General features: G+C 41.0%; 3 protein-coding genes across 5 annotated transcripts; all 3 read left to right on the top strand.

The window, feature by feature from the left end:
• Window positions 1-8,057: 8,057 nt before the first annotated feature.
• On the top strand, window positions 8,058-26,763 carry LOC127971102 (stress-70 protein, mitochondrial-like). Its single transcript, XM_052573898.1, has 17 exons — window positions 8,058-8,305; window positions 9,185-9,234; window positions 9,307-9,394; window positions 20,175-20,356; window positions 20,621-20,745; window positions 20,836-20,909; window positions 20,985-21,091; window positions 21,207-21,369; window positions 22,020-22,112; window positions 23,566-23,775; window positions 23,940-24,167; window positions 24,251-24,355; window positions 24,439-24,556; window positions 24,654-24,748; window positions 24,822-24,914; window positions 25,000-25,140; window positions 25,844-26,763. The coding sequence occupies exons 1-17, from the start codon at window positions 8,234-8,236 to the stop codon at window positions 25,985-25,987; spliced, it is 2,088 nt and encodes a 695-aa protein (XP_052429858.1). The 5' UTR covers window positions 8,058-8,233; the 3' UTR covers window positions 25,988-26,763.
• Window positions 26,764-27,756: 993 nt separating this feature from the next.
• Window positions 27,757-33,132, top strand: LOC127971103 (rho-related GTP-binding protein RhoG-like). Its single transcript, XM_052573899.1, has 3 exons — window positions 27,757-27,873; window positions 28,510-28,644; window positions 31,067-33,132. Exon 3 carries the CDS (start codon window positions 31,091-31,093, stop codon window positions 31,664-31,666), a length of 576 nt encoding a protein of 191 aa, XP_052429859.1. The 5' UTR covers window positions 27,757-27,873; window positions 28,510-28,644; window positions 31,067-31,090; the 3' UTR covers window positions 31,667-33,132.
• Window positions 33,133-36,795: 3,663 nt separating this feature from the next.
• On the top strand, window positions 36,796-62,706 carry LOC127971966 (BTB/POZ domain-containing protein KCTD12-like). 3 transcript variants are annotated; one of them, XM_052575318.1, is made up of 4 exons: window positions 36,796-36,969; window positions 37,251-38,078; window positions 55,593-56,122; window positions 61,062-62,706. In XM_052575318.1, the coding sequence occupies exons 2-3, from the start codon at window positions 37,262-37,264 to the stop codon at window positions 56,060-56,062; spliced, it is 1,287 nt and encodes a 428-aa protein (XP_052431278.1). In that variant the 5' UTR covers window positions 36,796-36,969; window positions 37,251-37,261; the 3' UTR covers window positions 56,063-56,122; window positions 61,062-62,706. The 3 variants fall into 3 exon arrangements, with proteins under 3 accessions (XP_052431278.1, XP_052431276.1, XP_052431277.1); XM_052575316.1 differs by having other exon boundaries at window positions 36,796-38,078; XM_052575317.1 differs by lacking the exon at window positions 61,062-62,706 and adding an exon at window positions 56,297-56,427 and having other exon boundaries at window positions 36,796-38,078.
• The last annotated feature ends 5,891 nt before the right edge of the window (window positions 62,707-68,597 follow it).

The raw sequence follows: 68,597 nt of genomic DNA, 5'->3' as shown, positions 1-68,597 counted from the left end.
TTATATAGTGCTTTAAACAAAATACATTTCGCCAAAGCACTGAACAACATTCATTTGGAAAACAGTGTCTCAATAATGCAAAATGATAAAGTTAAAGGCAGTTCATCATTGAATTCAGTGATGTCATCTCTGTTCAGTTGATATAGTGTCTGTTTTTATTTGCAATCAAGTCAATGATATCGCTGTAGATGAAGTGACCCCAACTAAGCAAGCCAGAGGCGACAGCGGCAAGGAACCAAAACTCCATCGGTGACAGAATGGAGAAAAAAAACCTTGGGAGAAACCAGGCTCAGTTGGGGGGTCAGTTCTCCTCTGACCAGACGAAAACCAGTAGTTCAATTCCAGGCTGCAGCAAAATCAGATTGTGCAGAAGAATCATCTGTTTCCTGTGGTCTTGCCCTGGTGCTCCTCTGAGACAAGGTCTTTACAGGGGATCTGTATCTGGGGCTCTAGTTGTCCTGGTCTCCGCTGTCTTTCAGGGCAGTAGAGGTCCTTTGTAGGTGCTGATCCACCCTCTGAACAACAGAGCAACCATCAAGTCTTAGACAGTGTTCTAGGTTATTACAAGCAGAGTTTTTAGGTCCTATGATTAACACCTCTGTTTTTTCTGAATTTAGCAGTAAGAAATTACTCGTCATCCAATTTTTTATATCGACTATGCATTCCATTAGTTTTTCAAATTGGTGTGTTTCACCGGGCTGCGAGGAAATATAGAGCTGCGTATCATCAGCATAACAGTGAAAGCTAACACCATGTTTCCTGATGATATCTCCCAAGGGTAACATATAAAGCGTGAAGAGTAGCGGCCCTAGTACTGAGCCTTGAGGTACTCCATACTGCACTTGTGATCGATATGATACATCTTCATTCACTGCTACGAACTGATGGCAGTCATATAAGTATGATTTAAACCATGCTAATGCACTTCCACTGATGCCAACAAAGTGTTCAAGTCTATGCAAAAGAATGTTGTGGTCAATTGTGTCAAACGCAGCACTAAGATCCAATAAAACTAATAGAGAGATACACCCACGATCAGATGATAAGAGCAGATCATTTGTAACTCTAAGGAGAGCAGTCTCAGTACTATGATACGGTCTAAATCCTGACTGGAAATCCTAACATATACCATTATTCTCTAAGAAGGAATATAATTGTGAGGATACCACCTTTTCTAGTATCTTGGACAGAAAAGGGAGATTCGAGATTGGTCTATAATTAACAAGTTCTCTGGGGTCAAGTTGTGGCTTTTTTATGAGAGGCTTAATAACAGCCAGTTTGAAGGTTTGGGGGACATATCCTAATGACAATGAAGAATTAATAATAGTCAGAAGAGGATCTATGACTTCTGGAAGCACCTCTTTTTAGGAGCTTAGATGGTATAGGGTCTAACATACGTGTTGTTGGTTTAGGTGATTTAACAAGTTTATACAATTCTTCCTCTCCTATAGTAGAGAATGAGTGGAACTGTTCCTCAGGGGGTCTATAGTGCACTGTCTGATGTGATACTGTAGCTGACGGCTGAATGGTTGCAATTTTATCTCTAATAGTATCGATTTTAGAAGTAAAGTAGTTCATAAAGTCATTACTGTTGTGGTGTTGGGAAATGTCAACACTTGTTGAGGCTTTATTTTTCGTTAATTTAGCCACTGTATTGAATAAATACCTGGGGTTATGTTTGTTTTCTTCTAAAAGAGAAGAAAAGTAATCAGATCTAGCAGTTTTTAATGCTTTTCTATAGGATATGCTACTTTCCCGCCAAGCAATATGAAATACCTCTAGTTTTGTTTTCCTCCAGCTGCGCTCCATTTTTCGGGCTGCTCTCTTTAGGGTGTGAGTATGCTCATTATACCATGGTGTCAAACTGTTTTCCTTAACCTTCCTTAAGCGTAAAGGAGCAACTGTATTTAAAGTGCTAGAAAAGAGAGAGTCCATAGTTTCTGTTACATCATCAAGTTGTTCTGAGGTTTTGGATATGCTAAGGAATTCGGATACATCAGGAAAATAACTTAAAAAGCAGTCTTTTGTGGTAGAAGTGATGGTTCTTCGATACTTGTAACAAGAAGTAGAATTTACAAGTTTGGCTATATGAAGTTTACACAGAACTAAATAATGATCTGAGATATCATCACTTGGCTGAATAATTTCAAAACTATCAACATCAATTCCATGAGACAGTATTAAATCTAGAGTATGATTTCGACAATGAGTAGGTCCTGAAACATGTTGTCTAACACCAATAGAGTTCAGAATGTCTATAAATGCTGATCCCAATGCATCTTTTTCATTATCGACATGGATATTAAAATCAGCAACTATTAAAACTTTATCTGCAGCCAGAACTAACTCGGATGTAAAATCACCAAACTCTTTAATAAAGTCTGTATGGTGCCCTGGTGGCCTGTATACAGTAGCCAGTACAAACATAACAGGGGATTTATCATTAACATTTGTTTCTCTGGATAATGTTATATGAAGCACCATTACTTCAAACGAGTTATACTTGAAGCCTGCCCTCTGAGAAATCCTGAAAACGTTGTTATAAATTGAAGCAACTCCTCCCCCTTTGCCTTTTAGACGCGGCTCGTGTTTATAACAATAATCTTTATTAATTTCAATAATAAAACCATTTTTGTAAGGTAAGTTGTAAAAGTAAGTTAGCCAGCTAATAATATCCATTATATCCATTAATATCCAATCTATGACCAGGATTGTTCAAATAAACAAAGATCTTTTCAGAGCAAACATTTATAAATAATGTCCCAGCCATGTTTGTCACTTTACGGTTCCCTTTAAATATTAAATTTCTTTATTTGTTTGTATTGTGAGTATTTGCAGCACGTGTTGTCAAACTGATGAAGATGTTTTCATAATTTGCAGGGATTTTTGTCATTTGCAGCACATTTAGCTCTCTTGGCCACTGTAGCAGGTCCTGTTGGGGTATGGGTGTGTTTGTTTTGGTGCTAAAGAATGGGGTCAGGGCAGATGCAGGCTGAAGCACAATAATGATCTAACCATTACTTTGTACCCACCTTCTCACTACATGCTGTTCTGTTGTCAAACACACGACGATGGTGCTGCCACTGATGTTTACATTCTGTGTGACTCCTGACCCCGGGGTCCTACGAGGAGCTGGTAGCTGCCTCAATTGTGCCTGCAGCGGTAAGCATAGTGATCATATACAGGTCATGGAAAAGTTCTTATTTTTGTAATATAATTTAAAAAGCTAACGTTCTTATATTCTAGATTCATTGCACACAGACTGAAATATTTCACACCTCCTGTGACCTCCTGTGGCTGACACTCCTTGTGGAGGGTGTTGATGATTGTCTCTTGGACAATTTTGCAATCAGTAGTCTTTCCCATAATTGTGGTTGCATGTTCTAAACTCTACCAGGAGATACCCAGTATTTATACTCAATATTAATCAAACTAATCAAGCTCAAAATAGAATATTCAAATATTTGAGATACTGAATTTTTTATTTTCTTAAGCTGTAAGTCGTAGCCATCAGAATTAAAACTACTGAAATATTTCAGTTTGTGTGCAATGAATCTAGAATATAAGAAAGTTAGCTTTTTTGAATTAAGTCACAAAAAATCATCTATGACTGAGCTGGTGATTTTTCTGGACTGAGAAAATTTGACTGCTGGACAATTAAAAAAATCCCAACTGTGCCCCTGGACCAGAGTAGTTCTCCGGCAACGGAAGGCGTGGTTCCGGCCGGTAGTGGTCAGCTGATGGATCTGCTGGGAGAGCTCGGACACCTGTGTCACCAGCGCTTGGACAGCGCGTCCAGTGTTGAAGATGCTCTCCTGCTGCTGATCCATACGGGTGACGCTGTGATGGATAAACTCTGAGAATGATGTGGAACTTGCTGCTTCCATGTTGGTTCAGAGACGCCCACATGAAACAACCAGTGCTCACGTGAGACACACACAAACTCCACCCACATAGTGCAAAGCCCGAGGCCACGGTTTACCAACCGTGACAGGATCACCATCAGAAGTTACTTAGTGTTCATTAAAAGTAACATTTCTGTGCTTCTTCGTTGTTTTTATTGAGTGTTGAAACTTCTCCTGTATTTTACTGCACAGATGTGAATTTACTTTTACTTTTACTTTTACTCACACCTCAGCCTGAGCTTTATTCAGTACACATTTTGGAGTGAAAGGGCTTTTACAAAATATAACTTCTTATATTAAAATCAATCAAGCCCTGCTCAATATTAAAAAGTAATCCAAAAATAACGTATTGCATTACTTTCCAGAGAAAGTAACTAAGTAAAGTAATTAGTTATTTTTTAAGGAATGGGTCAGTATCACTGTAGGGTGCCTTTTGGTGTCCTGAACATAAATGGTAAATGGACTGCATTTATATAGCGCTTTCAAAAGACCACATGGCCATCCAAAGCGCTTTACAATTTGCCTCACATTCACCCATTCACACACACATTCACACACCGACGGCGGTGTGTGAATAACTCATAAATAACTCATTTGCCATGATAACTCAACATACAAATGACTATGAAAGGTGTGTTATACTTTATATGGATTACTGGGCTCTTTTGATACTTTTTTTATATTTTCTTTAGTTTTGTATGAGAGGATGTATGTTGTTTTGCTATGTCCCAGGCACTGCTCATTAAATTTGAATGAGAGTAAAATAGTCAAATCAAAAAAAAAAAAAAAAAGTTTTCCTATGAATATTTTGTTAAATAAGATATTACTCAAATTGAGTGTATTGATCATTTTGTAATAAAAACAATATTTTTATTTAATAAAAAAGAAGAGTTTGTCCATGTCCCTTGGTTGGTTGTCCACCCTGTCATATTGCGGAATCTGTCCCTTTAAGAAGATGCCATCACCATTAGTGACATCATCACAACAGTTTTTTTTTATATCTTCAGTGGAGGGAATTTCAACTGCTGAGGTGAGTAGCAGTTGACTTTTCAACTGACAAATTTTCTTCATATAAGTTTGCTTACTTATTTTGCCAAAACTTAACATGTCCACCCTGTTGCCATAAAATATACAGGAAGTTATTAAAATACAATATTTTCAAAATATGTAAGTTTAAATATACCAACATCTGCTGTAGATAATAGTTGTAATAAAAAAGAAAATCAATGTGATTGAGAATGTAATTATATATTTATTTTTTTAAGTTGAATAAATGTTTCATTATCATATTTTGTCATGCTTTTTGTTCTGCTTTATGTGTCCACTCCGTCGTGGGCTCCTCCACCCTGTCATCTTGGTATTTTTAAATAATATTTAAAATAATAATGTAATCATTCCTATATAATCCATTGTGCTAGGTGTGGGGGCAATAACATGCAAACAAAAAACTGCGTCCAAATATTCAAATATTTCTCCAAATAAGAAAAAATACATGTGTGAATTGTATGAGTTTCTTTAAAAAAAACATTGTTTACATAAAATCTTTTATGTATTTATAATTTTGAAAGTAAACAAATAACCCTATTTAAGGAAAGGGAAATCATACCTTTCAGAAAGTATAATTTGTATCTTAATAGTGCAATGAAAACATATTAAACTGTAATTTATATGTCCACGACAGGGTGGACATATCTATGCTTTATGCTCTAAAAAATGGCCCATAATAAAAAAAATAAAAATAAAAACATTGTGGGAGCTCAGATAATATATTTATTATAGTATTTGAGTGTCTACTATTTTGACATGACATAAAGTGAATGGTAAATTAAAATCAAAATGTGTGAGTATTGTGAGGGTTGAAAGGCACTCTATGGAGATATTGACCTGAATAATGCAAAACTGAATACATTACTTTTAAAAGTAACTTTCCCCAATACAGCTTAGCACAAACTAAATGTAATTCAAATACATTTTAGTATAGGCCTATATACATTTCACTAGGCAGCATTTAAATACAAAGGTTTAGAAAATCATCTGAGGCAGCAAAGCAGTAAAACAAAACAAATCAGAGAGCTTTAGTGACAACTGGGCCAAATAATTGTAATACCATTGCATGATGTGAATGCTTTAGTTACCATTAAACTTATTTTGTTCCACCTGTTTTTTAACCTGTTTAGATTTTTTTGGTTTCAGTAAACTTTTCTGATTTCTGATCTGTTCTGATCTGAGTTTAGTGTTATTTCTCTGTTGCCATTCACTCTTCTTCATGTTTGTAAGCATGACTTACTACTCTCATGTTTCTATTTAAAGACTAAGATCAGGTAAAGACTACAAACTTTGAGTCATCTGAGCCTCTTTGTTTGCCCGTCCTTCTAGTTTTGCTGATATAATCGGCCGATATGAGCCTTCAGATATATCGATATCGGCAAATATGCCGCTGATGTGAACCCTTTTTAGTTTTTTACAGAACATAACGCAGCGGCAACGCAGATTTAATGCTTCTGAATGGTGTAATAACTCAGTTTGTCCAGCAGAGGACGCTCCATTGTTTGCTACTGGAGACCCAGGTCAGTGTAGAGATGAGTTGATGAGCAAACTTCGAGTCCAGTGCTTCAGATTATCTTTTTTTTTTTATTGTGTACAATTCTAAACTCACCTTTATTTGATCGTCACATGACACTAATACTACTACTTAGTTTTGCATGATGATATGATGAATGGATGGATTCAGTTTTAACAGCACGTCTGTGGCGCACTGGAGTGGCTTGTGATTATACCTTAAAATACACAACACAGAATTTGTGAAAATAATATATATATATATATATATATATATATATATATATATATATATATATATATATATATATATATAAAATTCATTATTATTATAATTTATTCATTTTAGAAAAAAGCTGTGCTTCCTCCATTAACCTGCCCCTGTTGGACTGGCAGTAGCTTGTGGTTTATTTACTTAATTCAAGTTATATACAGTTGCCTATTGTTCTATTTGTGTTTTAAAGTTATTCATAATAAGTGAAGCTAACTGTTAAGTGCACAGAGTCATTTTGGATAATAAAGTTTATTGTTAAAATGTTAAATACCTTGTCTCCACTATGTATTTTTGTCACATCATTACAAGTGTTTGATCACCACATTTGAGTTATCATTGCTAAAAATGTGTTTAATTATCAATATTCTGTTTATGTATATACTGTTTTCTAGCCTATATTCTGTAATACCAGTCATGGGAGGTATTGGAAGTGTGTCCAAAACTGGTACTGTACTATAACACACTTAAGAATATCGGCTGATATACCAAAACCCACATCAGTCCGGCTCTACTGTCATCCACAGACCAGAGGAAGAAGTAGTTCCCTGACTGGGAGTTGCTGTGGTAATATAACAACTATAGCAATATAAACTAATTACTTTACACAATATTGTACTCAGTTTTCTACAAATATAGGGTGCATTATACCACAACACACTACAGTTATGGAATTATCTCCCACAACTTTGTAAGATACAGGAAATGCTGTCACTTTCCCTCACTGATACTGCATCCTCTCTCGAAGAAAATATTTAATAATGTTTTAAAGTTCTTACACCAAGAGTAATTTGTGTCCAAACTGTAAACCACAATATCAAAAGGAAAACAGAACACCCATATATGACAATATTATTTTTTTCAACAATAATACTTCAATACATAATTATACATAATGTGTACAATTCTGAACTACCATATATAAACAATAAAACATGAAGTCCCCAAAGTAGAGCTTTTTAGTTTAAACTAAAATTACATTCAGGTGATTATTTAATTAATGATAATAATAAAATATATTTTATTTTGTAGTACCTGAAACACAATGTAATAATAATAATAATTGCAAGAGAGCGCTATCTGATGTAATAACTACCAAAGATTTTAGTATGATCCTACAGCATTGCACTCTTTGATGTCCACATACATGCTTTATTTAAATTTTGCCTCTCAAATATCATTTATTCCTATATTTTTCTCAGATTCATATAATAATAACAGCATAATACACAGTGAATAATTGCATTAAAAACACTGCTTTTTAAAAAGAAAGCGGAATGTTGTATTCTGTTCAGGCGCTCCGTGAGCTGCTATGGGGTCCTTCGGAACGACATGTGGTGTTGGATAATTCTAGAAGTGTCACAGAGACTTCAGTTCTAGCGTTACTGACAGCACAGGGTCCGAGTTTGACCACTAGAGCTCATTTAATTACCTCTAAGTGTCTAAACAAGAGCTGTCACTCAGCGTTCATCTGAATTTAGTGATACATAAGACAGAGATGTTGTCAGCGGTGAGGAGTGTGTCGCGCGCTCAGAGGTCCTGCAGCGGTGTGTCTGATCTCATCCAAAAGGTGAGACTACTACACTGACTACTACTGAGTGCCCTTACACAGTGCTGCTCAGGCAGAGATCAGAGCAGTGGGTTTACTAGCAGGATCTCTGTGTGTGTGTGTGTGTGTGTGTGTGTGTGTGTGTGTGTGTGTGTGTGTGTCAGTGACCTTCATCAAGTGTCCTGAAGATCTGAGGAGCATCTCTGTATCTGTGTCTGTCTGATGGACGAGTTATTCATGCATTTTTTTATGCGATGTCGTCATCACAGCCAATTATTGTGACCCACGTGTTTCTGTTCGCGTCAACATGGCTTTAAGTTAATCCTCATGGTCAGAATTAACTGTGTCCTGGAGAATAACACAGTCTGGGGTGTGTGTAGAAATAGACCACAATACATTGTATGGGACAAAAATGATCAATTTCTCTTTTATGCGAAAAATCATTTGGGGATTAAGTAAAGAACATGTTCAGTGATTTATATATATATATATATATATATATATAATTTAAACTTAGTTTATTAGTAATATGCATTGTTAAGAACTTTACAGATGATTAAACTTTAAAGATGATTTTCTCAATATTTAGGTTGTTTTGCTCCCTCAGATTCCAGATTTTCAAATAGTTGTATCTCAGACAAATATTTTCGTCCTAACAAACCAGACATCAATGGAGAGATGATTTATTTAATAAAAATGACCCTTCTGGTTTTGTGATCCTGGGTCTCAGTTCTGTCATTTTGCACAGTGTAAAGTTATTCAGTGCACAGTTCGTATAGACTTTACCCTCTTATTATATTGCACATTGCAGCTGTTTTTCCTCCCATTTAAACGTAAAAACAAACAAACATATTTTGCGATTTATATTTTAAATACTGGTTTCTAAATGTGTGTTTTCAGGCATGTTGGAGTGGGCCGAGTCTCCAGACGGCATGCACACGGTGTTATGCGTGAGTATGAGCTCTGTTCAGAGTGTCTTCTGCTGCTGGAAGGCTGTGTTCTGAGCTGTGATGGTGTTTCAGGTCCGAGACGATCCGAGGAGCGGTCATCGGCATTGACCTGGGGACCACTAACTCCTGCGTGGCTGTGATGGAGGGCAAACAAGCCAAGGTCAGCCCTAACTCCTTCTGCTCACAACTAGAGGGTTAAACCTAACCTGTGTTCCTGATACACAAAATACAGCAGTCAACATCTGAAGTGTTTGTTCACTGCTTATTTATACTGAACACTTGAAAGGATATTGCATTTACTTTATTTTTGCGGTTCGTTTAAAATCTCCAGATCAGAACTTTTTTGCACATAGTTTCTTTTTTTTTTAACAACCTACTTTCTCCCCAATCCGGCAACCACTCTACATTAAGAAGAAAGTGATGATATTCTGAAAACACAGGCAAACATGTAATGATCTCTGTTGAAATATTCTGCTCTAATAATTGTCGCACAGTTAAAAGTTTTATGGTTTGCCGGCAGACAATACTGCTGCGACTGAATCTGCCAGCTAACCATGCAGCGTCTGTTGAGTTCTGATTTTGTGACAGTGCTTTAATTCTGAGGAAATGTGAAATAATGAAGCAGCCCTAGAAGCTCTATTATTGCGGGTGTATTATTTCTGTCTGGAGTGGAGCTCAGACTGGTGTTCAGTGACGGTGTTCAGACTGATGTTCAGGCCCGTCGTCAAGGGGGGGGGGGGCATCGGGGGGCAGTGCCCCCCCAAATGACTTTTTGTGCCCCCCTAAACGTAACGCACAGAACAATTATCCTAATTTGCATTAAACGTTTCTTATTACATGTTATTGATTTAGATCATAGTGATGACAACTTCTTCTTCTTCTTCCTTGATGTTTAACGGCGGTTGGCATCCAACTTCAATGGTGCATTACCGCCACCTACTGTACTGGAGTGTGAACCGGAGCTAGACAAAGAGAAACTAAAACTAAAATGGAGACTTCCAACTCTCTTCCCCCACCCTTTAATTATTATTATTATTATTATTATTATTTTTTTTTTATCTTCTATATTCTATTTGCTATCCCTGTGTCCTTAAGGAAGGTAAATAAATGAGTACTGATATCATTTGAAGTTAATCCCAGAAGTTCCCTAAGTGAGTTCCCTTGCACCCCCAAATTCCTTATGCTTTCTTTCATCTTTATCCTTTCTCTATCATATTTTTGGCATTCAAGTACCACATGTTCAACAGATTCCATACTGTCACAAAATTCACATCTTCCTGTTACATGCTTACCTAAAATATGTAAGCACTTATTTAACCCACAATGTCCAATCCTTAACCTAGTGAAAATTATTTCTTCCCTTCGACTCCTTCCAGTGATCCTCTCTGTCCCAACCTTCTGTTGTATTCTGTATAAATGTCTCCCTTTTTCCTCTCTATCCCAACCACTCTGCCACTTTTTCATAATTTCCATCCAGATTTTTGTTTTAGCTTCTGTTTTACTCATTAAGATTGATATTTCCACATCTTCTCTTTTACTGGCTTGTTTTGCCAAACCATCTGCCATTTCATTTCCTTTAACACCAACATGAGCTGGTACCCATGTAAATTTTACCTTCACCCCCAACTGAGAAATCCTTGTGTAACATTCTAGTACCTCATATACTATGTCTAGTCTTGATTTTGACTTAAATGATTGCAAACACTTTAGTACTGCACTAGAGTCTGAACAAATTACAACTTTATCCGGTCTTGTTTCTTCTACCCACTGTAGAGCCAACCAGATACCCATCAATTCCACTGTAAATACAGATATTTGATCAGACAGTCTCTTCTGTACCTTAACTCCCATTTTTGGTATTCCAAATGCAGCCCCTGTTTGCCCAGACTTAGGATCTTTAGACCCATCTGTGTAAATATCCAGATACCCATTAAACTCCTCATTCAGATGTTCACAAAAAACTCTACATAAATCCACCTCTACTCTACTCTTTAAGTTTCTATTTAATAACTGCAAATCCACTATAGGTTCCACAAACAACCATGGTGGTCTGACAGGCAACGGAACTGTTGGACTAAATTCTATACCCTCTAACCCCAAGTCTTTTCCAATAGCATCACATACCCATCCAAAACTCTGACTTTTAACCCTTTCATGCTCCCAGCACACCTGCATTACTACTCTAGTTGGGTGGGACCTATTATGTCCTTGTAGGTTTGCCCAATAGTTAGCTGCCAACTGTTCCCTCCTTAAATGTAAAGGCATCTCACCCATCTCTACTTGCAACGCCACTGCAGGTGATGTCCGAAAAGCCCCACTGCATATCCTAAGTGCTTGAGTTTGTATTACTTCCAGTTTAGCCAGTGTAGTTTTTGCTGCATCTCTATATGCTATACAACCATAATCTATAACAGACTTAATCAGTGAAACATATATCTCCCTCAGTGATTGCCTGCTCGCCCCCCAGTCCACTCCTGTCAGACACCTCATCACATTTAATACTTTTTTACACTTTACTAAAACTTTCTCTATGTGACCTGCCCATGTTAACCTAGCATCAAAAACCATTCCCAAAAACCTAAAGGACTCTACTTTCTCCAGAACATGTCCATATAATTTAAGATTAATTTCCTCCCCTATCTTTTTCCTTGTAAAGAAAACCACTTGAGATTTTTCCTTTGAAAATCTAAAACCCCATCTCATTGACCAACGTTCTACCTGTTCTATTGCTTCCTGAACCTTACTTACTGTGTATTTTATGTTTCTTCCCCTCTTCCACAAGGCCCCGTCATCTGCAAACAGCGATCTTCCAATGCCAGGCCCTACATCTGAAAATACATCATTTATCATAATGATAAAGAGCAGTGGGCTGATAACACTACCCTGAGGTGTTCCATTTTCTACCATATAACTACCAGATAATTCTTTCCCAATTCTCACCCGAATAGAGCGTTCGTACAGGAAATCCTTTACCCAGTTAAAGGCCCTCCCTCCTATTCCCAAAAGATGTAATTTAATCAACATCCCCTCTTTCCACATCATATCATACGCTTTCTCAACGTCAAGAAAGACTGCCACCACTGATTCCCTATTAACCTGGGATTTCCTTATTTCATCTTCCAGGCACATTATCGGATCCATTGTTCCTCTTCCCTTCCTGAATCCACTTTGATAAGAATCAATTAATTCTCTTTTCTCCAAAAAATAGACCAGTCTGTCTGTTACCATACGTTCCATAATTTTACCTATATGGGATGTCAGCGCAATTGGTCTATAACTATTAGGTTTTGCAGGATCCTTCCCTGGTTTCCTAATAGGAACTACAATTGCTTCCTTCCAACTTTTTGGAAGTTGTCCTTCCTCCCATACTCTATTATATAATCTAAGCAGTCTTCCTAACGCAATCTCACCCATAAAAGTCAACATAGCATAACACAGTTCATCTCCTCCTGGTGCTGTCATCCCTGCCCGTTTAATTGCTCTCTCCATCTCTGCCTTAGAAAATGGTGCACTCAATGCATCATCTACTTCCTCTCTTTTTCCTAAGACCCCAGGATATGTCCTCAATGTCCTTTCCCTTCCTTTCTTCCATTCTCCCTCCAGATTATCAGAGCTATGTATTACTACAAAAGCTTTTGCCATCATCTCTGCCTTCTCCTTATCCGTCACAGCTTTCTCCTCCCCACTCACCATTACAGGGTAAACCCATTCCCTCCTTTCCCCACCCATCCTCTTTATCATCCCCCACACTTCTCCCACAGGTGTCATTCTACCTATTGAGCTGCAGAACTGACGCCAATAATCTCTCTTAGACTGTCGAATAGTCTTTCTTACTAATGCTTGAGCTCTTTTATATTGAATTAAATGCTCAAAATTATGCGTCCGTCTCAACTGCCTAAAAGCCCTATTCCTATTTCTTACTACTTCTCCACATTTCTCTGTCCACCACGGAACTGCTTTCCTTCTCCTTATTCCAGAGCTCTTAGGAATAGTTTCATCTGCTACCCCTTTAATAATTTCCTGGAAACTACTGTATTCTCTGTCAATATCCATTTCTCTAACCTCCTCATCTAACCTTTCCTCACAAAGCTCTTTAAATTTTGCCCAATTTGCCTTACCAAACATCCATCTCCTTCCTCCCTCTTCAGACCGTCTTTTCGTCCTCATTTGAATAGAACATAATATAGGAAAATGATCACTTCCTACAGTTGATTCCTCCCATACCTCCCATTCACATAATCTTCCTATATCATTAGACGTAATTGTAAGATCTAACGCCGACTCATTTCCAGATACCATATCAATTCTTGTTCCTCTACCATCATTAAGACACACCAGCCCTTTTAAATCCAACAACTCCTCTATGACCTGACCATTTCTATCCAACTTCTTCCCACCCCAAAGTGGGCTATGAGCGTTAAAGTCCCCACACCATACTACCTTTCGTCTATCCTGTCCCTCAACCCCCTCTATTGAATTTAAGTCCAATTTCCTACATGGATTGTAAAAGTTAATTATTGCTATACTGTCCATCCCTATCCACACTTCCACCACCACATACTCTAACTCCTTTCCCAGTCCCAGAATCCTATATGGAAGCCCCTGTCTAATAAATGTAATACACCCTCCCCCACCACCTTCTTTCCTATCTCGACGAACCCCCACATATCCCTGTATCACAAAATCCAAATTTGGACTAAGCCACGTTTCCTGTATACAAATAACATCTGGATTTTCCACCATTCCATCAATAAAAGATTTAAACTCTTGTCCATTTGCTATCAGGCTTCGGGCATTCCATTGTATAATTAAAAACATTATTAATATTAACCAACACATGATTCCTGACTAGACTGTTGTTTGAGATCATCTCTCACTATTTCCCATGTCAGTCCTGTTATATCCAGATGTCGTACTGCTGCCATAACTATCAACTGTATCCTTTCGGTCTTAGATTTTACCTCTGCTGTTCCATTAATCACACCGGCAATAAACGTCACTAATTTCCTTACATTGACTATCATCATTTCCCCCTCATTCTCCTTTACTTGACTTGTTTCAATCTCCACACTACCCCCACTGCTACTTCCTGCTGACTGATTTCGTACCATTTTTACTGCTTCTGCATATGATACCTTCTGCCCCACTCTTACTTGTTGCACCTGCACAGCTTCCTTCATCACTGCACATCCACCATAAGCCACATTGTGCGCACCTCCACAATTACAACAATTTGGTGATACACCTTCCCCACACTGACCATAATTATGATTTCCTCCACATCTGGCACACCTTCTAGTTTCCTTGCACATTGCTGCTACATGTCCAAACCGCTGACAATTATAGCATCTAAGCGGTTTTGGAACATAAGGTCTGACAAAGTAACTCATATATCCAATTGTTACTCTTTTTGGGAGAGCCTCACCCTCAAACTGCAGCAAAACTGATTGGCTATCTACCTTAGCCCCCTCTCTTGATGCTTGAAGTCTTTGTGCACTCATTATAGTACCACCTCTTAAATTAGATTTCACCTCTTCCATCCCTACACACAACGGGATACCTGTAATCACCCCCTTACTCCACTGATTCCTTCCCTGATCAACTACAACCCTGTCCACCTGAAATTGCCCCAATTTTTCCAGCTTGAGAGCCCGATCTCTCTGACCCACATCTTTACACTTAATCAGTAAACATCCATTTCTCAGAACCCTTGCTGCAATTATATCTCCAACTGCTTTCTTTAACGCCACAGTCAATCGAACCGGATTTACACCTTCCACTCCACCTCCATCTTTAAATTTAATAACTACTTTAAACTCTTCATCATCTCGTTCTTCTAAAGTACACGTATCACTCTCCTCTCCACTCAACTCCGAGTTACTGCTAATACCTAATGTATTTGCCTTCCTTTTCTTCTTCTGATTTTCAATTTTTCTCTCTATCTGCTTTCCCTTACCACTTTTCTCCTTATCTCGTCCTCTTCCATCTCCTTCTTCCATCTCCGGTCCAGTCACAGTACAGCTGTGCCACCCGCCGTCTCTCTCAAACACCCAATTCGTTTACTCGACGAAAGTATCCGCTCCCAACGTATCTATCCGATACAAACTCCCTCTCGCTAGCGTCGCACACCAGTTTAACCTCTGTGTGGGTCTGCGACCTGGTTCAGTTCTTCGACGATGAATAAATGAGTCACACCCGGGAACAGTCGCGAGATCATGCTCTTCTCCGACTGGTTACTTCCACTATTGTTATCTATAGTGATGACAACTTTTGTTTTAGCAGAACTTGGCTCACAGGAACAGTAATCACTACAACGGTAACACTAGAAATGCATAACACATTACCTTCAGAAATGATTCAGACAATTCATTATTCAACACATTATTACACAGGACATAATTTTAAATATAATTATAATCGTAAATGACTGTTAAAACATCCCAAAACAGCACCCAAACCTTGCAAAGATCTACCTCATTAATTATTCAAATACAACAACCAATGGCAAGTCTCCAGCAGCAGACCTTTCAATATGTTATTTTTGTGTTAGAAGTTTTATTAATTCAAATTACGATATGCAGTTTGTCTGCAAGTATATGTATATGTATACATAAATCATGCAATTCATTTAGTTAAGCATACAGTATTGTATTGTTTATACGCAATTCCTTTGCGCAGCTGAGCTGCGCATAGCATGCGATCTCAGAATACATTTTTGGCGGTTTTGTACAGAAAAGCTACAGTATGGATATAAGAAAGTGGTTTAAAGATTCGTCGGTGAAAAGACGACTTTGACCAACACCAACGTGTGTGGAGACGACTCTGGAGCTAATGAAATGGTAGGATTGGAGAATTTGTCTAATGAGACACAAATTCACAGCGTAGACAGAGCAGCGGGTCTAATTATTTTTATTTTATTTTTTTTAGCAGCGGGTCTAATTATGAATGGGCCTACTACTAGTGATGAAGTGATTGCCGTCGCTCTGGCTGTGACTGGGCCAAAGCTGCAGGCCATTGATGATCTTGGAAATGAAGGACCGAATCAGATCATTTTACAGCGATACCCTGCTTGGTTGTATAATAATAAAAATCGCTCCTTTGTGTCTTCATGGTATCAGACTTGTGACTGGCTTGAATAGAGTGTCAAAGCTGATTCCCATGTCGAGTGTTCAATAGTGCGCATGCCGTAGTAGAGACGTTGAGATCATATGGTGAAGTATTTTATTTGGATAATTGAACAAAACAAGACCATTGTGGTCTATTTTAGTTATAGCCTAATATGGGTTGTTGTTATGGTCTGTCTCAGATCATTAAAAAAAGTGTGCCCCCCTATGAAAATTAAATGCCCCCCCATTTGGTTTGTTCTGGTGACGGCCCTGCTGGTGTTCAGTGACGGTGTTCAGTGACAGTGTTCAGTGACGGTGTTCAGACTGATGCTCAGTGACGTTCAGATTGGTGTTCAGTGACGGTGTTCAGACTGGTGCTCAGTGACGTTCAGATTGGTGTTCAGACTGGTGCTCAGTGACGGTGTTCAGTGACAGTGTTCAGTGACGGTGTTCAGACTGATGCTCAGTGACGTTCAGATTGGTGTTCGGTGACGGTGCTCAGTGACAGTGTTCAGTGACTGTGTTCAGACTGGTGCTCAGTGACGGTGTTCAGTGACAGTGTTCAGACTGGTGTTCAGTGATGGTGTTCAGTGATGGTGTTCAGACTGGTGTTCAGACTGGTGTTTAGTGACGGTGTTCAGACTGGTGCTCAGTGACGTTCAGACTGGTGTTCAGTGACGGTGTTTAGTGATGGTGTTCAGACTGGTGTTCAGTGACGGTGTTCAGACTGGTGCTCAGTGACGGTGTTCAGTGACGGTGTTCAGACTGATGCTCAGTGACGTTCAGATTGGTGTTCGGTGACGGTGCTCAGTGACGGTGTTCAGTGACTGTGTTCAGACTGGTGCTCAGTGACGGTGTTCAGTGACAGTGTTCAAACTGGTGTTCAGTGACGGTGTTCAGTGATGGTGTTCAGACTGGTGTTTAGTGACGGTGTTCAGACTGGTGCTCAGTGACGTTCAGACTGGTGTTCAGTGACGGTGTTTAGTGATGGTGTTCAGACTGGTGTTCAGTGACGGTGTTCAGACTGGTGCTCAGTGACGGTGTTCAGTGACAGTGTTCAGACTGGTGTTCAGACTGGTGCTCCGTGATGGTGTCCAGCGATGGTGCTCAGTGACAGTGTTCAGACTGGTTTTCAGTGACGGTGCTCAATGACGGTGTTCAGACTGGTGTTCAGTGACTGTGTTAAGACTGGTGTTCAGTGACGGTGTTCAGACTGGTGCTCAGTGACGTTCAGACTGGTGTTCAGTGATGGTGTTCAGTGATGGTGTTCAGACTGGTGTTTAGTGACGGTGTTCAGACTGGTGCTCAGTGACGTTCAGACTGGTGTTCAGTGACGGTGTTTAGTGATGGTGTTCAGACTGGTGTTCAGTGACTGTGTTCAGACTGGTGCTCAGTGACGGTGTTCAGTGACAGTGTTCAGACTGGTGCTCCGTGATGGTGTTCAGCGATGGTGCTCAGTGACAGTGTTCAGACTGGTTTTCAGTGACGGTGCTCAGACTGGTGTTCAGTGACTGTGTTAAGACTGGTGTTCAGTGACGGTGTTCAGACTGGTGTTCAGTGACGGTGTTCAGACTGGTGTTCAGTGACGGTGTTCAGACTGGTGTTCAGTGACAGTGTTCAGTGACGGTGTTCAGACTGGTGTTCAGTGACGGTGCTCAGACTGATGTTCAGTGACGGTGCTCAGACTGATGTTCAGTTACTGTGTTCAGTGACGGTGTTCAGACTGGTGTTCAGTGACGGTGTTCAGACTGGTGTTCAGTGACTGTGTTCAGACTGGTGTTCAGTGACTGTGTTCAGACTGGTGTTCAGTGACGGTGTTCAGACTGGTGTTCAGTGACGTTGTTCAGACTGGTGTTAAGTGACGGTGTTCAGTGACGGTGCTCAGACTGGTGTTCAGTGACGGTGCTCAGACTGGTGTTCAGTGACATTGTTCAGACTGGTGTTCAGTGACGTTGTTCAGACTGGTGTTCAGTGATGGTGTTCAGTGACTGTGTTCAGACTGGTGTTCAGTGACTGTGTTCAGACTGGTGTTCAGTGACTGTTTTCAGTGACTGTGTTCAGACTGGTGTTCAGTGACGGTGTTCAGTGACGGTGTTCAGTGACGGTGTTCAGACTGGTGTTCAGTGACGGTGTTCAGTGACTTTGTTCAGACTGGTGTTCAGTGACGGTGTTCAGTGATGGCGTTCAGACTGGTGTTCAGTGACGGTGTTCAGACTGGTGTTCAGTGACGTTGTTCAGACTGGTGTTCAGTGACGGTGCTCAATGACGGTGTTCAGACTGGTGTTCAGTGACTGTGTTCAGACTGGTGCTCAGTGACGTTCAGACTGGTGTTCAGTGACGGTGTTCAGTGATGGTGTTCAGACTGGTGTTCAGTGACTGTGTTAAGACTGGTGTTCAGTGACTGTGTTCAGACTGATGTTCAGTGACTGTGTTCAGACTGGTGTTCAGTGACTGTGTTCAGACTGGTGTTCAGTGACGGTGCTCAGACTGGTGTTCAGTGACTGTGTTCAGACTGATGTTCAGTGACTGTGTTCAGACTGGTGTTCAGTGACTGTGTTCAGACTGGTGTTCAGTGACTGTGTTCAGACTGGTGTTCAGACTGGTGTTCAGTGACGGTGTTCAGACTGGTGTTCAGTGACGGTGTTCAGACTGGTGTTCAGTGACGGTGTTCAGACTGGTGTTCAGTGACGGTGTTCAGACTGGTGTTCAGTGACGGTGTTCAGACTGGTGCTCAGTGACGGTGTTCAGTCTGGTGTTCAGTGACTGTGTTCAGACTGATGTTCAGTGACTGTGTTCAGACTGGTGTTCACTGACTGTGTTCAGACTGGTGTTCAGTGACGGTGTTCAGACTGGTGTTCAGTCTGGTGTTCAGACTGGTGTTCAGTGACGGTGTTCAGACTGGTGTTCAGTGACGTTGTTCAGACTGGTGTTCAGTGATGGTGTTCAGTGACTGTGTTCAGACTGGTGTTCAGTGACTGTGTTCAGACTGGTGTTCAGTGACTGTTTTCAGTGACTGTGTTCAGACTGGTGTTCAGTGACTGTGTTCAGACTGGTGTTCAGTGACTGTTTTCAGTGACTGTGTTCAGACTGGTGTTCAGTGACGGTGTTCAGTGACGGTGTTCAGACTGGTGTTCAGACTGGTGTTAAGTGACGGTGTTCAGTGACTTTGTTCAGACTGGTGTTCAGTGACGGTGTTCAGTGACGGTGTTCAGACTGGTGTTCAGTGACGGTGTTCAGACTGGTGTTCAGTGACGGTGTTCAGACTGGTGTTCAGTGACTGTGTTCAGACTGGTGTTCAGTGACTGTGTTCAGACTGGTGTTCAGTGACTGTGTTCAGACTGATGTTCAGTGACTGTGTTCAGACTGGTGTTCAGTGACTGTGTTCAGACTGATGTTCAGTGACGGTGTTCAGTGACGGTGCTCAGACTGGTGTTCAGTGACTGTGTTCAGACTGGTGTTCAGACTGGTGTTCAGTGACGGTGTTCAGACTGGTGTTCAGTGACGTTGTTCAGACTGGTGTTCAGTCTGGTGTTCAGACTGGTGTTCAGTGACGGTGTTCAGACTGGTGTTCAGTGACGGTGTTCAGACTGGTGCTCAGTGACGGTGTTCAGTCTGGTGTTCAGTCTGGTGTTCAGACTGGTGTTCAGTGACGGTGTTCAGTGACGGTGTTCAGTGACGGTGTTCAGTGACTGTGTTCAGACTGGTGTTCAGTGACTGTGTTCAGTGACTGTGTTCAGTGACTGTGTTCAGACTGGTGTTCAGTGACTGTGTTCAGTGACGGTGTTCAGTGACGGTGTTCAGTGACGGTGTTCAGTGACGGTGTGCTGGTGGCAGGTGCTGGAGAACGCTGAGGGAGCGAGGACCACGCCGTCAGTGGTGGCCTTCACAGCGGACGGAGAGAGACTCGTGGGAATGCCAGCCAAACGCCAGGCTGTCACCAACCCCAACAACACGCTCTACGCCACCAAACGACTGATCGGACGCCGCTACGACGACCCCGAAGTCCAGAAAGATCTGTGAGACTTATGTTTTTATAGTTCAGCTTTCCAAAATGGATGAAGTCAGTCATTTCTATCTTTTGCTGTAGTGTGTCAGAAATATCTGAGATTCACACAGAGATGTGATCTGATCATCATCAGTTTGTCTGGAGTGACCTGAAGAAATAATGTTTGGAAATGTAAACACACTACAGCGAAAGATAGAAATAACTGCTTTAAACCAGTTTTACACTAGAGTTTGCTGCACATGTATATATTTCTGAGTTGTGCGGTGATTGACAGGAAGAACGTGCCGTATAAGATCGTGCGAGCGTCTAACGGAGACGCCTGGCTGGAGGCGCAGGGTAAACTGTACTCACCCAGTCAGGCCGGAGCCTTCGTCCTCATGAAGATGAAGGAGACCGCAGGTCAGTCCTCCTGCTGAGACACAAACACACACACACACACACACACACTCACAGACAGCAAACCATCACAGCACTGTTTGTGTGTTTCAGAAAGCTACCTGGGTCACGCGGTGAAGAACGCTGTTATCACTGTTCCTGCATACTTCAACGACTCTCAGAGACAGGTGACCTCACGCTTCACACAGCTCTGATTCATGTGTGTGTGAACTGACCGTGTCTAGTGTCTGCTGTGTTCACAGGCCACCAAAGACGCCGGACAGATCGCAGGTCTGAATGTGCTGCGTGTCATTAACGAGCCCACGGCTGCTGCTTTAGCCTACGGGCTGGACAAGACCCAGGACAAGATGTAAGCCTCACGTCCTCCTCCTTCATTACTTGATCAGATGTGTGTCTCTTTGATGTTGTTATCCGTCATGGCTCTGCTCACTGATATGGTGCTCCTGATAACTCTTAATTCCCAGAATCGCTGTGTATGATCTCGGCGGGGGGACGTTTGATATCTCTGTCCTGGAGATCCAGAAGGGTGTGTTTGAGGTGAAGTCCACTAATGGAGACACGTTCCTGGGCGGAGAAGACTTCGACCAGCATCTCCTCACACATATAGTGAAGGAGTTCAAGAGAGAGGTGTGTGTCCATCACTGAGATCAGCCCATGACCGCTGCTGGTGATTCATTATACATTCATTATAAATCTGCTGATTAGACTCACATCTGTTTTCAAAGTTAATATCCTTCACCAAAATGCATCACACTGTAAAATCTGGACAGGTTACATTGTGTAAACACAACTAAAGTCACATTTTACCACAGCAGTGAAGAGCGAAATATCACATATTACATAATAGTAGAGTAGATTAATAATAAAAGGCTGAGTTTACACAGAATTGCTTAAATGGATCATTGATGCTTTCATTAATTTTAACTTTTAATAGAATGTAGTGGGTTGTTGGTAATAAGTGATGTTCAATTGAAACACATTTACCTTTTTGAGGTTTGTTTTCAGGTTCAGTAGCAAGCACAACAGATATCTGGTTAATTTAGATGACTGATCTGAATTCTGCTTAATGATCACAGTCAGGTTGAGTGGAAGGCAGCGGTCAGGTTTAACTGGACCTGATTGATTAGCTGCTCTTGAAAGGGAGGGTCATGTGACTGCTCTGTGTCCAGCAGTGATGTGAAGAGGTGTGTGTGTGTGTGTGTGTCTCTCGCTGTGTGTGTGTGTGTGTGTGTGTGTGTGTGTGTGTGTGTGTGTGTGTGTGTGTGTGTGTGCTTCAGTCCGGCGTGGATCTGACTAAAGACAGCATGGCTCTGCAGCGGGTGCGAGAGGCGGCGGAGAAGGCCAAGTGTGAGCTGTCTTCCTCTCTGCAGGTGAGAGACACCACAAACACTCACATTTACACCTCAATCTGATTCCTCTTTTCTTTTAATGGAACAAATTCATGAAAATATATTACTTTTGCTTAGGGCTATAATATCAGAATTGTAAGATACGATATGAAGTCCTAGATTAAATGATTCTATCTAAAGCAGTTTAACAGTTCAGAGCTCGAACCCATGTTTCTTAACGCAGAAACAGTGAAGTGACTCGTAGCTGAACTTTAAAGAGACTCGATCCACTTTTTATTTGATATATATTTTTTCTCAGTATAAATTACATTCACACTGGGGTTTTAGGAAGACAAACAGATCAGACTATATTAGTAATAATAACACTGACGGTAGTAGCCATATACTTTAAAACAACTGCTCTGTCAAATAAAGGAACATGAATAATAGGTGTAATATTAGCAGGGAAATTACAATACTTCTTGTCTTAATTTCTACACTTGAAAGAGATGAGTTTGGACTGTGTTTAAACCTCGCTGTCATCTATTCATACTGCACTCTGAGCTTTTATTCTGAAGGAAACTCCTGCTTCATTGCAAACAGACTTACAAAAACACATCTCGCTACAAATCTAGTCAATTTGAAGTACATTTTGTAAATCTATTTTAAAAACTACACTTTTTGCCCAGAAGACCCATTGTTTCATATCATCATGTGCCCACAATAATATTGAGATGAGGATATTGTTACAAAATATCTGAGATCATGGGCTGCTTTAACACAATCACCTGATTATATGATTTTATATGATTACATCACAGCATTTGAATTTGAATTTGAACAAAATCGCTTTTATGAGATTAATACATTTCACAGGAGCGTCCTGGCCATGAAAGACATGCTAGCATAAGCGGTACACACCTATACAAGTGTAGAACATGCAGCATTATGAACCGGTCAGCTCAGGTGTCCCTCACACATCTGTTAGATGATTCAGTGCGGTTAAAACAATCCATGCACCAAATAAAAGTGAAGATGCAGTATTTTGTAGTGTCATAGCGTTCACAGCCTTGTTCATTATGGTGTTAAGTCTTGTCAAGCCGTATAATAAAGTTTGTTTGAGGAACAGGATTTAAAGGGATAGTCCACCCCAAAAAAATTGAACTTTTTTTGAAAAACACAAACAAAAAAAACATCCTTTATCTTTGAAGAAATGGAGAGAAACTTAAAGATTCTAACATCTGCCATTTCATCTTTATGCAAATAAGCTCTTGAGACAATAATTCTCAGTAATCCTGTCTGTCACTGAAGATCTCAGTTTAAAGAGAGATGTTTCGTCTATAAACATTGTGTACGCACAAAGTGGGCATGAAAATGTGTACGCAGTTTTACACACACACACATCAGGATTGATTAAAAAGTAAACTGGAGCAAAAAAAAAGCAGCTGGAGATGATATTCCAGTTATCACAGTGTGGTAACATCTGTGCACACAGACGGACATCAACCTGCCGTACCTGACGATGGACGCCTCTGGCCCCAAACACCTGAACATGAAGCTGAGCCGCTCTCAGTTCGAGGGCATCGTGGGGGATCTGATCCGCAGGACCGTGGCTCCCTGTCAGAAGGCCATGCAGGACGCAGAGGTCTCCAAGAGTGACATCGGAGAAGTGCTGCTGGTGGGAGGCATGAGCCGCATGCCCAAGGTGAGCTGGGAGAGGAACCACACGTGCATCAGTATACTAGATCTGTGCATCCGCTCTTAAAGGGCCAGCGCTCTGATAACACCCGCTGCCGTCTTTAAACTCTTCAAACAACTAAACATTTTAATTTGTAACCTCGTTGTGTTGTGTTCTCTCTCTGTCCTCAGGTGCAGCAGACGGTGCAGGATCTGTTCGGTCGTGCTCCCAGTAAGTCTGTGAACCCTGACGAAGCCGTGGCCATCGGAGCGGCCATCCAGGGAGGCGTTCTGGCCGGAGACGTGACCGACGTGCTGCTGCTGGACGTCACTCCTCTGTCTCTGGGCATCGAGACCCTGGGAGGAGTCTTCACCAAACTCATCAGCAGAAACACCACCATCCCCACCAAGAAGAGCCAGGTGCGCCGATGACCTCTGACCTCGTCCTGGTGTTCCTCCGCTCTGCTGTGACCTCACCTCTGCTGATCTGATGTGCTCCTCAGGTGTTCTCCACCGCCGCTGATGGACAGACCCAGGTGGAGATCAAGGTGTGTCAGGGGGAGCGAGAGATGGCCACGGACAACAAGCTCCTGGGACAGTTCACCCTGGTGTGTGACTCTCTCTCTCACACACACACACACACACACACACACACGGGACGGTTTCTCATGTGTTTGTGTGCTCTGAACAGGTGGGCATCCCTCCGGCTCCTCGAGGTGTTCCTCAGATTGAAGTCTGCTTTGATATCGATGCTAACGGGATCGTGCACGTCTCGGCTAAAGACAAGGGCACCGGACGAGAACAGCAGAGTGAGTCCACATCGTACGGTTGAGGTATATTTGTAGCTCTATGCCCAGCTCTTCCCGAACCTTGACCTGGTGTGTTGTTTCCTGCGTGGTCTTCTAGTTGTCATCCAGTCCTCTGGTGGCCTCAGCAAAGACGACATCGAGAACATGATCAAGAACGCGGAGAAGTACGCCGAGGAGGACCGCAGGAGGAAGGTGGGTCTGTAGTGAAGCTGGACACACTCGGACCGGTCTGATCTGGTCTAAAGCGGCTGGTCTTGTGTCACAGGATCGTGTGGAGGCGGTCAACATGGCCGAGGGCATCGTTCACGACACCGAGTCGAAGATGGAGGAGTTTAAGGAGCAGCTGCCGGCGGATGAGGTGTGTGTGCTGTCTGACGGCCGTCTGAAGAGCTCGTCTGGAGCAGAGTAACCTCTCTCATCTCTCTCTCTCTGTCTGTCTGCAGTGTGATAAACTGAAGGAGGAGATCGCTAAAGTACGAGAGCTGCTCTCCAGGAAGGACACGGAGACGGGAGAAAACATCAAGCAGGCGGCCACCAACCTGCAGCAGGCCTCGCTCAAACTCTTCGAGATGGCCTACAAGAAGGTCTGCTCTCTCTCTCTCGCTCTCTCTCTCTCTCTCTCTCTCTCTCTCTTTCTGTCTCTTATATTATTGAAGAAATTTAGATTTATTGTTTGTTAATAAAACATTTGCCTTTTACGGATAAACAGTTTCACTGTTTAGAAAGCACATTACAATTATTTATAATAATATTTCAATAAATTGACTTGGAAGAGCTTTATTTAAAATGTAATAATAATAATAATCACTTATAAAATAATAATTATATGTAATACTAAAAATATTATTCAATCAGTGGAATGTTTTTGTAGAGCATTAGTTATTTTAAATGAAGAATAATAATTATAATAATAATATTTTCAATTAAATTGACTTGGAAGAGATTTATTTAAAATATAGTAATATTAATATAATAACCATTAATTATAAAATTAAATCTAATAAGAAAAACAGTATTATTTTTAATTATAATATTTTAATAAATTGGCTGTTCTTCAATCATTGGCCTGTTTTGGAAGAGCATTAGATATTTTTAATTATTATTATTATTATTATTTATTATTATTATTATTATTATTATTATTCAAAACAATATTAATAATAAAGATGTTAACAGTGTTCAGGTTTGGTATGTAGATTGTCTGAGTGTTACCTGTAATACTGTCTTACACTTGATGTACTCCATTATGTTTGTGCAGCTCTGTAATGATGTGTTTGTGTTTGTCAGATGGCGTCTGAGAGGGAAGGGGGCTCCGGCTCCAGCTCCAGCTCCAGCTCCAGCTCCGGCTCCAGCTCCAGCTCCGGCTCCAGCTCCAGCTCCAGCTCCAGCTCCGGGGGAGAGACCGGGGAGAAGAAGGAGGGCCAGCAGTGAAGCACAGCACTGGAGTGTGTCTGGACTGAGTGGAGTGTGTTTCTCTGAGCAGCCCCTCTCTCACACACACACACACGTGTCGCACAGGCTCCTCAGAAGTTCAGACAGAGTTACTGAGTCTGCTGAAGATGAAGAAGTGTGTTTGATTTGTCATCCGGGGTTTAAAGAGATCATAGACACGACTCCAGTCACCCAGACACTCATTCCTGCCTGCTTTCTTTGATAAAGATGTGATTTAATGCTTTGATTTGGGACTGAATGAGGCTGTCTGTAAGTATTTATAATATCAGGACACCAATGTTTTATGTTGAAATGTCATAGTATCTGTTCTGTCCGTGGGTTGAGCTGGCTGATGAGCTCAATCGTAGAAGAATATCTGATGTGGAGTTAATAGTTCAGTGTATTTGTCATATTATCTCTGTTATAATTTGCTGATAATACCAGCGTTGTGAATCAGGAGCGCATGTGTCTCCAGGACAGACTGAACACTGTTGAAGCAGACGCACAGACGGACATCTACTGGAGTCTTCTGCTTATTTAAAATCAGTGGTGTGTGTGTGTGTGTGTGTGTGTGTGTGTGTGTGTGTGGACGACTGTGACGGTGAAGTATGCTCTGTCTGTCTGATAATCTAACACGAGCCCATCCGCTCTGCTTCACAGATCAGTGTCACTGAGCTCTGATGACACTGATTATGAGGAAATTGAATGATTTAATAGGTTTAAAGAGAGAAATATTGCAATGCAGTCTTTTATAATAAAATATTTTGAACTTGAAATGTTTAATGTTACTTTTTGCTTCACTTGAGTTGACTCTCGTGGTGAATGCTTGTCCACAGACAGATGGTAATGTGACCCTGACACACACTGCTCCAAATCAACATGATGAACACTTCCTGTGAACTACAGAAGCTCACTTCCTCCAAAGGATGATTAAAAACAAACACTTAAAAAGGGGAATTGTGATTTTGTGTCTCGCAATATAACACTTTTTTTTCTTTTTCACAATTCGGTCATAATTGAAAACTGATTTTTTTTTTAATCTGTTTGTTTATCAATTTATTTATGCATCCAGCAGAATAAAAACAAAGTAATTGCTTTTTATTTCACAATCCTGAGTTTATATCTCTCAATTGTGAGACATATAGACAGTGTGTGTGTGTGTGTGTGTATGTATGTGTGTGTATATATATATATATATATATATATATTGCGAGTTTATATCACTTTCTCGGAATAGCGAGTTTATATGTAGCAATTATTTTTATTTATTTATATATTTTACTCGGAGTTATACGTTGTGAAAAAATAATTGTAAGATATATAATCACTTTTTATATTATTATTATTATTATTTTATTTTTTATCAGAAGGCAGGAACAGCTGTGCTCTGGTACTGCGCTTCACTATTAAACACTTGCACTGAAATTTTTTTTTTCATTGATGAGAGCATTATACATATATATAAATATATATATATATATATGTGTGTGTGTATATATATATATATATATATATATATATATATATATATATATATATATATATATATATATATATATATATATATATAAACATTATTACTCTGAGTTCTTGAAAACTATTCCAATTAGTCAGTCCTATTAGATCATGTAATATTGCCTAATTTATATACTGTAAGAGGTCTGTTCACCCGCCCAGTTGTACAGAATGTCGTAAACGTAAAACTTAATTATTCCTAACAAAGGTTTCAAGATAAAAATAAAAATGAATAAATCTATATCGCCGAGTGCTGACCTTTTATTTTGAAACGCGTTGGCTGCGTCTTCCGCCAGGTCACGGTGTCCGCGGTTACGCGCACGCACGGTGTTGAGCGCTAGGCGGAGAGGAGCGCGAGGACTTCAGAGCTGGTGAGAACTTCTTCAAACTCGTTTCATAAGTTGAATTATCATGTTATGGCATACATGAAACCTCGTGTTAGTTCTGAGGTTCAATTGTTGTGTGAAACATGTAATGGGTGTGAAAAATAATAATAATACAGGAAATACTTGTCATTGGGCGCGCGCAGCAACTTCATATCAACTGATCCTGAGCGCGTGAACGCGGGGCGTCTGAACTTCACTGATGTTATTACTATAATTAAATGAAAAGTTCAGTAGTGAAACTAAATACAGTTTTGCGCGTAATGATATTAAGAAGAGTAACAGTGAAGTGGTCACACTCGTAAGTTACTGTTTGTGTTAATGAAAGAGTCGTGTGAAGAGTAAGTTAGAGAAACTGATAAACAATCTCACATAAACTCATAAACCTGTTTCCAGAGTTAATCAAGTGTTCAAACCATTAACACGTCGTTCATGATGTGTGCTGCCGTGGTCATTAAAGTAACGTTACTTAATGATCTATGACTTGTTAGCGAACTTCTGAAGTGTCTGATCGCTAATCCAGCGGCTAGCATTAGCAGCTTCCGGTCTGTCTGTCAGATTGTGACACTTGACTCACCTGAGAGTGAATCTGATCAGTTTCACAGATCCGGGTTCTGATTCCAGATTGAGACGGGGTTTCTACCGGAAACAGAAATCAGTGATATCTCTCGGAGTTCCTCAGGACCGAACTATGATCGCAGCATCAGTGGAGATCCTGTAAACACTCATTCAGAATCACTTCCTACTGAGAAACACAAGGTCAGTTTGATTCAGATCATTTCATTCTTCATAATAATGCTCAAACGCAGTCAGAACCGACTACAGCTCTTACAACAGTTCTCCCTGGTTTCTGCCTGGAAATAACACACTTATTCATATTGTTCGTAGGCAATTAATGTTTAATTTAAAACGTTTCGGAACATTGTGTTAATTTCCTTAACCCTCGTGTTGTGTTCATGTCATTTTGACCTAGAGAGGAGTTTCTTTTCCTGAAATTGCTGGTTAATGTTCATCACATACCACTTAAACACACTGACTTTACTCACAGAGGATATTAAAATGACCATGATGAATAAATCTCTCATTGTGCTGTATTATTGTGAAATTCTGGATTCAATCTTTTTGTCAATTCGATGTTATTCAGCTAGCACAGGTTTTGTATTTCTTTTTGGAGCTGACTGATTGTAGGCCTCACTGATCTGATCTTATGTTACTCATTTTTTTAGGTGAATAAGCTTTAATGAGCTTTTGTCATTTAAAAAAAGGAGACCTTTGATCAAACAGTTCCAGAAAGAAACACAAAACCTGTGCTAATTGAAAGGAAAGAAGGTGACAAAGATTGAATCCAGAATTTAATAATAATATATGAAGAGTCTCAGCGACGACTCATCTGAACGCCTCTGCATACATAAACTCAACATAATCCTGTGTGATTGGTTAAAAACAAGAAAAAAGAAATTTATTGGATCAAATAAGCCGGATAATATTACTAGTCTAATAATAATCATAATAATCGTCTTGCTATGGTCGAAGGTGATATCGATCATTGATACATGAAACTATCATGGATAGTTGTCAACAGTTTCATCATAACAATAACTATAGAAACTCTTCTGGTAGAAACGGTGGATTTAGACTTTAGTTCAGCTCAAGCACAAGATATATCTGTGTCCCTGCAGCACAGACGCAGTCTTCAGTATCACAGATGTATATTTGTAGAAATAGACAACAGTACATTGTATGGGTCACAATTATACATTTCTCTTTTATGCCAAAAATCATTAGAATATTAAGTAAAGATCATGTTCGACAAATATAATTAGTAAATTTCCTTCCGTAAATATATCACACTTAATTTTTGATTAGTAATACGAATAAGGGGTGTAACAATCAAAATATCACGAAACGACAATACCGCGATATAAAGTCCACGATACGATATTTATTGCGATGTTTAAAAACAAAAACAAATGAAGAATTGGGAAAAAAGTTTAATTAATTTAATTTATTCTATCAACTGCAAATGAAGAGCTTGATCCCGTGATCTTAACTAAGTTGAGTCAAGTCAGAAAACAGTGCTGTCTAACGATCAATCACATCCAGAATAAAAACACTCACGGTTGGGCTCGATACGTCACACTGGTTCAGGACGTGGTTATGTTGCAATGTTGGAAACATTTGAATGCAAGCGATGGATGTCACACATAAGCAGCGTGCAAACTCTGCAGAAAGAGTTACGCCGGGGAACATCTTCATCTCAGTTCACTAAACAGAAAGTGAGAGTAAAAACAGAGTAATGATGGAGCTTTCTGCTTCTGACGCCGCATATTCTCTCACACACGATCTTCTTCAACATGCTATAGCTAACGGTTTTCATTTATTGAATATTTCTAATAATAACACAGTGTGAAAAAAAAAAGAGAAGAAACATAGGCATATTTTGTGTTAAATAGGTTGTTTTTGAAAGTTGGTGTTTGAAATAAAAGCTTTTTATTTCGTCGATTTTTATTGATGACTGTAGTGGTAATATTTTAATTGTAGGCCTATAATTAATTGTAAAATAGACCTGTTTTTAAAATACCTTTTTTTAAACATTTTAATTGAGGAGTAATTATCATAATCTTTTGCAATCCTCGCAGCTCGTCAGTTATTTGGTAATTATTAGGGGGCAAATTAATTTTAATTTATTAATTAAAAGGCGTATAACTTCATAATAATAATAATAATGTAATTTTTTTTTTTCGGTTAATGATTAAACAATAAATATGAACATCACTAGTGTATTGTTACACTCCTATTCATTAAGTGTAGGCTATACATAAATACACAATACATGCATTTATATATTTAAGAAAAATGTTATGTTTCTATATAAAATATTCATGTGTGTGTATTTGCATATACATCATAACTATACACAGTACACACGTATATTATGCAAAAACTTTTATTTTAGATGAATATTTCATAGGTATATTATTTCTGCTTTACACTACAGCAGGGGAATTTGTTATTTTTTTTTTGCTCCCTCAGATTTTCAAATAGTTGTATCTCAGACAGATATTGTTGTATCCGAACCAGCCACACATCGATGGAGAGATGATTTACTCTGATGTCAGTTTCATGAGATGTGTGTGTGTGCAGGGTCCCGTGAGGCTCATTGTCCCGCTCTTGCCCGCAGGTGCCGCTGCCGTGAGGAACCAGGATGCAGACCATTAAGTGTGTTGTGGTGGGCGACGGGGCGGTGGGGAAGACGTGCCTCCTCATCTCCTACACCACCAACGCCTTCCCCGAGGAGTACATCCCCACCGTGTTCGACAACTACAGCGCTCAGATGAGTGTGGACGGCCGTACGCTGAGCCTCAACCTGTGGGACACGGCGGGGCAGGAGGAGTACGACCGTCTGCGCACACTCTCCTACCCACAGACCAACATCTTCATCATCTGCTTCTCCATCGGCAGCCCCTCGTCCTTCGCCAACGTGCGGCACAAGTGGCACCCGGAGGTGACCCACCACTGCCCCGGCGCTCCCATCCTGCTGGTGGGCACCAAGAGAGACCTGCGCTCGGACGCGGAGACGCTGAAGAAGCTGAAGGAGCAGGGCCTGGCTCCCACCTCGCACCAGCAGGGCGGCGCTCTGTCCAAGCAGATCGGAGCGGTCAAGTACCTGGAGTGCTCTGCGCTGCTGCAGGAGGGCGTGAGGGAGGTGTTCGTGGAGGCCGTGCGCGCCGTGCTCTACCCCGCTGCCAAGAAAAACGGCAAGAAGTGTGTGCTCTTATAGTGGTGCGTGACGGAGATGAACTCGTGAACAAGCTCTCGCTCTCGCTCTTTCTGATTGGGCTTCGCTGACTTCTTCATGTCTCTTTGTCTCAGAAATCTGTCTGTGGAAGTTGCTTGCTTTATTTTAGTTTTTATTGATCAATAGCAGTTTGTTGCCAGTAGGGGTGTGATGATAAATCAATCCGACTCTGCATCGTGATTCTAATTGTTAGTTTTGAGCAGCAGATGGCGCTGCATGCTTCAGAAGCAGCCGTTCTCCGCTCACTTCCTGTTCCTCTGCACCACTTAAAATAATCATTCAGAAAGGTCAAAGAGGTTGAAGCGTATTTCAAGAGTGTTCACAGTGTCATAAAAGCTGAGGTGTAAGAACGTTTAAGCACTTACTAGACGAAAGCACAAGCGCTCTTCTTCATGAGTGTTTGAGTGTGCCATCTGCTGTGAAAAACTCCGCTCAGTCTTGATTCCTGAAAGTCTCCGAATCGATCTATGAATGTATATATCGTGTCAGCCCTAGTGATGTCTGTGTGTGTCAGGAGCCTGTGCTCTTAGAGACATGTGCAATATAATGAAGACTGAACCAGGTCCACTCCCAGAGATCCCTGCCCATGTGCCTGGATGTGTCTTCAGGATGATTTCAACAGCAGTATTTGGACCGGGTGTGTAAAACAGAGGGTCTGGGGCGCACTCTGTGAATCTCCTGTAGAAAACTGCAGGATATCGCTTACACCAAAGTCAGAAAAAATATATATTTTCCATAAAGAAATAAAAGCTTTTTTTAATGCAACCCCCCACAAAGAAAGTAGCTTCTCCAGAAACAATTACAGATTTTTTAATATTGTTTTATACATATATATAAATATATATATTAGTCTACAAATACTGTAATGCTGTACATTTCCAGTTACACATGCCACGTCTTAATAGTCCACAGCTAGATATTTTAATGCTGAATATATTTTGTTAGCTGTGATTGTGGTTCAGTCCTCCTGAGACTCGTGCCTCATGCTGTTTTCTGAGGGGCTGTGTCCCGCTGCTAAACTAGTGTTGGTACTGTTACTTTCTGAACTGGAAGTCAAAACTGACATGTGTGGAAACCTGGGACTCGACAGCTAACTTCTTCTATTTCTTTTAATTGCCTTGTGTTTTTAACTTCTTGCTTTCTCTGAACTGTCTGCCAGACTTGACCAAAGAGTGCCTTTGGACACACAGATGTTAACTGTCGTCTAATCATTCCTTCCTTCGAGTTCATTGCCAGACTGGATGTGAGAGAAGTGAATCTGTGCAGACGCTGACGTCAGGATCAGGTGTATGCGAGTGATTGTGTAGTGTCTGGTGTGTGGTACTACATGTATACACTGGGAACTCCATTTTTGTCCAAATTGCTTTTTTTATAACCAAAATAAATTGTATAAATGAACTAACGGTGAGATGATTTTAAATTATGCTGAATAAAGGTTTAGACTCAGACGTGTGTGTGTTGTGTTGGGCTCTGTCCCGTGTCTCTGACTCGGAGCTGCACATCTCTCTCTTCAGATCGTTTCCTCCGCTGCCGCCGTGCTCAAGCCACAACAAAGAGCAGACGACTGCCAGCAGCTCCAGATCACACGTCGTCTCACGAGAGGTTCACACTTCAGCTGCACACAGACACGCTGCGTCTGCCCTTTATTCTCATTCAGTTCGGGAAGTACACTCAAGTGATCTAAAGCTCTGAGAGGACGTTCACAGTCATCCGGTCAGAGCTCATGTGTTAATAAAGATGGTTTCTGTGCAGAGTAACTAAACCAGAGAAATACACCTGACTCGCCAGCTAAACCTGCTTCATGCTACAGAGGGTGTCAACTCTGTGATGTCATTTCCTGTTTTCTTTCAAATGTATGGTAACAGCTTTGTGCAACAGGCATAAATAGCAAATCTACTAAATATTAAAGCACTGATTTTTTTTTTTTTTTTTTTTTTTTTTTGCGTGATCACAGAATGCTTAAACTACCTAAATATATACTTCTTTAATGTGTGTCTATATATAGGTCTATTTTTATTATGTATATATAAATACAACACATACGTGTATATAATTAAGAAAAATGTTTTGTTTATAAATTAAATTTATTTAGAAGTAAATATAAAAACAATGATGCTGTAAGGGTGTGTCTTTTTATATAAATATATATATATAATTAATATTCACAGTACACAAACAAGCAGGTGTATTGTGTGTGTGACAGCACTGGTTCAATAGAAAGGCAGTGTTCAGCAGATCGTCTTCTGTGGAACTGCTTTATAGCCAGATCAGACTCATGCATAATTCATGAATACTGTAACACCGACACAGAGGTATTAAACTGAACTGAATAATGACACTGTATTCTTATGCATGATATAAATCAGTAAAAACAAGGGTGACTGAAACACATCCACACCACTGAGACGTGTGTGAGGCTCTTGAAGGTTGTGCAGGTGTCTGTGTCCCTCACAGCCGTACAGATGGGAGACGTGTGTGTCATCTGTGAACTGATGGAGGCTGCGTCTGACTCAATAATAACCCTGATGCAGAGCTGCTAGAGTCAACAGCTGTCCACTATCAGTGTTACTCCACTTAATCACCTCACATGACACGTGTGAAGAAACAAACTGGATGCTTACAGTGTATTCATAAGACTCTCTTGCATTGTGTTGCTTGCTGTGTGAGTCGTGTCTTTATCTTTAGGACAGCTTCGTGAGCATCTGTGAGATCCGACTGGAGATTTATGGAGTTATTTAGCAGTATTGGCAGTATACCTCCTTAACGAGCACAATGTCCTGAGCCCGAGTCAGATTGACTTCCTTCCAAATCACAGAACGACTGACCACATTTACACCCAACACACCCTAATCAATAAACACTTAAAACACACCCAAAAATGGAAAAATATTTGCATGCTTTGTCGATTTCAAAAAAGCATTTGATTCTATATGGCCACAAAGTGGTGTAGGGGGTAAAGTTTTTGACATTATAAAATCAATGTATTCGTACAACAAATGTGCGATCCGAATCGGCAACAATCACAGAATTCTTCACCCAGAAAAGAGGAGTGCAGCAGGGCTCTAGCCTGAGTCCAACTCTGTTCAACATTTACATCAATGAGTTCGCGGTGCAGCTGGAACAGTCTACAGCCCTGGACTCTCTCTACAAGACAAGAACATCAAGCTATTGCTGTACGCAGATGATCCTCCACCCCACAGGAACTACAGCAGCAGCTGGAGATCGAGACACAGACACACTTCCTCCTGCACGGTCAGAAATACACATCCATACCTGACCTCTACTTCAACAAATTCACCACGCTAGGACACATTTCTCAATACTAAGGTCACTTTTGCAAAACTCTTCACACAGATCTCCTAACCAACTTTCAGCAGTTCATTTCACATTCAGAAAGCACTACAACTACCGAAACACTTTCTTCAGGTCTCAAATCAACTCATTCTTCCAGAACACTAGCAAAGGTCCACAGCCGACAAACACACTTTGTCACCCACAAAACAATGAGCTAAAAACACTAACAACATGTAGCATTATACAATGATTTCTTGTGTAAAACAAGGACACATTTCTGTTTATAATTCACTGCAGTATATGTTACTGGAATGAATCAGACATGATGCAGAATTCATCAATATTGTATGTAGTTTATTTATTTTTATTTTTATGCACTGAGTAATTCCAATAGAAGAATTTGTGTCCACACCATCCACTGATACAGATACAATAGTAATGCTCATCTACTAACTGTCCAATCGTTTTTATAGCATTTAATTTTAAGATATCAAATATATTTAATTCAAATATTGCTGTACAAATTGCTGTCTTATTCAGTTTTGTATGATGTTATTGTTCTGAACAGAAGTTTAACAGTTGTGATAACAGTATGTAAGCATGTGTAAATTTGCCTGTACATACAAAGAGTTTTGGCAGTTGTTGTGTCTGAGTGAGAAAAGAAATCATGAAATTTGAGAGATGTAGTCATTGAATGCATTTTGTGCCAAAGCAATGATAATCGTTTAGCAAAAGTGACCAGAGTATTGAGAAATGTGTTCTAGCGTCTGTAAAAAAAAAAACTTTAATATTCTATGATGTTTTAATATTCAGTTCCATTACTGTGATGTTCATTTAATTATTATTATTGTTATTATTAATTTTTTTTCTATATATGTACACTAAGCTTTGGCAATATTGTATCATTTACATTCATGCCAATCAAGCAATATTGAATTAAATTGAATTGAGACAGAGAGAAAGACAGAGAGAGAGAGAGAGAGAGAGAAATAAAGAGAGAGAGAGAGAGTTTGTGTGTGTGTGTGTGTGTGTGTGAGAGAGAGTGTGTGAGAGAGAGAGTGTGTGTGTGAAAGAGAGAGAGAGAGAGAGAGTGTGTGTGTGTGTGTGTGTGTGTGTGTGTGTGTGTGTGTGTGTGTGTGTGTGTGAGAGAGAGTGTGTGAGAGAGAGAGTGTGTGTGTGAAAGAGAGTGTGAGAGAGAGAGAGTGTGTGTGTGAAAGAGAGAGAGAGAGAGAGAGAGAGAGAGAGAGAGAATGATTCTGAAACATCAGATTAGAGTTTTTTTTTATATAAAAGATAAAGTAAAGTAAAGTTTATCCACTAGATGTCAGTGTTACATTCTATTTTACATTTTTTTAAACTGGATTTTATGGGTACGCTACTTTCTAAACCTAGCAATCTGAATGTTGTTTAGGAAATTCATTGTTGAAAATCATGTAACAGAAATAAACGCCAAAAAAATGCAATCAACTGAATAAGACAGTAACAACAATAATTATGTTAAAAGTAGATAAATAATGAGACTGACAGTAAAACATACATATATATATATACATATATATATATACATATATATACACACACACATATATATATAATACACACACATATATATATATAATACACACACACACACACACACACACACACACACACACACACACACACATATATATATATATATATATATATATATATATATATATATATATATATATACTTAGTGCAGAAACGAATTTCATGAAGTAGCCTATGTGCTGACGGCACGGGGGCGGGGTTAGCGCCGATGACGTCGCAGCGCAGGGGCGTGGCCAGCTCGAGGGAATATTATGGTCCTGTTGCAGAGCGCTCGGTGAGAGAAAGAGAGAGAGCGAGAGCAATCACATCATGACTCTTTATCATCCACATCTATTTCCCCAACGGACGTTCTCGTGATAACATCGGACATTTACTGACAGACGGCTGTTTAGATGGCTCCGTAGGTACTACTAACGGTAGGTTCATGTGAATTGGACGTTCTCTAAATGTTTGGGACCTTCAATAAAGGACACATGAAAGGGACATCATCTGAAAACTCAGTTTTTGTTTGGCAGCGTTTGACACCAGTGAGCCACGTGTGCTAATTTACATGTTTAAAACTCATTACTGACGGATTATTATGCGTAAGTCGTGTGAACTGGACACTTCTGACTCCACAATCTTGATATTTTATACTCTGGTGTAAATTTCAGTTCCTATATTGACTTTTTTTTTTATATATAAATCTTTCTCGAAGTATTCTGAAACATGGCTTTACCTGACAATGCTGTTAGCCGTCCTGTGGAGGACCTGTCCTTCCCTGAAATCATTGAGCTGAACGTGGGGGGTCAGGTGTACATCACGCGCGTCTCGACTCTGACCAGCGTGCCGGACTCGCTCCTGTGGGAGATGTTCAGTCAGAAGAGCACCAGCAGCCTGGCGCGAGACACCAGAGGCCGTTTCTTCGTGGACCGAGACGGATTCCTGTTCCGGTATATTCTGGACTACATGCGAGACGGTCAGCTGGTGCTCCCGGAGCACTTCCCCGAGCGAGGCCGTCTGCAGCGAGAGGCCGAGTTCTTCCACCTCCCCGAGCTGGTGAAGCTGCTGGCCCCCAAGCTCACCAAACAGAGCTCTCTAGGGGACGAGGGCTGTCAGAGCGACCCCGAGGACCCCTCGCCCGGGGCCGACGTCGCCCGCAGCCTCGGGGCCGCTCCCTGCTCCAGCGACGGGAAGTGCTCCGGCTTCATCACCATCGGCTACCGGGGCTCCTACACGCTCGGCCGGGACAGCCAAACAGATGCCAAGTTCAGACGCGTGGCTCGGATCATGGTGTGTGGGAAGACCTCTCTCGCTAAGGAGGTTTTTGGGGAAACGCTGAACGAGAGTCGTGACCCCGATCGCCCTCCAGAGCGCTACACGGCGCGCTTCTACCTAAAGTTTACTTTCCTGGAGCAGGCTTTCGACCGGTTGGCGGACGCCGGCTTCCACATGGTGGCCTGTAACTCCACAGGGACCTGCGCCTTCGCTCACGAGCAGACTGACGACAAGATCTGGACCAGCTACACCGAATACGTATTCTTCCGTGAGTGATCTTAACCCCTGCCTCCCGAGCCAGAGATCATGTAGACGCTTCTAGATCACGTCCATCAGACCTTCTCCAGTGACCCGTCCTCCCTCCAAACCATCCCTGTTGATCCTCCCCTCACCGAGAGACTGCCTTCCCCTTCTCCCAGCTCCTGAGAAGCGCAGCGTCGTGCCGTTGTTGATGTGTTTTGTCCAGCTAACACTTGTTAGCGTGAACTGCTAAACTAGGCTTGAGCCATTCGAAAGGGCTTCTCTTGTGACACTCAAATGATAAAGCTTTTGAGTTGTTCATGTTGCGAAATAGAGATGTAATCGATTTAAATCATTGGGGTCACTATGAATCCTTTAAAAGGGGCCAAAGGAAAGAGAATCCATCTTTATGGATAGATGCAGTCACGGAGAGACCAGAAGATGAAACGTGTCAAACTATTTTAACTAGCATTACTGAATAGTGTCAAAGCAGGTCTGGATTTAGTAATTGCACAGAACGGTATAATGCCACTCAAGTTTCCCGTTCAGTTGAACCATAGTTATACTGTGTCTTGTTGTTGCCTGCCATTTGTGCCAATTCTTTCATATGCTTGTTGTTTATTAAGTTAAACGCTTCATGTATTTAAGATACATATATTTAAATTCATTATTCAAGTGCATTTAGTAATTGATGTTTGCATATATCTTAAGCCATAGCCTGTTATGAAACACCGTATGTTTTTAATCATGCAACTGATATTAGTCAAGTAGATATTTTCTTCTTCATTAAATGCAGTGCCATTGTTCGAAGGAGGATTTTAGAGCTTTAAATTTCAGGTATTTCCATTGTAACCTCAGGCCAGCATTGCCATTAACTCAACACAAAATCTCAAATTGAGATGATGCATATCAACCAGTCATTTATTTTACGTCAATCAGAACTGAATTCAATCCCTTAATCGTAATTTCCTGATAGTGTTTTAAAGGTTGTGTCTGGGCATTGTTTAAAGTGAAGTGCTAGTCTCAAAGTGTCTTTATGAAAGCATGAATAAAAACCAGTATATTGTCCTAAATATCAAACAAATGTATGTATTCAGTGTATTTGCACATAATCAAAACCAAAGTGATATCCAAACTTTGCCTGTTCTATCAGTTAAATGAAATCAAACTGAAATGAAAGCCAGTCTTTCATATCTGAGTTTCAGTGCTTCGTTCACCAGAGAAATCTCTATACTGAAGACCTTTTCCACAAGCATAAAAAAATCAAGACTACACTGTAAAAAATAAAATAACAGAAAAAGTACTTGCAGGCATTAAACACATTTGTTAACCCTAAAACACAATGCAATGAAGTGTAAAATACTAAATAATGGTAAAACTAATAAATATGTTAGGTATGAATATTGATACTGGGTAGATCTGCATTGCTCAGGGAAAGTTGAAGCATTGCATCAGATTATTAAATCTTTCTCCCCTCAAGTCTCTTCTCCACCAAATCCTCTGTTATCACGCTGCTACTAATATCTCTTTTTCATTTTGCTCTGGCGTTTCAAGACCTCAAAGCATGAACATAGGCAAGGCCAGAATGAAAACCAGGACAAACCTATAACCAGCTCAGTCAAAGCAGATTACCCAACCAGCCTTTGTGTTTCTGTGTCTAATCTATCTAATTATCTCACACTGAGCAGCTCCAGACAGGAACGAGGGAGAGACATATTCACATATCCTTTCAGAGATCATTCAGACAGACAAACTGAGATCGCTGATACATGGGCTGATATGATTAAACATTAACATCCCTGACGTATGATGTAGATCCTGTGCAAAACACTGCTGCATGCATTTATAGATCCTGGGGTTAAATGTAATTCATTTAAAAACAATAAGCCCAAGTAACATCACAGACAATGTGAAGAAGTTTTTCTTGTAAATATGTTCCACTACAGAAGTCAAATTGGTTAGGCATGCCGAGTTATTTGAGTGTTTGTAGATGTAGATCACAGCAGGTGGGTTTTAGAAACATCTAAGCTTGGTGCAGTAGTTAAATGGTGAAGTGATTTGTGACCGTAAACCGTCGCTCCTTCGGTCTGCCCAGAGGGATAATTGTTGCAGTGTGTGCTGATGTTGTTTTATAGGGTTCAGGCACAGCTATTAAGCAGTACTGCAGTCATTCTGCCTCCTATAACTCATAATCATTATAGACAGTAAGGGAGATTTATCCCCCCAATCATAACAGGGTTTTTCATTGACCGATTATTGGATTTGTCTGTTTATTGGAATCATTAATATCTTGTGTGGAAGGCTCACAGCTGTTGATGTGTGGAGGGGTGATGATGCCTCCATTGATCAGCTTTACTAATTAAAAGAGGCAGTGAGAGAGAAGGAAACGTATCTGCTGATGTTGAGGAAGAGGCAGAACCTCATCAGCCACTGAACTCATAACCTCTTCTGTTCTGGCCTTGTATCTTTTCTGTTTTAAATGTGATCATTTCCCGCTTTTCTGTGATTGCTCCAGAGTAAAATAGACTAGGTCTCAAACCGAGTTCATTTTGTAATAATTCATTTCAGACACATGTCATTAAATTCTAATTTAAAAATGATCTGAGCTACAGTTCGATAATCCCCAAGGAATATAAAGATTGCTATTAAAATAGGTCATAAACTGGAAACCACAATCCACAGGGACCCTAATGGTGTCCTCTCAAACTCAAACGCTTCTTTTCAGAGCAACAGAATCTTTATCTATTTGTAGCTTATGATTGGAGGATACTTGTGTGACGCTATAGCAAACCTTTGGCTCTATATTGTGATTGAAATTGCATTACCTTTCCTGTATATTCCCTTCTCTGTTGCTGCATGTCAAAATTGTCTCTTTTGTCTTCAGTTGAAGGCACTGTCCCACTGGAGATGTCAGTGCAGAATCAGGCTCCTTTGAGCAGAGGTCAGTTTTGAGCGGGATTGGTGTGAAATATTGGGGAAATATTGGAGGACAGTTGAGCTGGTATGGTTCACCGTTGAAATCAATCCGAACTTGATTGATGATGTATACTTTTCATTTTGCAATCATCGCATGTTCCCAGTTACATTATATAAAACTGTAATATAATCAAAAGTATGATGCATTCCTCCTGTTGCTTGTCTATAAATAAACTGCTTTCAGAGTTCCTCACACTCTCTGGATCTCTTGCATCCATTGATCTGTGCAAAGACTTCACAAATACTTCAATAATACAGTGAACTTGGTGTCTTTGCCTCCTGAGATACAGTAGTAAAGAGTTGCAGCAACTCTCATGCTCATGATGCTGATGATGATGCAAAAACACCACAGTTAACCACACAATAACATACAATGAGAGAAGACCTGTGGGGGCAGAGGGATGTGGGGGGATTGAACTCTGGTTCAGACTGAGCAACTCAACCGTAAAGAAAATATAACCATTTTAGATCAAACACAAACAAGACTGTTAAATGTCTCAGTTACAGACATAACCCAAGTCCACAGAGTAGAGAATGAGACGTATGGTAGTATTTCCATCCTTTGGGAACCAGGGTAACATCCATCCGTTCCCTTTCATCGGTTCACTCCAGTAGCCGATGCTATGTGAACACTAACACAGTGCCATACTACAAGAGACCACCAGTTTATCTGCCTGTGAACACATAGACGTGCTTAAAAAAGGCTAAATAAACATGCCCAAATTATAAAATCATACAAATTTCCTCTCCACACAAATTTCCTCCAATGATGAACCCTTAGATGATGCTTGTAGAAGTGTGACACTGAATAACAAGAGGCAAAATTAGCACACATGCATCATAAACAAGAGAAATCACATTCTTCACCAAGTGCACCAGTTTTTGTTTCCTAGCAGCAACACCCCTGTGGCGGCCATCGAAGCAAGCAAACAGCTGATCGTATTCATGCCACTGGTTTGTGCATTCAATGTAAATTAATAACGCCTTCAGAGGAAAAAGCCAATGCAGCATTTCAGTCTTCTGCGACTCAAATGGAGAAGGAGAAACACTACAACCTCTGAGTCAAATAAAGTGAATTGAGCTTAGGTAAGTAACCTAGGTCGGTTGCAACAAAACCTTCTTCAGACCAGGACCAAAATCCTTTTACATTGAATCATTTAGCAGACGCTTTTATCCAAAGCGACTTACAAATGAGAACAATAGAAGCAATCAGACCAACAAGAGAACAACAACAACAGTATACAAGTGCCACGACAAGTCTCAGTTAGTCAAAGACTAAAGCATTCAAAGCACTAACAAAGATCCCAGACTGAGAAACAGGAGCATCCAGCAGGAAAGCCTTCTGCTTTTCCCTGACATCTGTAAGGTTTAGCCACTGATGTGTCTCCATTGCCACCAACCCTGCCATGAAGCAGCCGGTCACATGAACTGTATGTTTGGTTGCATAAAACACCAACTCACTCCTCTAAGCTCTTTGACAGCATCTGCACCCATCTGACTGAGAGCCACGTAGGACTTGCCAATCAAGGCCAAAGTCATCCTAACATCCTGTCTGTATCTATCAAGTGTTTCTGAAGATCTTAACTATCTGATTCAGATGCGTTTGCCCTGTTGGAAAAATCAACATATGCTGGTTAGGTCTGTTTTGAGGCATTGTTGCTGGGTTGAGCTGGTTTAAGCTGGTCATGTGCTGGTCCTGAGCAGGAGCTAGTTGCCTAAGACCAGATCATGACCAGCTAAGGTAGGACTGGGCAATGTGGCCAAAACAAAAACAAAAAATCTTGATTTTTATTTGACCAATTCTTGATTTTTAACTAGTCAACTTGAAAATGTAACTGCAACATAATTCAAGCACTTTTTTAACCTCTATTAACTTCTACTTGAATAAAGTATTTTGTTACAGGTTTTTTATTAGATTGTGCTGCATTTTCATAGGTTTCTATGTAAGCATAGACGCATAAGCATGTAAGCATAGTTTGACTGTTGCGTTTGCGTCTCTTGCAGCATCTCATGCATGAAACAGCATTTAAAAAATGCGGCTCTCTAGTTATTAAAAGATGAAAAACGTTTAGTTTTTTTTCCCCTATAGCACTGCCCGTGTCGCCTCTCTGCACAAAAGTGTATTCTGTGTGAATGGTGCCTAGCGATATATATTCTTATGGTTCTTCACAGAGCATGTCAAAAGTGCAGATCATTCTTTTCTCTTGACTTTTATTGTCAAAGTGTCTAATTCTAATGTTTTTTAATATTTGTATTCAGAATTGCGTTTCCTCGATTTATAAAAAAAAGATAAATTTCAAATTCATAAAATTCAAATTAATAGATAAAATCTGAAAAATTTCCCAGCCCTAAGCTAAGGACCAGCTCAAACCAGCAGCCATGCTTTAAAACCATACCTACCTGTTTCTGTGGCATGGGAGGTGATCACTAACCATGACGATAAGGACCACAGGATCTAGCCTCAGTCTTTAGTGCACCTCTTGAGATCAGGAGAGGGAGGTTTACCCACACAGCTCTTACCAGCTGGCCTCCATCACTACTCCGTCAGGAAGGTCTCCAGGAACAGGATTGGGAAGCCCCATTCTAGCATATCTGTGCTCCATCAAGCTAGGAGATCCTAAAAAATGGTGAAGCATTAGACAACTGTGCTTCTAGCTGGGCTGGCTCCTGCGTAAGCCAGAGAGGGAAGCACTTTCTCCGTTGCATACGTTGGTGAGTGGTGTTTGCGGCATCGGCCAGTGAACTGCTGTAATTCTACACCGGCTTCAGGGGGTTTGCCCATAGTTGAGTGAACCTAATACAGGAGCTGAAGTGAAGACATGTTTCTATTGCTGAACTAGAAGCAAGTGTGCTGGGAATCACCTCAACCATCTGAAGCCTTGAGTCTTTAATCTGCTCTCTAATAGTCAATAATCTCCAGAAATCCCAATCCTCAGTAGTCCAACCCAAAGAGATTTACAAGGATGGACGCTTACCTCTGACTGAGATGCTGTGCCACTTGTGCAGCTTCACAGCTTTATCCGGTGCAGTCCTGCTACTTGCCGATTGGAAATGCTTTCGAAATTGGATTATAGCTGGGCCACTGTTTATTTTCATCAGTCTGTTTAGATCGATCCATAACTGTTGCTTACATTCACACACACAGTGTGAGTCAGATTGAGGCTGGCGTGTGTGTAATGCGTTAAGAATATGGTACAGGCAGCTGTCACTGCAGATAAACAAGAGACTCTGGGAGACAGTTCAAAGAGAATCTAAAGGCAAATATTGACACAGTGGGATTAATTACAGCCCGCGTCTGCATTGTTCAGAAACACTCGAGGGAGTGGAGATGAGAATTACACAGATGGAGGAACAGTTCGTTTTCAGTTTCTTGTTTGAGCTCTCTGCGCTGTCCTTCAACCCCAAAGACTTAAAAAACCCACTGCAGCAACACTGCATACTTGTTCAAAGCAATAAAACATACATTTTACACTCAAATATAGATTAATCCGGCAGGTTTATAAGGAAATATATGTACATTAGGACATTTGAATGAATCTTCCAGCATAACAAATCCACACAACATGGTAACTGACCTCTGACACCAGATCTGACTAGTTTAAATAAGTATTTTATGTAAATACATGATTTAACCTTTTTTGATAGATAGACGTCAACATTCATTGTATTATACACTTGTGTAAATTTGACCAAATATGGGTCTTTGTGAGCTTCAGTGTTTTTAATGTTATCTCTACTGCAGAACAATAAATGACATTATACATGATTTTTAGAGATCATAACAATTGAGCTGTAGGCCTCTGTGCATTTTCGGGGGTTCAGTGAGGTAAAATAGTCTTCCAGGATATTTCAAGAATATTCCTTGGCTTTCATATCTCCATCTGTTGTTAAAACATAAATCTGTGTCACTCTTCACACCCCCTGCTCTTTAGCACTGCTCTTCTGCGCAGGTGAATCTGGTGGTTACTGGTGACCATCACCATCAGTTGACAAAAATGCCATATGAAATAAGTAAATATCATATCTATCACTGTAATTTGGATTTTGCCTTGGCACTGGCTTTCTCTTAGAACAGTCCATGATAAATGCTGTCTAGTTCAAATTGTATACAATAACACTATGTATTCTAGCAAAAACCTATAACTGCTCCTTGGCAGCCACACAAACTATAAAGTTAGCCTGGGATTTATTGGGTAGACACAAATGGTTCAGAGCTAAACTTCTTCACATAGTACAATACAGAGTGGATATAAAGCTGTGTGTTTGGTGTAAGAGAGGGACCGGATCGGAATGGGTTGCACAAAGGTGGAACATTTCCATTTTGGAAACATTCCAAATATTTTGCTATATTTTCAGGATTTTTTGGAATCTTCCAGGGATTTTTTGAAAGTTTCTGTAAAATTACTGTTAAATTTCCACCCCTGTGCAACCCTAAGCACAAGCCTCAAACTCAGGTCAGCCATAATGCAATCATGCCATGCTGTGCTGAAGCCCTGCCGAAGAGCTGTTGGTTTGACCGAAGCTGCTCATGTTGTGTGTGTTTCACTCTATGATGTGTGGCTGGTGCTGTGTGTTGTCTCAATTCTGCATGTTTACACTCAGCACTTTATGCCACAGCATTTATCCTCAGTCTGTGTTTGGAAGCATTGCAGTTTCTTTCATCTAGGAACAGCGTGTCTAGACTTTGTTCGACTGATAGCTTCTCTGTTTGGTTCAGAAGACTGCAGACGCATGGCTTGGTTGTGTCTATAGAAGAGATACAGTGTGTAGTGTGTTATATTGTTTGGTTTGCTTAGGGATTTTAGATGTACTTTAATGCTGCTTTGTAGTTGACATTTCTAGTCATGATATGGAAACATGGAGGTAACCATGATGAGGTGATGAAGATTAAAAAAAGAGGTAAATTTATCTTTAAAAAAAATCTTTAAAATTCTGTCTAGTTTTAAAAGCAGTTAATTTTTGCAACTTTGAAAGTTCCACGTTTTAGGCTTTCTTTCACTTTTTATTAGGACAAAATTACAACAATATAACACCATGAATATCTAGGGGGTAGTAAATATGCATTTAGGATTGAAGATCAGCTGTATTATTGTGTATTGAGCATATATTGAGATTAGTCGGTTTTAAATCCACAGCCATTAAAGTGCTCTCTGGAGGAGATGTGACTGCATCATAAAGCCATTATGAGCCGTAACCATAGACACAATGTGCATTTGTGTGTTTGAGAAGCCTCTGACGGTCCACTGGAGGCCAGATCACAGGCTCTTCACCAGCTCTGGGTGAACACTAGAGACAACGACTGACTGTTTTCTTCTCAGTCAGTAGTGTTTACAGTCTGCGTGTTGGAACGTGTTTTGCCCTTGTGTGAAATATGAAATTGCTAGCAGTAAACCAGCTTGAAAAAGGTATCTGTAATCCGTAAATTCATTAGAAAAAAGCCTGTTGAAAAATGTCTACTGACTCTAATAATTAATACAGAAAATACTTTTGACTCATTCCTCAAATTGTAAAAAAATAAAAACATGTTTAAATTATTATTATTATTTTTTTTACATATTTTATATGTTTAAACTAATGCAGTTAAACCTATAGCACAGTGTGGCATTCTATATTGTCAAAATATGATGCATTTTTGGGCACATTATGCAACAGAAGCCTAAAGCGTGACTATATTCACCGTAAGGCACAGGCTTGATTTCTTGATTGCTTTTATAAATGGTAACTAGCCTATATGATACATGTTTAAAAAATGTTTTAACATTTTCCTGAAAGCAGATTCATTTATTTATTGCACTCATTGATCCGTAATGTAGAAATAGTGATAGAGTGGTGATATTGATTTTGTATGTATAAAAATTAAAGGGTAAGAGTGATTATTTATATTATGTAGAAGTGCAATGCATATTTTAGGTATAAAAGTTAAGATGATTCATTTCAAGCCACCATATACCCAAAATAACATGTCTTCCTCTTTACAGTAATGTTCCTCATATTTTTTTATAAACTCACTCATTCCTCTGGTTTTTTTGTAAATGGTTCCTTTCCAGTGCTTGGAAAAATGATTTTCTGTGTTAACTGACAGCATGACCAGCTGCTCTTTCTGGAAAGGAACCTTACTTTGAATGTTAAATAACATCTTGAACTGAAGTGTTGTTTCATGAGCATGATTGTGTTGATGATTTTCACATTCATGGCTGCACACACACACACACACACACACACACACACACTTGTTAATGAGAGCCATGTTCTCATAACACATTGACGCTGATGATGGTGCTGTAAAACTGTGCCACCGACAGCAGATGGACTGCCTGGAAATGAGCTGAGGAAAAGATATTTAAACCCACTCGCAGATCTTTCCAGAACCACGATGAAAGGAAGCAGCCTTTCACAGGTTCACTCAACGAAGCGACCGATGAGCGTCTGAAGCCTGTAGATTCACAGCGGTTCACAAACACTGGCATCTGAGTCATGAAAGAACGTGTGTGTGTGCCATCATCACTCCTCGATTTCTCTCCTTCTCCTGTGTGCAATGCTTGGGCATTCTTCATGGTTGAACTATTCTTACTTTGATAAGTAACTGCATAAAAAACTGAAACCTATTTTCAGGATTGTTTTATGGATGATTTTCTTCGAACTGAGATAATTTATATATATATTTTTTGTCACAATTAAGGTATGCATATTTATTTATTCATAATTCTTATAATTCTAAATACTGATTATTTATGTGCTATTTATACTGTATATAAAAAAAAGAATAATAATTATATTTTAAAACTTATGTTTTGTGGATTTAAATCTGTACAAAATACCAGTAATACAACAAACAATACTAATGATGGATAAATATTTTACATATGAAATAATTAATCATTATTTTTTCACATTACATTAACAAAATAACATTTTATCTTTTGGTTTTGGGCAAAAAATATGACCTGGGCATGTTAAAAAAAAATCCTTTATATGCATGAACTTGTCTGCAGTTTCCCTTTTCAGGAAATGGTGTCACTGTCATTCAAGTACACCCCCCAAAAAATTAATAAAAAACAAACAAACAAACAAAAAACACTCGTCCTCATTATGTGACTCCGTAAAGTGACATGTTTGAGAACATCTAAATCTTGAGTGATGGCAGTGGCTCTATTTTTATTCATTCATTAAGAAGATTCGAGAAACTCATGAGATGTTGCTGCTTGCACATTTTCTCTCCCACACTTCCAAATCTCACAAAACACTCCATCCCACATTGTACGGACACTCATTTTCACGCACACACACGGGTAGAGCAGACTTCTCGCGGCAGCACTGGAACAGTTGTTTTGGGGTTATGTAAGCAGGTTTCAGTGCTGATGAGCCTGTGGCAGAATGAGTGAGTTTATGTATGTGATTGGAAGCAGATGAAATGATGCCAGAGCTCGAACACAAGTGAAAGCCAGGGGCATTCTCTCATCGTCGTACACAGCTGATCATTTTCTCTCACTTTGCACCGCTGATATAACAAACAAACACCAGGAGACACAGAACAGATCTGGCAGCATGTCCATTCCCATATAAACCCCAGGCACCTGGTCAGCTGTTTCCACCTGTACTCTTCTGATCTCATTCTCCATACTTGTGGTCAGTGCAGGAGCAGATGTCAGGCATGAAGTTGCTCCAAATTTACTGGACACTTATATCACACTTACTGTAATTATTTCTGAAATGCGTGATTTCTCTCCCAACCTCACAGTTGATTTCATCGGTCAGCTCAATCACGCAGTCCTTTATTAACAAACATTCAGACTTCATGGGTTCAGTTTAGAGAACAGGAAAACCATAATGTAGGGTGTCCATATGAGCCATTTTCCTAGGACACGTCCTTGCCAGGATTTTTATATTGCCTAATTATCCAGATTTTGGCTGTTTGTGCTGTGCAGATCGATCATTGTATGACATTCATAAGAGCTATAGAGAGCAGAGCATACGGCTCCTTATGCATTAAAATCACTCTCTTGGTATTTTGGTGTCATACAATGATTGGTGTGCAGCGACGCTTCAAGTTGAGGAAGCCAGGAATCCATGGTGGAGCAGGGGACTCAGGAGGCCTTGGCTGACTTATATATAATATAATATAATATAATATAATATAATATAATATAATATAATATAATATAATATAATATAATATAATATAATGCTCCCCTTGCTCGTGTGATATTGTATGATATAATTTTTTTTATAACTAATTAAGTTAACTTGTTAAACTGACAGCTCTAAAATTTTCCTTTGATTATATCCTTGTTTCATTAACCAGTTGGGCAAGAAGTAACAGCTGTTCTTGCGTCCAATTTGGTTTTCTTTTATGTATGCATGTTTTAATATCGTTCCTGGTTACTCAACTGTAACCTTGTTCCCTGAGAACCAGGAACGTTCCCATTCGAAAGCTACAGTCGAAGCTGCACTGCTCAGCACATTGGGAACGAGAATACCCACGCCGCCATGCTTGAAAATGTCTGGACCCCTAAGGTTGTGCAGGTGTGCTATAAAAACCACAAGAAGGCCTCAGACATTAGCTTGTGATGTTGACCCAAGGATATGAGAGTAGCATGAACATCCAAACTATAAAATCTTATGAATGTGTGCGGAGAGGACCAACCTGCTGCATCACAAACCTGTTGTAAGGGGGCACCCCTTGCTAAAGCACTAGAGGAGGCGACCCTCCTGGTGGAGTGAGCTCCAAGACCTATAGGCAAAGCTTGACCGTGTGCCTCATAAGCAAGAGCAATAGCATCCCTGACCCAATGAGACATAGTCTCTGTTACCCCCACCATAATAGGTGAACAGTTGCTCTGACACGCCACTTGTTAGTGTGGTGGATATAAGTCTGAAGAGCATGGACTGGACACAGTCTAAGATTTCTCCTGCTACAGCGTTGTGAAGGGCAGCGGTGGAGGGCAGAAGGCCTCTAGAATGACCGGATGTACAGCCGAAAACAGAACCTTGGGCAGGTAATCAGGATGAGGATGGAAAATAACTTTAACCATTCCTGGGGCAAAGTCTAAACATGATGGTGAGATAGACAGGGCCTGCATATCCCCAATTCTCTTTAAATAAGTTATTGCCATGAGAAAAAACATTTTTAGAGTCAGAAGTTTATCAGACGCTGATTCTAAAGGTTCAAAGGGGGTTTCAACCAGACCCTCGAGAACTATAGCTAAGTCCCAAGAAGGCATCTTGGTTTTTGCTGTAGGCCTCAGTCGCCTGGCCCCATGAAGATGCGAGAGAGCAGAGGGTGTCTCCCGAGTGGCACCCCGTCAACCAAAGCATGGCAAGCCGAAAGAGCGGCCACATAAACCTTAAGAGTGGCAGGGCATGTGCCTGTTGATAACTTCTCTTGTATGAAGTCCAGAACTGAAGCAATCTGGCAATTGACTGGATCTACATTGTGTACAACACATCTAGTGGAGGAAGCCCTAGTACTTAGAATGGTCTCAATAACATCCGGTGAAAGCCCTGTGTTTCTCAATTGGTACCCATCAGGGTTCAAGCATGAAGATTCCACAGGTCGGGCCTGGGATGGAATATCGTGCCCTCTTCCTGAGACAGAAGGTCCCTCCTCTCCGGAACTGCCCATGGCGAGCCATCGAGGAGAGATATTATCTCCAAGAACCACACTCTGTTCGGCCAACGTGGTGATATAAGCAAGAGGCAAGACCCTTGTTGGCGAACTCTGGCTAGAACTCCCAGGAGCAGAGATACTGGAGGAAACGCATACAGGCACATTTTGGGCCATGTGTGCGCCATCGCATCCAGAACCGGGGGGGGATGTGTGAAAAAGTAGAGGGAACATTGCACTGTCTGTTGGGAGGCGAAGAGGTCCACCTCTGCTTTGTAAAATTTTTCCAAATCTGTTTAACTACTTTTCCCCCTCCGGTAGTGTCTGTCTGGACAGTAAATCTGCTCCCACATAGAACGTAAACAGCTCTGATTGACAGGAACTTGACCTGGACCTAAAGAAAGATCTGCCTCGCTATTCTGTTCAGATTGCGTGAGCGCAGACCTCCCTGGTGATTTATATCACAGACTGTCGCTGTGTTGTCCACCCATGACTAGGACATGACAGCCCCTCAATTGATGGAGAAAATATTTCGGAGCCAGAAATATGGCCATCAGCTTGCTGCAATTGATGTGCCAATCGAGCTGATGACCCTTCCATTTCCCTTAAACTGGATGGCCAACAAAGACCACTCCCCAGCCCATCACGGAGGCATCACCTAGCAGTCTGCAATGACACAGTGCCCCTGGAGTGAGACCCAAAGGCAAATAACCGGGGTCAGAGCCACAGAGATAGTGTACGAAGCCGTTGGGGTATCACTTTTATTTGCTTTTGAGGATTGGCTCTTGGATGAAATCCTCTAGCTTTTAGCCACAACTGAAATGGTGTCATGTGCAACAGCCCCAGAGTAATCACCACAGATGCTGAAGCCATGAAACCTAACATCATTTGGTACTGATGAACAGTGCGATCTTGGCTTAGCGTGACCTCACTCATGGTCTGCCGAATGGTCTCGATTCGAGCGGGAGACAGTGGTGCCTGCATCGTGATCGAGTCCCAAACGATCCCGACATAAGTCGTTTTCTGGGCCGGATAAAGAACACTTTTTTGGCGTTGAGTCTCAACCCAAGAGAAACTAGATGAGCTAACACGATGTCTCTGTGTTGTAGTGTCATCTCTTGCGATTGTGCTAGTATTAACCTATCATTGATGTAATTCAAAATGCAAATGCTCTGGAGTCATAACGGAGCCAGCACTGCATCCATGCATTTTGTGTACATGCGGGGTGATAAGGCTAGGCCAAATGGAAGAACCCGAAATTGGTACGCTTTGTTGTCGCAAAATTTCTATGTGAAAATATGCACCCTTCAGATCGATCGTGATGAACCAATCGTGATGTCGGATTCGCGACATGACTGTCTTGACGGTTAACATCTTGAACTTGAGCGCTTTGACTCTATGGTTTAAGCCTCAAAGATCTAATATTGGACGCACTCCCCCACCCTTTTTTGGCAACCAGGAAGTATCTACTGTAATAGCCCGATTCACTCTTCGGAAGAGGAACATGTTTTATGGCCTCTTTGCTCAGAAGAGTTTGCAGCTCTTGTGACAATAGGTGCATCAGCTCAGGTTTCATGGAAGTAGAGACCACACCGTTGAAATGTAGAGGATGACGATTAAATTGGATCCTGTACCCTCTCTTTACTGTGATTAATACCCACGCAGAAATGCCTGGCAGAAGTTTCCACGCTGTCAGACTCTCTGAGAGTGCTAACAATTTTAACACTTCCTTTTAAGGGGATATTAGATGTTCCATGTCCTGAATTATGGCAGGAAATACTGCAACATCTAATATTTCGCTGGAAACCTCTGCCCCCCGAAGCACGAGAGGTGGCGGGGATGGAGGGGTTTTGTAAGGGTAACGGGAAGGGGCGAACACTTCCTTGTGCGCCAAGAGCCACTAGCTCGGTGCCCTGGAGCAGCAGACTACTTGCTGCTCTAGAGACCTCCGTAGAGGTAGCGAGCCTCTTAGCATTGCTACGTTTCCGGGCTGTAACTGAGAGAAGCGCTCACTGGAGATCGCTGCGCCCTGGCAGGGTTGGCCGAACGATCTCCTGAGGGCACTAAGGAGAGACGGGCACCATGTAATGTGGTGTACACCGTTCTTCCCCAGAGACTGTCTACTGTCCACACTCTAGTCTTTCAACAGGTCAGCCTGGTATACCTGTAACACTGCCATAGTGTGCAGCGCAGCACCAGCCTGACCACAATGCTCGCACTCGCCTTTCTCTACAGCCAGAACCACGTGCTCTTCCCCAACAAACAAAACAGTAATCATGTGTATCTAGCTCAGACATGGAAAGGGAGCATAGAGGAACACAACACTTAATGTTTCATTGTCTCCCCAGGAATTTTCCTGACACACATGCACAGAATGATCTTACGACAAAAGACATGTTGAAGCACCTGTGGCTTATCTATTTATAGCCCTGTGTTGAGCGTGTGCTCCGATGACGTCATCAACCGAAGCTATATTACACCCGGGTCAATCCTATCGACGTGTTACACACATTATTCACTGCTGGTCACGATTAAGATGTTTCCCAATGCGCTGAGCAGCGCTGCATCGACTGGCAGAACCTGATTTTACCAAGTGAGACAACATGGAACAACATTATGATTAACTAATCAGATTTGAAGAACCAGTTTATAGATTTTGTGAAGTTTACGCTTAAAATCAAAGTTTGTTGCTTTTACGTCATCAGTATCATTCATCTATCATTTCCTCTGATTTCAGGGATTACTCATGGTTAAGGTTAGGTTTAGGTGTAGGGAAATGGTCAAGAATATATTTTTGGAGTAAAATGTTGTTCCAGGGTCAACAAAATATGTTGACCTAGGAACACATCTAACTCAGCAAAATCAGGACGTGCCATCCACTGTGGCTTTCGAAAGGGAACAGCCAGGATTATTCTACTCTGTTAATTGCTGTTTATATACATATTTCTTTCTTTCTTTCTATCTTTTTTATGAGAAGCATTCAGGCAATTATCTGAACATGTACATATATTATATAGTTTAATTAATGACACTTTAGCCTGCATTTAAAAACCTTTACTTGAATATGGCAATTAACATTTTTATTTTTAGGTATTTATTTGAATATGGCAACATAACACTGTTCTCTGCAATATTTCTATGAATAAATCCATAGCAACGAGCTCGACCCCGCCCCCTTACTCTGAGTTTAAGACTTCTATCTATCTAGCAGTCTTAGCAACTTTGTGAATAGGTTTTAAGAGAAACCTCTTTGCTAAAAACTTTTACCGCTATTTAGGAGAACTCTTAGTGGTAAAATAAAGTGTTTTGTTATATATTTATAATATCTCTGTGTGGAGCACTGGCTGCTGTCAGACAAGGGTCTCACTGGATTATTACAATTAATGGCAAATGGAATGTTTGAAAATGTAAACTGATGCCTGATTGCCTACTGACACACTACCACAAAACATAGAAACAACTGACTTACTACTGGCCAAAGACTTTTGCACAGTGGCGTATATTTAGCATATATTAAGAAACAAATCATGTTTGACCAATGAAGTCTTGAAGCAGTGGTGGAGCACTCAACTGGTTCAGAGAAAGAAAAAAAACAGTCATTGCATTAGATAACAAAATATCAAGCATGTGCCATTTTAAATAAAGTAGCACAATCACATTTGTCAAGTAAAGTATTTCACAACATGCGAAGAAACGATTTGAAACAAAATGATCAAAATAATAGATCTAAGGTTAGAAATAGGACAAGTATCAGCACTTTGTGCTAGTGAAGAATTAGTGATCATAGTTAATGTAATGAACAACATCTATGTGAAGTTGAAGAGAACTGCTTTCATACATCCACTAAAACAAAACACCAGCTGAGTAGAAGTCACAGCAGAAATGACTTCGGGAAGTGGTGTCAGTTCTGAGAAAGCACAGATAACGTTCATTTTGATATTTTGTTTATAATGCAATGACATCCTGAAAGTGACTTAAGTGTCCAAATCCATTTACAAAGCAGAGCCAAAACTTTGCAAATGCAAACAGAAAAAGGGAGATGTAATTGGACATTCTGTGTGAAGTCTCTAAAGGAGGAGCTCAGAAGCAGATGGACCTCTGGCAGGATTACCTGAGTCCAGAACTCCAGACAGAATTTACCTGTTTCCTGGTTTATGTGGTTTTATACGCTAAAGCCAATTCGTCAGGGAATGATTTGAGTAAAGTTTGCTTTTAAGTCTGTGATGTGGTTCACTTTTAACATGCTTTTTACACTCTATTTTGATAGTCCACTTTATACATTCTGCTAACTATAAGTAACTTTGCAAATACATGTCAACTAAATGTCATTAGAGTATTGGTAGATAAAATAAGTTTTTGTTTACATAATATATGTGTGTTTGCTATGTATATTTATTATGTATATATAAAGACATACATACAGCATATATTTTTAACGATGCAAATTTTTAAGGATTTTTAAAAAAAAAATTATAACAGCAATTTTTTTTCATTCTTTAGTATTTTAAAGCAATTCCTAATTTATAACTACCGTATTTTTCGGACTATAAGTTGCACCTGAGTATAGGTCGCATCAGTCCAAAAATACGTCATGATGAGGGAAAAAAAACATATATTAAGTGCACTGGACTATAAGTCGCATTTATTTAGAACCAAGAACCAATAGAAAACATTACCGTCTCCAGCCACGAGAGGGCGCTCTATGTCTTCAGTGTAGACTACAGGAGAACTGAGCAGCATAGAGCGCCCTCTCGAGGCTGGAGACGGTAATGTTTTCTCTTGGTTTTCACCTGACTATAAGTCGCAGGACCAGCCAAACTATGAAAAAAAGTGTGACTTATATTCTGGAAAATATGGTAGTTGAATGAGATTTAATATAATTGTCAACTGGTGTGCAACAGAATATTTCGTCACCAATATGAGGTGTTGCTAATAAATGTTGTTTTGCTTTTCTAACGACAGGAGGCAAAGCATCCACGTCGCCGTGCTTCAGTGAACCAGATGCTGACAGAGCAGTGGAGGAGGACATATATAACCCACATATATCCAACGTCTGCAGCCAGGATGACACAAGCATTGCTCTTGACCTGGACAATGAATCTCTTTCGGACCCCCTTCCTCCTCTCCCTGCACCCCTGGACAGCCCTGAGCCGCCCCTGCCCCGCGAGCCGAGCCCCCCTCCGCTGACCGCGGTCAGTCCTGCACGACCCACCACCCTGTCTCTGAAAACACTGCCCCGACCCACACCCAGCACCATCACCAGGGAGAACGGAGGACCGCTGAGCAAAGACCCTGAAGAAGAGGAGAAGAAGCAGATGGAGGAGGAGCTGAAGAAATGCATCGAGGATTTCAGGAAAATCCGCATCCCAAAACTTTTCCCAGACCGCAAGAGACACTGGCAGAGTGATCTGCTCAAAAAATACAATGCGTAATACAGATAAACCCTAAAACCTAGCATTGTTTGGGTCCTGTCTGCACCAGCTATTGTCACGGTAGGAAATCCATTGTTTCCTCCGTGTCATGTTTTGTGTTTGTATTTGTACTCTCGTAGTCTCCATGTGCTCGTTTGGTTAATTGTCGTCACCTGTATGTTGATTGTCTCGCTCCAGCTGAGCCTCATCTCCACTCTGCTATAAACACTCACCTCTCTCTCTGTCTGCCGTCAGATCCTCTCTCATGTTTCCGTGTCCTAGTTGGATTTCCGTCTTCCGTGTTCGTGTGCTGGATTGGGTTCGTGTTGTCGTCCTCGTGTCAGTGTTCCGGTCTGTTCCTGGTTTCAACCATTGACCACCTTCACCTGCACCATCGACTTCACCATCCAGCTCTTCTCACGCCACCGTAGACCTTCCTTGCCATTGCCAACATTCTGGACTCTCTTTCTAATAAACATCATCTGATTGCCTGCAATTGCTTCCTCCTCTTTTACCTGTCGTTACAGTAGGATCTGACCATCATGGAAGCAGCAGGCGATCGCTCCCCATCTCAACTGGAGGAATTTCTGCAGAGAGCCGTGGGTCGTATGGATCGCCAAGACAAGGCGATAGATGAGATGGGTCGAGCCTTCCAAGCAATGGTGACGAAGGTGTCCGAGCTCGCTCTCCAGACTCAACACCAACAACAACCGCCACCCGCTGCGCCTCCCACGCCACCCACACCGCCGATCGTCTCCGGGGGGATTTCCCAGCCCGAACCACGCCTCCCCATCCCTGAGAAATATGCGGGTGAGCCAGAGTTTTGTCGATCATTTCTATCTCATTGTTCTCTGCACTTCGCCCTGCAGCCCCGCACGTTCTACACCGAGGAAATGAAGGTGGCATTCGTCTTGTCACTACTGACGGGAAGGGCTGCCCTCTGGGGGACGGCGGTGTGGGAAAACCAAGACAGCTGCTGTGCCTCGTTCCACGCCCTTTCGGAGGAGATGAGACGGGTCTTCGACCGCTCCGTCGCCGGGAGGGAAGCGGCTAGACTTCTCACGGACCTACGTCAGGAGGACAGGTCCGTATCCGATTACTCGATTGAGTTCCGCACCCTGGCGGCGGAGTGTAAGTGGAACGAAGAGGCGCAGTGGGATCACTTCCTGCATGGGTTGGCTGACCGCATCCAACAGGAGATCCGCGCCGTCGAGCTCCCCACTTCTCTCAATAGCCTGATTGACCTCACCATCAGAGTGGACAACCGACTCGATCAAGCCGCCAGACGGAAGGGGAGAGCAGTTCTCGCGAACAGACCGGAGGCTCAGTGTCAGCGCTCAGAGGTTGCGGTCAGCCCACCGGGAGATCTTGAACCCATGCAGGTGGGGCGAGCTCGGCTCTCCCGGGAGGAGAGGATCAGGCGGAGATCCCTGGGACTATGTTTATACTGCGGCAGCCAAGAACATCACATCCAGCGCTGTCCGGTAAGAAGACCAAGCCCGATAGTAAAACTGAGGCTACTATCGGGTGGGATCTCTGCCAGGAAGACCTCATCTACATCGACACTCCTTCCGGTGAGTCTACGGTGGTCCACCCACGCACTCGATCATCACGCTTTGTTGGATTCTGGGGCCGAGGGTAGTTTCATGGACTTTAAGTTTGCCACTAAACTCAACATTCCTCTTACCTCCCTCAAACACCCCATTGCACCTTTTGCACTCAACGGACACAAACTGCCAGTCATCACACAGACCACTTTACCTGTTTCCCTCATCACGTCTGGCAACCATACGGAGGAGATTTCATTTTACATCACGGACTCACCTCAATCCCCCATTGTTCTCGGTCACACCTGGCTCCAGAAACACAACCCCAGGATCAATTGGCGCCTCGGATCTGTGATTAGCTGGAGCGAGGAATGTCATTTGTCTTGTCTTTTGTCTGCTGGTGTTAATGTTTTTGAGTCTGTGTTTCAGGGGGAAGCAGTGGATTTGGCTAACGTGCCTGCGGAGTACCACGACCTGAAGGAGGTGTTCAGTAAGTCTCGTGCTGATTCTCTTCCTCCTCATCGTCCCTATGACTGTGCGATAGAGTTATTGCCAGGTACTTCTCCGCCTAAGGGCAAGTTATATTCTTTGTCTATTCCAGAGATGGCGGCCATGGAGAAATATATATCCAGTTCTCTAGCAACGGGGTTTATCCGCCCTTCTTCTTCTCCAGCGGGGGCGGGGTTCTTTTTTGTGGGAAAGAAGGACGGATCCTTGCGACCTTGCATTGACTACCGAGGGCTGAACAACATAACGGTAAAGAATACCTATCCTTTACCGCTTATGTCTTCAGCTTTTGAGAGGTTGCAGGAAGCGTCCGTTTTCACTAAATTGGACTTACGTAATGCTTATCATTTGGTCCGCATCAGGGAGGGGGATGAGTGGAAGACTGCCTTTAACACCCCTAGAGGCCATTTTGAGTACTGCGTGATGCCTTTCGGGCTAACGAACTCGCCGGCAGTCTTCCAAGCACTCGTTAATGACGTGTTGCGAGACATGGTCGATCTGTTCATATATGTTTACCTGGATGACATATTGATTTTTTCTTCGTCTCTCCAGGAACACGTGCAACACGTACGACGAGTGCTTCTGCGGTTGCTAGAGAATGGATTGTTTGTCAAGGCGGAGAAATGCGTTTTTCATGCACAGTCTGTTTCCTTTCTAGGACACATCATTTCGACTGAGGGTGTTCGCATGGATCCTGAGAAGGTTAAGGCTGTGGTAAATTGGCCATCCCCAGAGTCTCGCAAGGCCCTGCAGAGATTTCTGGGGTTCGCCAATTTTTACCGGCGTTTCATTCGCAATTTCAGCCAACTAGCCGCTCCTCTGACCGCCTTGACCTCCCCTAGTTTGACGTTCAGGTGGTCAGACGCAGCCGAGGCTGCGTTTGCCAAACTGAAAAGCTGCTTTGTTTCAGCTCCCATTCTCGTCACCCCTGATCGTTCACGTCAATTCATAGTGGAGGTCGACGCGTCAGAGGTGGGGGTAGGAGCAGTGTTGTCCCAACGCGCATCCTCAGACGGAAAGGTGCATCCATGCGCGTATTATTCTCACCGTTTATCTCCTGCAGAAGTTAATTATGACATTGGCAATCGAGAGTTGTTGGCAGTCAAACTTGCACTGGAAGAATGGCGTCACTGGCTTGAAGGGTCGGGTGTACCTTTCATTGTATGGACGGACCATAAGAATCTCGAATACATTAGAACCGCCAAAAGACTTAACTCCAGGCAGGCTCGGTGGGCATTGTTTTTCGGTCGTTTCGATTTTACACTTTCTTACCGGCCGGGTTCCAAAAACATCAAACCCGATGCTTTATCCCGTCTTTTTGAGCGTTCCGATCGTACTGCTACTCCCGAGCCCATTTTACCGGGGACCATCATTATCTCCGCGCTCAGATGGGAGGTCGAATCGAAGGTGTTGACTGCCTTAGAAGGGGTAACGCCCCCGGCTCGTTGCCCACCAAACCGATTGTTTGTGCCGGAGGGGTTACGGTCAGACGTTCTCCAGTGGGGTCATTGTTCCAGTGTTGCTTGTCACCCAGGGGTTAGTAGAACTAGGTTTCTAGTCAAGCAACGATTTTGGTGGCCTGGTATGGCTCGTGACGTCCACGACTTCGTCTTGGCTTGTTCAGTTTGCGCTATTGGTAAGACTTCCAATCGACCTCCAGATGGGTTACTCTTACCGCTGTCTGTCCCTTCGAGACCCTGGTCCCACATTTCGCTAGATTTCATTACCGCCCTCCCGCCCTCTAAGGGCAATACGGTGATTTTAACCGTAGTGGACCGGTTCTCGAAGGCGACTCATTTTATTCCCTTGCCCAAATTACCTTCAGCCAAGGAAACAGCGGTAGCTGTCATTGACCACGTCTTCCATATACATGGCCTTCCGACAGACGTGGTTTCTGACAGGGGTCCCCAATTTGTGTCCAAATTTTGGCGAGAATTTTGTAAATTGTTAGGAGCGACTGTTAGTCTTTCTTCCGGGTTCCATCCCCAGAGCAATGGTCAAACCGAGCGAGCCAATCAGGATGTCGAAAGGGTTTTGCGATGTTTGGCTTCCAATAATCCTTCGTCCTGGTGTCAGCAACTCTCAATTGTGGAGTACGCACACAATTCTTTGCCAGTGTCATCTACGGGCATGTCTCCATTTAAGTGTAGTTTAGGGTACCAACCACCTAATTTTGTCAGTACGGAATCCGAGGTTTCGGTCCCCTCCGCACACGCACTAGTCCAGAGGTGTCACCGCACCTGGACCAGAGCTCGTAGAGCTCTGCTCCAGGCTAGGTCGCGCACCAAGGCTAAGGCCGATCGCCACCGGTCGAAGCCTCCCCGTTACGTCATCGGTCAAAGAGTGTGGCTTTCAACCCAGAATATTCAGATGCGTTCCGTTTCGAATAAACTTGCTCCCAAATTTATTGGCCCGTTTTCTGTTACCAAAATCATTAATCCGGTAACAGTGCGTCTTAGCCTTCCTCCGACGTACAGGAGGGTTCATCCCGTGTTCCATGTGTCCAAAATTAAACCGGTGATTTTTTCCCGTCTTAATCCGCCTGCCCCGGTTCCCCCCCGCCTCGTATCGTTAATGGGGAAACCACATATTTGGTTAATCGTATTCTGGACTCTAGACGGAGGGGACGCGGATTTCAGTACTTGGTGGATTGGGAAGGTTACGGTCCGGAGGAGAGAAGGTGGGTTCCTGCTCGGGACATACTGGATCACCGCCTTATTGATGATTACAATCTACAGGTAAGGCAGGCTGGGAACGTCAGGTGACGTCCTAGGGGAGGGGGTACTGTCACGGTAGGAAATCCATTGTTTCCTCCGTGTCATGTTTTGTGTTTGTATTTGTACTCTCGTAGTCTCCATGTGCTCGTTTGGTTAATTGTCGTCACCTGTATGTTGATTGTCTCGCTCCAGCTGAGCCTCATCTCCACTCTGCTATAAACACTCACCTCTCTCTCTGTCTGCCGTCAGATCCTCTCTCATGTTTCCGTGTCCTAGTTGGATTTCCGTCTTCCGTGTTCGTGTGCTGGATTGGGTTCGTGTTGTCGTCCTCGTGTCAGTGTTCCGGTCTGTTCCTGGTTTCAACCATTGACCACCTTCACCTGCACCATCGACTTCACCATCCAGCTCTTCTCACGCCACCGTAGACCTTCCTTGCCATTGCCAACATTCTGGACTCTCTTTCTAATAAACATCATCTGATTGCCTGCAATTGCTTCCTCCTCTTTTACCTGTCGTTACAGCTATACTCTAAGTAAATGACTTTGCATAGTTGTGGCTAAAGCAGCACTGCAGTTCACACATTGTGTGATCAAACGACTCGCTAGAGACTCTTCAGCGGGAACCTGATCTAAATGACGCGTGTTATGACTGCCCCAAAAAAATCGAAATGAATTTTTTAGTGTCCATATTTATTGCTCCTTAATAATGTCAAATATAGTTCTTGAATGCTACTTAATAACCTGTTATATTATTTTCTGATTAAAACTGCCGTCCGTACGTTTTGTCTCTGTTTGAAAGCTGCAGTTGCAGTTATTTGTGGAGTTATTTGTTATCTTCCTTGTGTGGGTCGTGCAGCGGAGTGCCTCCAGCGGATGAATCGAAGGTTTTGGGGAGTATGTGTGCCTGTCAGACACCACACCAGTGTGAATACAGTACTCACGAATCACAGATTCTACGTCTTGGAAGTATGACCCAAATAAGACTTTTCAACAGGAAAATTCATCTGAACAAGTCAATAATATGTCTGCCACTTTTTTTGTTCTGACCAATGCTATTACTCTGATACATTACACTATCAATGATTATTAGCCTGAATCCAATGATCGCATAGCTCATATCACATCAAACATGCAAATTATTATTGTTATGCTTTGTTCTCAGAATGTTAATGTTCACAACATAAGCATTGCATTGCTACATGTATTTAACGTTGATTAGCATTAACTGTGGACTACAGGTGAATCTTAACTGATGATTGTAGTATTGACCTTTCTGGATTACAATCCGCCTTCAAAATAAGTTTAATTATTCCAGCTGCTGTGAGAAAAGGCTGTTAATGATCCCCTTCACCTGCAGCATCCTCACATGTGATGTACTGTAGCCTACCAGTCCCACGCAGATCAGAAAGCAGTATTATAAGCTTACCATCATGTATCGGACTAAAGTAAGGAGACGGAGAGGAACAATGGCTGGTTTTATACTTGCCCCAAAATTCATTATGGATAGTTTTTAACCAAAAAACTGCAGCTTTACATACTAATGACTTTACAGAGCTTCCAAATTGCTGATTACATTTAATTTAGTGTTGTCTTTTCAGCATTACAATTGTGAAAATGTACTTTGGACAACATCACAATGCATTACAGAGCAGTTGTATGTCTTTGATTGAGTCCAGAGACTATTAACAGTTTAGTAACAACAAATCTTTCTTAAAACTTCTTAAAAATGTGTTGGTTTATTTTTCAAGCCGTTGATGGTTTAAGATTTACACTTTTTTTTTTTTACGTCATTAACAGAGTATGATCATTTGTTTAGATATAAAACATTCTTGTACCATGAGTTAATTATGGTAAAATGCATTTATTGGTTAATTTAATAGTATGGATCACTAATATATTTAAATAGTTCCTGCTAATTTCTGTTATAGTAAATAAAGCAATAATATCTTAAAGTCGAAGTGTGTCATTTCTGTCAGGATACTCAAACAAACAGTGCTCAAATAAATGTTTTATTGAGTCATGTCTTTACACATTTAATGGAATCAAACGTCTGCTTTTTAACACATTTCCATGACTCTCTTATAATGTCATCAGAGAACAACACAAGGTCAGTCCTAAAAAATATAAAGTTGCTTAAATCTTTCTTCACAATGATGCCACAGAAGAACCATTTTTGGTTCCACAAAGAACCATTCAGTCAAAGGTTCTTTAAAGAACCATCTCTTTATTAACTTTTTATAATCTGAAGAACCTTCTTTCTCCAAAAAATAACTTTTGTGAAACAGAAAGGTTCTTCAGATGTTAAAGGTTATTCATGACATTTTAGACACAAAGGTTTTTCGGTGGCGTCGTGAAGCACCTTTATTTTTAAGACTGAAGTTGCCCCAAGAAGCCTGGGATTGCTCGAGGACACAGTAGTAGTGACTCTATCTCTACCTCAATCTAGATCTACTGTAGTAACCTTACAGCCCTGAGCATTAATTACTACCCCACACCACCCACATAGACTGTGATAATGCACTGAAGTAAGCTCCCGAATCTGAAAAACGCTTTTGCAAGAACAGCATTACTGAATAAAATGAGCAGAGAACTAGGTCTAAGTTGTGATTCCTGCACTAGAATGCAAAAGCCCCGTTCAAAGGCCATACCCAAAGTTTCCACATCTTTGGTTCTGAGGATGCGCACACTGCCCGAGCCTAAGCAGATCGGTTCTGAGCTGAATTTCCCAAGGAAACCCCTGAAGGAGAGATATTATATCCAAGAACCGTATGGACAGAATAGTGCCACCGTCAGATGAGAACATGCTTTTTGAATAAGCAAATCAAAGTGACATCAGAAAATTGACATGACATTAATTTGAAGTAAATTTAATATCAGACATATTGGCCTACATACAGTGGGGATCGAAAGTTTGGGCACCGCTTGCAGAATCTGTGAAAATATGAGTAATTTTCAAAAAATAAGAGAGATCATACTAAATGCATGTTATTTTTTATTTAGTACTGTCCTGAGTAAGATATTGTACATAAAAGATATTAACATTTAGTCCACAAGACAAAAAAATTGCTGAAATTATTAAAATAACCCCACTCAAAAGTTTGGGAACCCTTGGTTCTTAATACTGTGTTCTGTTACCTGATGATCCTGGACTGTCTTTCTGTTTTGTGATGATTGTGCATGAGTCCCTTGTTTGTTCTGAACAGTTAAACTGAGCAGCGTTCTTCAGAAAAATCTTTAAGCTCCTGCAGATTCTTCAGTTTTCCAGCATCTTTGCATGTTTGAACCCTTTCCAGCAGTGACTTTATGATTTTGAGATACATCTTATCAGACTGAGGACATTTGAAGGACTCATACACAACTATTAAAAAAGGTTCAAACATTCACTGATGCTCCAGAAGGAAACAAGATGCATTAAGAGCTGGGGGGTGAAAACTTTTGGAGATCAAGGTAAATTGTACTTAATTTGTGTACCGGGAAACATACAAGTATCTTCTGTTGCTTACGAAGGGCAGAACTAAATGGAAAAAAATTATATTTCAACAAAATAAGACAAATTTGGCCAAAATTTGTTCAAAAGTTTTCACCCCCCAGCTCTTAATGCATCTCGTTTCCTTCTGGAGCATCAGTGAATGTTTCAATCTTTTTGAGACTAAATGGACTAAATGTTAATATCTTTTTTGTACAATATCTTACTCAGAACAGTACTAAATAAAAAATAACATGCATTTAGTATGAGCTCTCTCTTTTTTTGAAAATTACTCATATTTTCACAGATTCTGCAAGGGGTGCCCAAACTTTCGAGCCCCACTGTATATATTAAACCAATTTCAGTGTTGGATGAACTTCCTATTTTCACCTAATTACCACTGGAAGAAATTGCCATCCAAACTGAATTTAAAATGATGTTGCAGCATCTGATCAAGTCTTGACTAATATTTGACATCAAAATGACATCAAGTAAGTTTACTTACAGTATTGTTCAAAATAATAGCAGTACAATGTGACTAACCAGAATAATCAAGGTTTTTAGTATATTTTTTATTGCTACGTGGCAAACAAGTTACCAGTAGGTTCAGTAGATTGTCAGAAAACAAACAAGACCCAGCATTCATGATATGCACGCTCTTAAGGCTGTGCAATTGGGCAATTAGTTGAAAGGGGTGTGTTCAAAAAAATAGCAGTGTCTACCTTTGACTGTACAAACTCAAAACTATTTTGTACAAACATTTTTTTTTTCTGGGATTTAGCAATCCTGTGAATCACTAAACTAATATTTAGTTGTATGACCACAGTTTTTTAAAACTGCTTGACATCTGTGTGGCATGGAGTCAACCAACTTGTGGCACCTCTCAGCTGTTATTCCACTCCATGATTCTTTAACAACATTCCACAATTCATTCACATTTCTTGGTTTTGCTTCAGAAACAGCATTTTTGATATCACCCCACAAGTTCTCAATTGGATTAAGGTCTGGTGATTGGGCTGGCCACTCCATAACATTAATTTTGTTGGTTTGGAACCAAGACTTTGCCCGTTTACTAGTGTGTTTTGGGTCATTGTCTTGTTGAAACAACCATTTCAAGGGCATGTCCTCTTCAGCATAGGGCAACATGACCTCTTCAAGTATTTTAACATATGCAAACTGATCCATGATCCCTGGTATGCGATAAATAGGCCCAACACCATAGTAGGAGAAACATGCCCATATCATGATGCTTGCACCTCCATGCTTCACTGTCTTCACTGTGTACTGTGGCTTGAATTCAGAGTTTGGGGGTCGTCTCACAAACTGCCTGTGGCCCTTGGACCCAAAAAGAAAAATTTTACTCTCATCAGTCCACAAAATGTTCCTCCATTTCTCTTTAGGCCAGTTGATGTGTTCTTTGGCAAATTGTAACCTCTTCTGCACATGCCTTTTTTTTAACAGAGGGACTTTGCGGGGGATTCTTGAAAATAGATTAGCTTCACACAGACGTCTTCTAACTGTCACAGTACTTACAGGTAACTCCAGACTGTCTTTGATCATCCTGGAGGTGATCATTGGCTGAGCCTTTGCCATTCTGGTTATTCTTCTATCCATTTTGATGGTTGTCTTCCGTTTTCTTCCACGTCTCTCTGGTTTTGCTCTCCATTTTAATCAACTTTTTAATCAAATTACGCTGTTCTTCTGAACAATGTCTTGAACGACCCATTTTCCTCAGCTTTCAAATGCATGTTCAACAAGTGTTGGCTTCATCCTTAAATAGGGGCCACCTGATTCACACCTGTTTCTTCACAAAATTGATGACCTCAGTGATTGAATGCCACACTGCTATTTTTTTGAACACACCCCTTTCAACTAATTCAACTAATTGCCCAATTGCACAGCCTTAAGAGCGTGCATATCATGAATGCTGGGTCTTGTTTGTTTTCTGAGAATCTACTGAACCTACTGGTAACTTGTTTGCCACGTAGCAATAAAAAATATACTAAAAACCTTGATTATTCTGGTTAGTCACATTGTACTGCTATTATTTTGAACAATACTGTATATAGCTCATTTATCTCAGCAAAGCTGGCCAAAGTGCTGAACAGAACCAAACATAAAACAAGCAAGACAAGCCATTAAAGAGGAAAACTATAAAAACATAGATAAAATCCCATTAGGATGTCTGGGAGTAAAGATAGGTTTCAACATGGTTTTAAAAGCTTAGTGAATGTTGATTTCAGCTGATTCCAGTCAATGAATCTGGTTTCTCCATGGGCTTCAGACAATCATCACACGACTGTAGATGGAGCACCAAGTAAACCTGACAGGGAACTTATTAATGTGTCTCCAGACTGGATTACTGTAATGCACTACTCGCTGGATGCTCTGCAGACTCAATACACAATCTTTAGATGGTTTTAAACTGTAAATGTAATATACGTAAACAGAAATACTGTAACCCACTTTATAGAGTCACTCTATCCAAAATAACCAAATGTAAGTTGTTCTTGCATATTCACTTGACGTATCCTGAGGGTTCATGAGCCATCATGATGCACCAGATTCAAGGCTGAACCAGATGTGAGAGCTGTAGTGAAAGGGAAGATTTCCATATTCATTTCTGACTGTTAATTCATCTGAGCATAACTGGTGTTTTTATGTTCCTTTTCTACACGGACAGTTCATTACACAGTATTTGATGGATGGAAAAGAGCTGCTTGGACAGTCTGCTTAAATGTTGTGTTTTACTGAAGAAGAAAAACCATAAAGGTTCAGAAAGACTTGAGTTAGTAAAGGATAATATCATTTCTATTAAACTATTTAAGTATTCTTTTAAGAACTTGAGGATTTCACTTCAGTCAATCTATAATTTGGCAGGGCAATGCTGCCCCCTCAATATCAATAATAAAATTACCATATGCCAATAAATCCTTCATCCTTACAATCCCTTCAGAAAACAGCCAACTCAACTCATCTGAATGTATGAGTACAGAATATCTGTGTGTTTGATGTTGTCTTCTGATTTTGTTCTTCATCTCAGTAAAAATAAATCTAATGATTTTGTATATGTGTATGTTCATCAACCACATGCAAATTAAATTGATAACCAAACCAAACCATAGATATATATATATATATTGCCTTACTGCTAATTGGTAAGGCAAGTTAGTCAAATTTGTGTTTAATTACATAATTACAACACTTTTGTGCTGCATTATACAGTGCCTGTATGTACTAGAAATACACCTATATTAAAAGTAAACCCTGTATAGTTTTCACAGTGATATAGTGTTATAAACACTCAGTAAACAGAGCTGAACACTGTGTTGGGATGCTCAAACAAACCAGTTCTACTGAAGAACAGAGACAGAAGAACAGCACTGGGTGACTAGGTCAAAGACATGTGTGGTGGAGGTTAGATTGCTTTCAGGAAGATGTGCTATAGGCTAAATGTTATATATAACTACTTTTTTTTTCATGTACACTCCATGTATTATAACACTCCATGAAAATTTCCCATTATAAAAGTGAATCTGTCCTAGTTTGGTGTTGTAGCTCATCAGGGTTTATTTCCTTATCAGCTCATTTCCCTGTAATTGTCCTCTGGCTGTAGTTCGGAGACAGAGCTGTCAGTCAAAGCCCTGATAACAGCTGCCTTTCATTCTCATTTCCCCACACATGTAGTCACACAGAGACAGGATTCTCAGATCTTTAATATATGCACACTGCAACCGCGATTTCCAACATAAGTATGCACGAAAGACCTTATATAATTTAGAAACTGAGGTTATTAACATTCATTTATTCAGAATTTCCAAATGAAAAAACAAACAAAACAAAAAAACAATAGAATGTTTGCAAAAGCAGACTTGCTACTGTTTACAAATTGTAATGGCTACTAACTGTTAAAGTTTTGTATGCAAAATTTTTGTCCAATCTTGCTTGATATAAGACATTAGCTGCTCATCCCTTGGCACACACGTCAGTCACCAGTCATATGTCTGTTTGCTCTGCTGCAAATTCTTAATAATATTTTGATTTGAATGGCTGCAACAAACTCCAAAAAAGTTGAGACAGAGGCAAAAATAAAGGAGAAAAGGTTATAGAATATCCACATTAAACACTTCACAGTACGCAGGTGAATTGGAAATAGGTGAGGGTGTCATGTTTGTTCATGACTCATCTCTTTGTGCCATTATAAATAAAATGTCACAATGCACAATCACAAAGAATTTAGGTCTTTCAACAACTACCATATTCAAGATTCAAATTTCAAGATTCAAGATTTTATTTTATATCACATACAACAAGAAGTGA

Source organism: Carassius gibelio, chromosome B14 (assembly GCF_023724105.1).
Source record: "Carassius gibelio isolate Cgi1373 ecotype wild population from Czech Republic chromosome B14, carGib1.2-hapl.c, whole genome shotgun sequence".
Classification (NCBI taxonomy): Eukaryota; Metazoa; Chordata; class Actinopteri; order Cypriniformes; family Cyprinidae; genus Carassius; species Carassius gibelio.
Note: the sequence above shows the minus strand (reverse complement) of the source record. Positions and strands in the feature narration are given on the sequence as shown.

Excerpts from the sequence above, each read along its gene's own strand:
- LOC127971966 (XM_052575318.1), top strand. The coding sequence starts at position 37,262 with ATGGCTTTACCTGACAATGCTGTTAGCCGTCCTGTGGAGGACCTGTCC. Across the intron at positions 38,079-55,592 it reads CACCGAATACGTATTCTTCC|GAGGCAAAGCATCCACGTCG; the intron begins GTGAGTGATCTT and ends TTCTAACGACAG.
- LOC127971103 (XM_052573899.1), top strand. The coding sequence starts at position 31,091 with ATGCAGACCATTAAGTGTGTTGTGGTGGGCGACGGGGCGGTGGGGAAG.
- LOC127971102 (XM_052573898.1), top strand. The coding sequence starts at position 8,234 with ATGTTGTCAGCGGTGAGGAGTGTGTCGCGCGCTCAGAGGTCCTGCAGC. Across the intron at positions 20,746-20,835 it reads GAAGATGAAGGAGACCGCAG|AAAGCTACCTGGGTCACGCG; the intron begins GTCAGTCCTCCT and ends TGTGTGTTTCAG. Across the intron at positions 20,910-20,984 it reads TCAACGACTCTCAGAGACAG|GCCACCAAAGACGCCGGACA; the intron begins GTGACCTCACGC and ends CTGTGTTCACAG.